The sequence below is a fragment of the Hesperophylax consimilis genome, chromosome 25 (genome assembly GCF_061612785.1).
Source record: "Hesperophylax consimilis isolate HC1 chromosome 25, BYU_Hcon_1.0, whole genome shotgun sequence".
Classification (NCBI taxonomy): Eukaryota; Metazoa; Arthropoda; class Insecta; order Trichoptera; family Limnephilidae; genus Hesperophylax; species Hesperophylax consimilis.
In genome coordinates, this window is record NC_142860.1 from 20,895,491 (window position 1) to 20,955,559 (window position 60,069).

General features: G+C 32.5%; 1 protein-coding gene across 1 annotated transcript; it reads left to right on the forward strand.

The window, feature by feature from the left end:
• Positions 1–1,112: 1,112 nt before the first annotated feature.
• Positions 1,113–51,520, forward strand: LOC149411658 (facilitated trehalose transporter Tret1-like). The gene is made up of 7 exons (XM_089646945.1): positions 1,113–1,183; positions 41,824–41,979; positions 42,647–42,849; positions 43,298–43,484; positions 46,125–46,522; positions 47,756–47,867; positions 48,236–51,520. The coding sequence occupies exons 1-7, from the start codon at positions 1,138–1,140 to the stop codon at positions 48,529–48,531; spliced, it is 1,398 nt and encodes a 465-aa protein (XP_089503071.1). The 5' UTR covers positions 1,113–1,137; the 3' UTR covers positions 48,532–51,520.
• Positions 51,521–60,069: the final 8,549 nt, after the last annotated feature.

Consider the following 60,069-nt stretch of genomic DNA (forward strand, 5'->3'; position numbering starts at 1 on the left):
ATTTTATTTTATTGAACAATATTTTTTCATGTAATGGAAATTTATATTCGCTAAGCTACTGCAAGTAGTTTGTCAGCTGGAGCTAAAATATACAATATATTATGTAACATAACAATAAATAATCATATCAATAGAACCAGAATATAATAAATAATGTGTATAACAAGCTTGTTTGAAAGATTTGATATAGCAACAGACTGCAATGTAATAAAAACAATAAAATAATTATTTTTTCAATGTTTATAAGACAAGGTTTTTTACGCATGGCACAAAATAAACTTGGTTGTTTACAGGTGGAAAAAATATATTACGCAATAATTGTTGATTGAAATACTAGTACATATTGAATTATTTGACGGGTTGTGAATAAGTCGACGTAGCACCTTACCAGCAATCAGAATGTGGGGGTTCAGTTTCCGTTGGCGGCATTTGTTTTTACTCGGAGATATTTTCAATTTGTATGGATATTTAGAATCATTAGCTAGAAGGCATCAAACACGAGATTATCGTATTTAAAAAAAGGTGGAATAATCTAACTGTTTCGAGAGAATTAACTAACTAACCATCACGCCGTTTTCCTGCGGGGGTATGAGAAAGGGATAGAGCGCTATACAACTATGTCTTAGCACACACTCCTTGCTCACTCATTCATAAACTATTCAGTTGTTCTGATTCTTGACATGGTCTAACTATTTGGTCTTGTATTTGATTCACTTGGTCACGCCATGTCTCCCTCGGGCATTTCTGACTTCTTAAAGCATTCACTTCCGCGTCATATTGTACTCGCATTACACTCCGTTTTGCGATACATATAACCAAACCATCTAAGCTTCCCTTTTTTAATTAATATATATGTTTTTTCCAGTTGAAATCCTTGGAAACCTGGCTTTGGAAGGCATTATTCTAAAAATCTACATAAAACTTAACGATTTTCAACTGTCAAAATTGACGTTTGCACAAAGCGCGCCAAAAACCATCTGACGTTTCGAACAGCCGCGAGATTTTCGCGCGTTTTCCGTCACCGGTGACGTTTGCCGCTCTGATAGGCGGCCAATGGCAGCTGGTCTGGCTCTGGAAGATAGGGCGGCAGAAACCTGCCTGTATCAGCCCGTGCTCCAAGCCGAACGGAGGTACAACATGGAACCCGGACAGAAATGGCGCCAATACATGGCGGCCGGGGCAGGTAAGTCACATTCTCATTTAGTTGTCAGATTTGACAGCTGTCAAAAAGTGAAACATTTGAAAAGTGTTCTTATTTTAGATGATTATAAGTTTTAATAATATCAGGTAGGAACTTTTGTACATCAGATTCAAATTTATTTAAAACGGTCAAATTAAACAATTTGATCTCAAAAAGTGATATATTTTAAAAGTGTTATTATTTCAACATAAAAAAATACTAATTTCGGTTGTCTGTAGAATGAACTCAAATTTGTTTTGAATTCAAATATCATTTTCAAAATTGGAACTGATAATGTGAAAATTTCAGACTATGTTCAGACAGCAGTTGTTAAAAGTTATTATTGAGTTATAAAGTGTTCGTGATATTAATATATATCGAAATAAGTGTTCAATATTAAATATCGGAATATATTTTACCAAGCAAGGTTAGACAACAGCTGTTAAAAAGTATTAATATTATTGTCGTGATATTAAAATAATATTGAAATAATTTTAAAGAAAATAGTTACTTCTTATAGTGTATGATAGAATAGTGTTTTTTTCATTGCTAAATTTTTTTTCACCGATAACAATAACACGTGTTACTGTAAATATATCAAATTGGACGTTGTTGACAAAAAAGTGATTTGTTTTATTGATAAGGTGTTCTGATATGAAAATAAAACATTTGCATTTATGGCTAGTGGTAGTTTTTTCATTAAATAATACTTTGAGCCAGTTTTCACAGAATATGAACAATTCGTCAAATTTCTGCGCTATTTTTTAAGTTTTGTTATTATTTCAGCTGTGTGAAACAATTGGCAAACAATAATAATACAATTGAATAGAACCTTTACAGAATATTAAAATTGGTGAATTGTTCAAATCGTGTGACAACTGGCCCTAAATTGCGAATTCTTTAAATAGATGTTGAAACATTTTAGAGAAAACTGTTTATTTTCATTTGTTAGATTGGTTTTCCTTTACTAAATTTAAAAATAGTTGTAGACAAAAACATTTTTTAAACCGGCATAATACGTTCAATAAAAAACATATTTCTTTCTAAAGTGGATATATATTTATTGTTTTTGTGTTTAATTCATAGAACTCCATTTATTTTTTTTTTAAATTTAATTATAATCAAATTTAATAATATAATTTTTAAGTTCTGTAAGTATTTTTTGGTTTTTGTTATTGTTACAGCTGTTTCGGCTTTCAATGCCATTTTCAAACTGTGGTTTAGCCACGTTTAGACGACTTATTAATATGATTCTATTTTACCCCCTCCCAAATTTAAAATGATTTATTACCGGTTAAACCAATTTACTGATAAAAATAATTGTGACAATAGATTTCATATTCTGTGGGGGTATTTTGAAGTCTGTTTTCCCCACATAAATGTTTTCTTAATTGTTCAATAATGATGTAGCAGTTATTAATTTATTTAAATGTGTTATATTGTTTAGGTTTTGTGAACATACTTAGAAGCGGGGAATAAATAATTTTCCTTACTTTATTAATTAATGTTATATTAGGGTAATCTAAGGCCCTTTCTTTCTATGTGCAAGGGTTTAAGTTCATTGTTGTCAAGCGGGACGTGATTATTTACTAAGAGATGTTCTGTGAATTTTTAAAAGGTGCTTTTATTATTATAACATCTTATATGTTCTTTGAATCTAGTTGAAAAAGCCCTTCCCGTCTGTCCAATATAAGTAGCGTTGCAGTCGGCGTGGTCACATTTTGATTCATATATGCCACTTTTATTAAGTTTATATATAATTCGTCAAAATGTCGCCACTTCATCAATTGTCATTGCTAAGAATTACGAATCGTCTTATACTTTAATTTCAAAATAATTACCTTTCAATTTAAGAAAAACGACAGATATTTTCTTATTTGACAATGTTTGCCATATATGTTCTGATAATTGCACAAGTGATACGATACGTTTTATTATGATAACTCTGTTGTGAGTTATGGTTTTAAACGAAAAATTACATACGTGCCTAGGTATTTAAAACCGATTAATTGGATCAAATTTTCAGTTGTTTCGACGGTTTTTCGACGGATAACTAACTAACCATCACACCGTTTCCGCGCAGGGGTAGGCAGAGAGGACAGACCGCCAAACAACTCAGTCTTGGCACTTACTCCTTATCTCATTCATACGTACTCTCCTGTTAACCCGATTCTTGACATAACCAGACTCAAGTATCTGATTCACTTGATCATGCCATGTCTTCCTCAGGCGTCCCGGGCTTTTTCTACCACTAACATTAGCTTTATACATTCTTGTTACACTCCTTTATCCTTTTCTTAATCTTACTAATTACGCTTCCATTCATAGAGTAACTTGCAGAGATAGAGACACATGTACAAAATGAGTTATTACGTTCATAGTTTCAATTACATAAATAACTTGGGCAATTTAGATTGAGGTGGAACCTTCGGGAAAATGTCATATCATACTAGTGATAAACTAATGTTTATAAGACAAAATTTTTATCCAGAGCTCAAAGGATAATAAATTATTATAAGCAATAATTAGTCGTCTGTAATATCAATACAAATTGAAAATATCTCCCGAGTAAAAATAACACAGCCTTTCCTACAAAAATAAAGTTGGTTGTTTACAGGTGGAAAAAATATAATAAGTAGTAATTGTTGATTGAAGTACTAGGACATATTGAATTATTTGGCGTGTTGGAAATAAGCCGACGTGGCTCAGTTGTCCAGAGCGTCTGACCGGACATCAGAAGGCATGGGTTCAAATCTCGTCTGTGGCATTTATTTTTACTCGGGAGATATTTTCAATTTGTATTGATATTATAGGCGACTAATTGTTGCTTATAATAATTTATTAAATTGAATAATGGCCAATATGGTCCTTGTATTGTAAACTTTTAACTTTTTTGAAAAAAAAATAACTTTAATGTAACTTTTTACCATCTCCCTCGAAGTAATAGTTAAATACTTGTAGTAATGAAGTTGAAACGCAGTGTTATTTAAATTATTTGTGCGTGCTACGTAAATTTTACCAGAATTATTCTAGTATTGTTTTTGTTTTGAATTTATATTTCGTTTGCAAAACATATTTAAAATTAAAACTAATTTCATTAATCAGTTGAATCGTTTGTGACAAAAATAAATGTTTTGGAATCATTTATGTGGCCAAGTTTTAAAACCATTATAGATGTGTTTTCGTATAAAAAGAAATGATTTCGCAGTAATTCTTTGATAATCTGTTCGTGGATAAAAATACTTTACTTTGTCTTTTATGTTTGTTTTGTTGATTGTTGACTTTAAAACTTATAAAGCTGATTTTTCATCTGTTGTAACGGACAGTGGAGTTAATAATAATGAAAATACAATGTACATGTTACCCGGTTTCGTATTCTCGGCAATGAGTAATACATATGGTAGTTAGTATCAGAATTTTTGCACTGAAATAAATCCCGACTTATAGTTTTTGACTGAGTGTAGCGAATTCCTGCTTAAACTTGACCGTTCGTTTTTTTTTTATTATTTGTTTTTGGGGTATTATGCCGTGTTGCGCTAACTCCTTCTTTAGCCAACGTTTCGGACAGCATTGCAGTGTCCATCATCAGGGCAGATGTGTTATTTACCGGTTGTGTTATTGACCGTTTGTCTTTTCGTCTGTCTATAAATTTGTTTGTTACGTTCCGGTTCCGATTCAAGATGGTGGCCGTGTTGGATACTACATTTTTATCCCGACAAAGAGTCGCATGTTCGTGATTCCTACTGCAAGCTGTCAAATTTGAATAATCAATATTATGGTACCTAATTAACAACCAAAGAAAGTTTGAAAAGGAATTGTTATTTTTTCTGTCCAATTGTGTAATTTCTTATTTGATTCACAAAATTTTTACGTAAAATGTTGATAGTACCTACTTACAAATCTTATGGTTTGAGAAAAAAATTTAGTTTTGATTTGTTAAAGAGAAAATTATAAACATACTTGTTCGCGAGATAAATTAGATTACAAAAAAATATTTCAGAAATGAGGACGCAGCGGCGGCACCAATTAATCAAAAATAATTTCTCCATTGATATAGGTTTCCCCAGAAGAACAAATTCAATATAATTAGTTTTAAATAATCGTCACGGGACGCTTGGCGGATGTGAAATATCGAAATAGATTTTAACTGAAGGATTTAAAATTGATGGATGAAAATAGGAAGTGAAAATGAAAGTATACAATTCATTTTCGGTAATTAAAAAATTTCACTAATTATTGTTAAAATATACCCAAAAAATAATAATAATAAAATAATAGGTTAGTGCAGTCCCACACATTCCATATAGATATAAAAAAAATATATGATCTAAAACAAAAAAATAGAACAGAAAAATAAAGAAAAAAAAAACAGAATAAATTGAAAATAAAATGATAAAATTAATAGAATAATAGAAAGTTTAAGCCTTTAGGGAGCCGTGACTATATTAGGCGCTAGTATTTTTCTCCAGTGTGCGTCAATGCTGGAGGATGGAGTGAGGCGGGCTTCCATAGTGAGGATATTTCCAGAGCTTCTTATCCTTTCCCTCATTCCTGCCACCCTGGATCTAATAAGGGCTGCATATCCGGGAACTCGCCCCTCCGTGAACATACGGGAAGCGCTGCAGTATCTGGGGAGACAAAACATTGTGCGGAAGGCGTTGTTGTATTGGACCCGTAGTCTTTCTATACTACTCTTTTTGTAGTTTGCCCATAGTTCGCACGTGTACAACGTTGCGCAGAAGGAAAGAAAGAGCGTCCTTTTTACTGCGGTACTGCAAAGGCGACATCTTCTACTGAACATGTTTGCTTTAACGCTGAGAGCTCGTCATAAAGCACATATAAAAAATAAAGCACATATCAAACGTTAGGGCGGAAAGAGCCGACGAATCACGAATCAGTTCTACGACCGCTAAGCGCACCAAAAGATGTTTCACTTGAAAAATTACACACCTGTTTAGAACCTAAAAGCGTAGGTACCCACATTTTTTGTAATAGTTTGCAATGCTTGAGGTAAAATCATAAATCATTATATTATTCTACAACCAATTATTATTCCGCAACCAAGTTACTGATTTCTAAACTAATAATATAATTATGTTGGACAGTCTATAATGTTGCATCAAATGACTGGAGTGTTTCATAGTTCTTTTGTGTTATACTTTGCCAATAATTCATGGTCACAAAAAAAGAAGTAAAATATATACATTAAAATTTTTTCGTACCTATTTTAACCTTCCTAAAATAAATTCAAGAACAATCTTGAATTAATATAAAAATATTGTTATATATACATTTTTTTAAATCTTCCTTACAACACAATACAGTAAAATATAGTCAGAATTTTAACGACGTAAGTGAAGAAGCCGTACACAATGATATACGACGCGCTGCCCTGGAGTATTGGACGCACCTACGGTTCAATTTGCTCTAACAAATCTCTAAAATAATGTGGGAATCATGACGACATGAGTTATGAAGTAGTGTAAGCAACATTCAACAGCAGGCGTAGAAAATTAATATTTCAAGCACACAAAATCATAATGTTATTACAGCAGAAAAAAAAAATATTTTATTGAATTTGTTAAAAACTAGCTGTACCTCGTCACGCGTTGCTATGGCCCAGTCTGTCCATGCAGATATAAAAACAATAGCGTGTGTTGCTTCACGTCCAACAGATGGCGCTGTTTTTCAAAGAAAGCACGTTTTTACCAATCGCTTATTTAAATGCAACATTGTGTCAAAATTTTAAAACATTCGGTGAAGAAGTTTAGAAGATTTAAGATTTTTAATATCCACCGCTTACCCGCCCTGGAATAAGTAACAGATGGTTACTACTCCTTCAGAGCTCTCATAATCATCTCTTCATCTCTCATTTCTATTTTTTTTTTCGTTAAAATACTCTACATTTATTATAAAACGAATCTGTGTTTTAATTTTTTTTAAAAGACGTACACTCTCGGGTTGCGAATAACCTGATAATATTAAAAAATCTCCTACCCCCACAGTAAGCGGAAAATGTTGGTTTTGTTCGATGGATGACTTAGCGAGCCGAGGAATTTATTTTATTTTTTTCTATAGCGACTATTTAAACATTGTACAAACAAAATATGATATTAAATATATGAATAGTAAATTGTATTTCTTAGTCCTCCTCACTAGGGGGACATTAACTCAGCCAACGACAGGTCTAGATCTAGAAACAAATTCTGAGTGATTCTTTAATTAATGACACTATAGAATTTATACATTTACTACAATTTGTATATTAGATTATTACAGAACGTACTCAAGATTCTAACTCACTTAAAGCTGACGTTATCTGAATTTTGTAGTATTATTGCGTTTCCTATCTCGTGAGCCAACGCCGATAGCCTTGCATTTATAAACTGTCATGATGATGAACACCTCAAGGATATCCGAAACTTTGGCTCAAGCAGGAGGAAGAATCACAGTACGAGCAGTCCAAAGCGTCGGGTTCTCCCACCTAGGCGTTGAAGGATTGATGATTTGCTAGCTAAAACTTCTATCACAGTATTACACTAATGTCGGTTATTTGTGATGTGATGTGAAATTATTCGCGATCAATGAAAATTTAATTTTTAAAATTGGCACTGATTTTTTGAAAAAATAAGAAAAGCGATAAAGTAGGTACCTACACTGTATTAGTTAATTAATAACTCTATATTCAAAATGTGTATTTCTTTTGTTTACAATTTTGACATATGATTTTTCAATGTTATTGTGTTCATTAATTTTCTGACGTATCTATAAATTTTCAACAAAAAATAAAATAATATTGTAAAGACAATTGTTAACATTATTTGTTTTTGAAAGGCAGTGATTCTGAGACAGATATGTTATAAATACTTTCAATTCACAAATTCTACAATTTAATATCCCATGATTCTGCGCTTAAATAATTTAGAAATGTAAATATTAAGGACGGGTTGTTTCGGAGAATCTGAACAATTCATCAAATTTCAACGTTCATTTTCGGGTTCTGTGAAAGACTTATTCAAGTTCTGTTATTATATCATTGTTGGCTAGTTGCTTGACAAAACTGAAATAAAAACAGAACTTGAAAAAACCTTTCACAGAACTTGAAAATGAACGTTGAAATTTGATGAATTGTTCAGATTCTCCGAAACAACCCGTCCTTAGTAATCAAGAATCGAAAATGTGACCTCCCGACTCAAAACAAACTACCTTACTATAGTAATATTTTACCACCTGTGAAAAAACTGTCTTCTCTTCGAGTAGCGTCTCACCACCGCCGAGTAACGCTACCCGTGAAGTAAATGTCTGTTTTTACCACCCTTTTAATCCTGCAATTAGTTACTTGGCAAGTAATTACTCAGAGGTTGTGAAAAACCGCGCTTTGAAGAAACTTTCGCAATCTTAACTTTGATGTCTAGTGTTAATGTAAATTTTATAGAAACAAAGAAATTTTTAAATGTTTAAATACAGTTCTTTCGTTCATTTGTTACTTAGATGCGAAAATGTAGGGTTATGTGAGTTTATTGTTCTTTATTTTTTAGAAACATTTGAATTTTGGCAAAGCTGTCTACTTTCAAAGTTACAATTGGAAGGGTACCTACGTGCGGAATTTAAATTTTAAATCTCCCGTCTATAATTGACCATTATTATCTGTGCATTTGCGGCTAGCGAATTAAATAGTTTCTTCAACGACTTACGCTGTTATTTTTATCTCACTTTGTTATTTTCTGGCCGGAACGTATTTGGCAACATGCTATTTGTTGTTATTGTCCGTGATATATTTATTCCCATCTGGGAATTGTGCATTTGTTTACAAAAGTACTACAGATTTCAGTGATGACGTTTTCAATTACCCTTCTTTATTAGTAATTTACCAATTGGACAGTTTCTTTAATAACTTGTTCTTTATTTATTTATTTATTTAGACGCCGTAAAAGGCTTTTACAATATACATGATTTATGTTTACAGTGGTTCACAGGAGCGAAACAGTATTATGTTAAACAGAATAATTACTGAGAAATTATGTTGAAAATTAAACAAAAATAACATCTGGTATACATAGGTACATTAGCATTTTTATTTTCAATCCATACAGTAGTTTAGTATTGAGGTTATTGTTACCTTCAATATTGAATTTGGTTGAATTTGCTGAGAACTAAGAGTTAGCTCTATTGAATCAGGGCTGTCAGTAAGACATCTCATAACAATTTTGGGAAAAATTATAGTTTTAATTAAGTATATAAAATTATTAGATAACACACTTCTGTCTGATATCTGATGTAAGTGCATTGTTTAGGTTCTGTGATAACTTATGAATAGAATGGTTTTATGCCTAATAACATTGATAATTACGACAGAGGTATGTTATTATAGCCTTCTTATAGCTATATTCCGTGCAGTTGAACACATCTACTACTTCTGAGAAAGCATTGCCAACTGCATGCAATCTAGGTATAAGGGAGTTTCTAAATGACGCAGTCCTGATATTGTTATTAAAATTAAAAAGAATTTTGGATCGAGTGGTTCTAGTGGGTATATGGAAGGTAATTAGGCTTAATATATCAGGGCTGTCTATAATACCATTGACAATTTTAAAAATAAAAGTCATAAATTATCTTGTTCGGGTCGGGATGTTTTTGGCATCATGCGGTTTGTTCATTAGGTAAAAATTCGGGATCGCTGGTCACGCTAAATATTTTTAAATAAAACCTTTTGATTCAACTTAATTACTATAAAAGGAAACTCACTGCATTTGTGAAATTTTTAATATTAGCATTTTAATTTTTATTTACGTAAAATGAAAATTCGTTTTCAGTACAAATTTTACGAGTACGATTTAATAAATCAAATGGTTTATCTATTTTAACTTCTTATCGTTTTGCGTTATTTTTCAAATCAAATACATCAATATTTTTTTAGATCATTTTTAATCCTTTTTAATGAACTGGCTAACGTGTACCCGGCATTACTGGGGGTTATCCTTATGAGATAGGTATACACCATTGAGGACTTTTCTGTAGGCCTTATTAATATATACAATTCCGTAGTATGTCATTTTGATATATCTCATAAGGTTTAGCCAGCGTTAGCAATGTAGTGCCCGAAAATATATTTTTACGACTTCATTACAAAATATCGACTTTTCTCTTCTTTCTATAAATAACGTATGCATGTATTATATACATAAACCTTCCGAAATAAATTCTCTAAATGTTAGTGAAAAGCCTGTAAAAAGGATTATAATTAATCGACATTTCTCTACTTTTTGTAAATTAAATATGCTTGTATTATGTATGTTAACCTTTCGGAATAAATTTTCTAAATGATAGTGAAAACCTATAAAAATCTGTTGCGTAGTTTAGAAGAAATAAACGCACAAACAGACAGACGCGGATAGCGACTCGTAGTATGATTAATTTACAGATATTTTGAATATTCTTATGAAAAAAATGTGGTTTTAACTTCGATCAACGACGTCTTAAATTATTAGGTTATCTCTTTGTGACTTATCAATAATAATAATGTAAAATCTTATCTTTAGATAAGATTTTTACATTATCCACGGATAAGATTTTTACATTATTATTGTTTGATAAAGTAGTCATTGGACAATTAGTGTCCACTCAAAAATTTCCCAACAAATACAAAACACTCACACGACTCTTGACATTCTAACGAGATAATAATAAAAAATAGCGTACCCATTTTATTTAATGTTTTTAATTTGTAGAACTTCGTTTATAGTACGAGAGCCCACGACCAAAACCATGTCTCATAGCAATACGGCAAAAACCCTATAAAATCGTTAGATTGTATGATTCTGAACCCGACTAGGTGTGTAGTAACGGTCGAAAGTGTAGCAACTGCGTGGGAGGCCATTTCTGCTGTGTCAAAAAAAAGACAGTCGGTATTATAGCAATACGTCTGATACTGAAAATGTACATAGATTTTATAATTGTATTACGAAAAAGTTTGTTTTCAGACATTTTGCGAGTAGCATATAGCCTGAGCGCATTTTTGAAAATGTCAACAAATTTAGCCGACCTGTATCATAGCAATACGGATAATTTTTATTCAACTTTTCGTATTGCTGCCATGATTACCAAAAACCTGTTTTCAGACACTTTAAGTGTAGCATATACTCCCAAAAACGAAAATAACGTTTCGGAGTCGCCTGGCCGACGCCTCTGTTAAATGTTTTTTTAAATTTACAGCCTTCATAGATATTCAAGAATCTCCCTTGTCTATTATATGTACTTTGACAGATGACAGATGTCATTACTTATTTCTTTTGTAAAAGTTACTCAAGTGTGCTTTAAATAAAACCAAAACTATCAAATCAATCAGTATTTAATTTCAACAGCCTCAGAAAATTCAAGATGCTTCAATACGATTTTTAAATGATATCTGAGTATCGAAAAGTTGTCTGATAGAGAAGGTGCTACACTTAATTTGTCCGATATAAATTTTTTGCACATGTGGACAACTTATTTTATCATGTCCAACAATTTTCAGACATATTGCTATGATACCGATCGGTAAAATTTGTTAACATTTTCAAAACGGTCTCAAAATTTAATGCGTTCACATTTCCGTCTGAAAATTGTTTTGTTCGCATCAAATAACCAAAATTTACTTATAAAAAAGATTTTCAGACGTATTGCTATGAGACATTTTTTTTGTCTCATTTTTTATTTTTTTAAGTGATTTTACGGGTTTGCGCTACACCACTAACGTCTGAAAAATATGTTTCCGGTATCTCAGAACTATCATTCAACTACAGTCTGCAAATCAGACATATTGCTATGATGCAGTTCGGTAAAATTCTTTGACAATTTTGAAAATTCGGTCAGATCAAACGCTACGCGGAAAATGTCTGATATTGGTATTTTCGAGTTCAGGATAATCGTATCTATCGATTTGATGCGGTTTTGGCCGTATTGCTATGAGACAAAAATTTTGGTCGTGGGCTCTCGTACTATTAGTAGATATTGTTTTTTTAATGGTATTTAGTTATAACAATTATAAATAAGTTGTAAATAAACCGTTTTTAACATGAAATAATAACATGATAAATTACAATTAGAGAAAATGATCGAGGTAGTTAAAAACTTTTCAGATGATATCAAAATGACTTTTGGTTTATATAAATGTAGAACGATCCATATAGAGAAAGGCAAAATTGTAGATGGGGACGAGAGTATATTAAGAAATTTCCAAATTACTTGTGTGAAAAGTGATGAGGTTTATAAGTATTTAGGATACCCACAATGAAATAGATTAGACCATACTCGTATTAAAATGATATTAGGATTAAATTTCAAACTAAAATCTGCTAAATCTGCTAAAAAATTAGTAAAATCAATAAATACTTGGGCAATACCTCTATTAACGTACTCATTTGGCATAATTAAATGGTCAAATACAGATTTAGATAACTTAGAACGATTAATTAGAACTACGCTAACATAATTTAATCATCCAAATTCAGCTATAGAACGAATTAATTTACCTAGAAATTTAGGAGGTAGAGATATGGTCAAAATAACTTCTTTGAAACATAATCAGGTAGAAATGCTAAGAAATTTTTTAGGAAAGCTCATAGCTCAGAAATTCACAAAATAATTTGCAAGGCAGGTAGAAATATTACATATTTAAATTTATACGACGAGAATGCCAACATTTTTATAAATCCCAACCAGGAATTTTTAGATTCCTGGTCAAATAAAATTTTACCCGCAAAACACTTCAATTATCTCAACCAAACGTATGTTGATAAATTTTCGTCAGACAAATGGTTGAGTATTGGAGAGTTGAGCGCAGAAATAGAAAGATTTATGCTTGCTATTCAGTATAGAGTCATAAATACTAAAAATTATAGGAAGCATATAATCAAAGATACAAATCAAATTGATGATTTATGTAGAAAATGTTTGGCTTTTCCGGAAACTATAGGACATATTATATCGGGATGTTCTATATTAGCACCGTCCGAGTATACATTTATGCACAATCAAGTTTTAAAAATAATTCACCAAAGTTTGGTAATTAAACATAACTCGATTGACTGCCTTAATATAATACCATATTATGAATACGAACCAAATTTATTTTTAGAAAACGAATTTTATAAAATATGTATATTATTATAAAACTATACTAACAGACCGAACGATTAGTCATAATAGACCCGATATAGTTTTACATGACATAATTAAAAAAATACCTAACTTATATCATTGATGTCGCTATTCCAAATTTCTGTAATATTCAAAAATCTGTTAATGGAAAAATAAGAAAATACACAGATTTAGGAAATGAGATAAAAAGAATTTGGTTTTCTCAGACTATAAAAATATTACCATTCGTTTTTTCGGCTACTGGCACTATACCTAGCTCTCTCATTAAAAATTTAGGCGTATTAGATCTATCAAAAAATGTATGTATAAAAAATGCAAAAATCAGTCATTTTAAATACATGTAGGTTAACGAAAGATTTTTCAAATATTTATGTTGAGGAATCAGTAGCATTTATAGGCCCTGTTAGGAGTTCTACCGAGCCAAACCCTCTGTTATGAAAATATTTGGAGTCGGTGAATTATTCTCCCATTTGATCTCTGGTGAGTTGACGTGATGTTCTTATATTGTTTTGTATTTATTTTTCTTATATAATGGACTTGCATAATGTTGATTGACTAGATGATCATTTGTGGAAAAGTCCGCACATCAAATTGTTTTTATTATCTATTCCGTTTCTATTTTTCGTAATTTAATATCAACATATATTATTGTCTAATAATTATTGATTACATAATCAGTAATCACCGCTAATAATGTTTATAGTATTAATACTAATTGTTCATAGATAAACATTTACGCCTATTGTTCATTGTTTGATATTATGAATGTGTACAAAATGATTTTTTTTTCTTTATAATATTAATTTTAACATAATTAAGTACTTTCAGAGTTCTTTCCTTAAGGTAGTTTTACACGATATTCATATCTAATTGATTGAAAGAGTAAGAAAGAAAAGAGTAAGAAGAAAGTAAGTAAGAAAGAGTAAGTAAGAAAGGAAACAAAAGATAATATATGGGATTTGAAAGGTGCTTTTACGAGTGGAAGGGGGTGCATGGACCAGATCTTCTCATTGCATATGTTCAATAGAAGTTTCTGGAAAAAATCAGAAACTTTTCTGTGCCTTTGTAGATCTACAAAGAGCTTACGACCGAGTCGGCAAGAGAAAGCTATGGAAGGTGTTGTCCAAGTACGGAGTGAATACAAATCTGACTCAGGCAATTGCGTCTCTGTATGAGGGAAGCGTTGCATGTGTTAGGGTAAACGGTGGTTTTACGGGGTGGTTTGATATCACAAAAGGTGTTAAACAAGGCTGCGTAATGTCACCGTGGTTATTCAATCTATACATGGATAATTGTATGCAAGAATTGAAAGAGGTGGGATTGGGCGCGAATTTGAATAATTTGAAAGTATGTTGCCTGTTGTATGCTGATGATGCGGTGCTGATTTCTAATAGTATAGAAGTTCTACAGTCTCTCGTGTCTAGGATGAACGAAGTATGCATGAAGAATGAGTTAATGATGAATGTAAGTAAGTCTAAAGTAATGGTGTTTGAAAGAGAGAGTACGAAAACAGTGTGCAATATAATTGTGAATGAGGAATACTTGGAGCAGGTGGATGAGTTTGTGTATTTAGGAAGTATGTTTACGAGAGATGGGAAGGCTGACAGAGATATTGAAAGAAGGGTAAATGCAGGTAATTCCGTTAATGGAGGACTGAACGCCGTTGGCGCTAACAAAAAACTGTCCAAAGAAGCGAAGTTAGCAGTCCACAACGGAGTGCTGGTACCTACCTTGATGTATGGAAGTGAGGCATGGAACTGGAAAAGAAAGGATGAAAGTAGATTGAATTCTGTTGAAATGAGATCCCTGAGGCGTATGTGTGGTAAAACCATGTTTGATCGTGTGAGGAATGTGGAGATCCGCAAAGAGTGCAAGGCTGATGTAAGCGTAATGAGTAAGATTAAGAAAGGGACGCTTAGATGATTTGGGCATGTAGAGCGAATGAGCGAAGATAGGAGTGTAAGGAGGATATATGATGCAAATGCGAATGGTAGCAGAAGTCGGGGACGCCCGAGGAAGACATGGCACGATCAAGTGAATCAGATACTAGAGTCGGGCCATGTCAAGAGTCAGAATAATAGAAGAGTATGTATGAGACGATGTATGAATGTGAATGAGGCAAGAAGTGTGTGCCAAGACCGAGTTGTTTGGCGGTCCGTCCTCTCTGCCTACCCCTGCGGGGAAACGGCGTGATGGTTAGTTAGTTCATATATAACCTCGAACCTCACATGAAAACCATATGGAAATCATAGTTTATACCTTTTTTTTCATACCTACAATTTCAAACATATTTACAGATATACAAGTAAACAGTTGTTAGTTTTTTTAGATTAACCCCATACAGGAAACCTTGAGGAAAATAATTTCCTTCAGGGCCTATGTAATCTTTTGGGATGCTGTGTGGGTGGCAGTTCTGGGAAGGAGCCCCAAACCAGTCTCTCTCGATCTGACACGCCACGCAGTTGGTGTGCAGGCGCAACCTGAACACACTTCACCCGATGAACCCGGGCACCCCTGCTAAATCAGCAAACGTTGCAAACCACTTGCGGTGACCTATTTCAGAGGTGTTTGTTATAACATAACCGTTGGTTTTTAATATGACCATCTACAGATCTCTAAAATATTGTAACTCTGAACAGAAACACGCGTCACGCGTTCACAACCAATAATAAACACTGTCTATAATACAGGGTTTTCCAATAAGAGGTGTTATTTTGAATGGCGCTAATACCGCTATTTCGGTAGATGTTACTTTTAAAGCTGTCATTTTTTGACATTTGACAAGTAAAAACTACGTCATTAATAAAAATGGAACGATACACGCTTTAACAACGCATTGAAATTATTAAAATTCACTTGAGTGAATCAAATGCAAATCATATTGAGTTTTGAGGCCCATTTTCACCTCAGTGGCTTCGTCAACAAGCAAAATTGTCGCATCTGGGGCTCGGAAAACCCAAGAGTTATTTTTGAAAAGCCTCTTTATCCTCAACGTGTGACTGTTTGGTGCGGTTTATGGTCCGGCAGAGTCATTGGACCTTACTTTTTAGAAAATGAGGCTGGAGCAACAGTTACGGTGAATGGATTGCACTATCGAGAGATGATTAATGATTTTTCATGGCCAAAATTGGATAGTATTGATCTGGACAACGTTTACTTTCAACAAAACGGCGCTACGTGCCACACAAGCAACGAAACCATTGATATTTTACGATTGAATATCAAAATAACACCTCTTATTGGAAAACCCTGTATTTACAGAATCTATAATATTTTTAGCAATATATTAAATATATTATTAGTATTCTCCCGGTAAACCGTCATCCAGAATCGCATTTTTTATGTGAATACCGCACAATAGTCTCAACTGCTCCAAACCGTCTTGAGCCATTGGTACTATAGCATCCCTAATTGGGATATGTTGTGAGACTGAAGGTAGTGGGGTGGGGAAGTACCTAGCTTTTCAGATCGGTTCACCAAACATGGCTAAAGCCATTTCAAGCAACGGATCAATTCAGAATGAAGGTCTTATATCAGGGCAATATTGAGAGTATCTTCCAATCTGGAAAATGCCACAAAAATACCATATGTTATTTTAAATGATTACATTGTGAAATATACAAATTAATCAAACGAAATTTACTTCGCTCGCCAAGATTTGAACTTTCGACCTCTGGATTACTAGTCGAAAGCCTTACTCCTCAGCTATATTCTTCCACAATCGACTACCTTAAATCCTTTACATAATGTTGTCCAAAGCAGGTATTATATTATCCCACTCATTTTTGGGTATTTAAGTCTCTGCTTCTAATGCTCAAGTATGAGCTACACGCTCTTTTCCAATAAAACAGTTAAAAGTTTTTTGTAAATCAAATATGTACTAATTCTTCAAATTCAATACCAAGTGCAGTCACCACTTCACTGCACAAAATGCATTATATCACAGATGTATCGAATCCTTCAGTAATCAATGTCAGTAATTTTGTAAAGATACGTGTCGACCCTTTGATGGTACCATAAAAACTTGATACTTCTGTGATATAATGTATTTTGTGCAATATAGTGGTCACTCCACTTGGCATTGAAGTGCAGTGACCACTTTATTGCACAAAATGCATTATACCACAGATGTATCAAATCCTTTCAGTAATCAATGTCAGTAATTCTTTAAGGATACGTGTCGACTCCTCAATGGTACCATAAACACTTGATAACAATGTGATGTGATTTTTAAACTCTGTACGGGTTTGGATACCATTATAGCGAGCACCCTCGTTCAGTAACCTCTTTCTTCATATGAAAAAACCCAGTCCTTCATCTTGGGGACTGTGAGAGGTTTCACAGACACCCTTAAAAGTAGCCCTGAGCCAAGTGGACCTCATCGCTGGAGAATGAATGGAGCGGGTATTCGTTGATCACAATATATTTTCATAGACATCCAAGTTGATAGACTTGCTCTAACATAAAATTTGGGTATCATTTCGACAAGCTTGAAGCGGAGCGTTCGAGAATTCTTCGAATAAACTATAGCGTTGACCCCCGCAGAGCGCCCATTGAAATGCCTAGATTCTGTGCAGAAAAGAAAAGTTCGCCAAAGTAAGGCAACGGTTTGCAGAACTGTATTATGTACCTACTATCAAATCGTATAAGAAATAAAAGAAGATTTTGGTTTAGAGAGGGATAAATAATTTTTTCAAATTTAAAGACTTCGCCGAGTCAGCCGAGATGTGGATGAAACAATTAGCACAGCTAGTTGGTTCATAATCGACCTGTTAATAAATTAACAAAGAAGAGGAAGTAACCTAAATGTACCCAGAGAAATGGACGTCTACGAGGAAGAATAATTGACTTATTGGGTTGATTGGCTTTGTTAAATGACTTCGTAAAACGATATCTCTCTGCAGCTTGTTCTAACAACTTGCTTGCTCTTTTAAGGAAAAGTGAGGATAAACTGCAAAAAGATTGTAAGGAGAATTTTCATTTTTTTTAAGGAGAAAACTCATTTTCAACAGATGAGTTATACAAAGAATCTAAACTATTCTGTCTCCGTAAACTATTTATTTTGTAAACTATGAAATACATCTTTGAAAACAAAAATAAATGAAAACAGAATCAACATTAGAAATAATAATGTATTTTATACTCCCCAAACGAACACAAAACAAATGCAAACACACTGCAGTTTCATTGGACCTCGTACTTTCAATCTTTTAACGAAAAATATTCAAGTGATTACTAAACTTCTTCAATTTTTAAAAGAATTAAAATTATGGCTTTTCGATACAGAAGTTGAAACTTTTTGTATTTAATTTGTATCAATTTATGTTTCTCATAAAATATTCACAATATATTAAACTAAACACTTATAACTTCACTATACATTATTGTAAACACTTTTTATACAAACCGCTCAGACAAAAATGTAATCTTGTTTTTGTTTTATATGCCCGTAGTTTGTTTATTTCTAGGTACAATAATATAATAGCTTATATATATTACCGGTGACCGGATATGAAACAAAAACTTTATTAACTGGGTTAAGTAGGGTAGGTTAGGTAAACAAAAAAAAATTCATCGTTTCTAATGACTTTATATCACTTTTTAAAAGTGTGTTGAATTATCACTGTGTTATCATGGAACCATATTACCCACGCACAGGCTGCGCCTTAGTGGGTTCCCATTATTTGTATTGATTTATATAATATTGTTTGTAATTACATTAATTAATGTAAAAATTGGGAAAAAATAAAGGAAAAAAAAGAAGAATATATGACGCTAAAACGAATGATAAATGAATAATAATAATATGTGGCTAATTTATATAGTGCGTTTTCGTGAAAAATTACCCCAGGCGCTGTACAAATACATCCATTAAATAATTAATGTGTCTGAATAACAGAAAAGTGTGTATGAATGTGAATTTAGCAAGATCTGTGTGCCAAGACAGAGTTGTACGGCGAACCATCTCTCTAATTAAACCTGCATAGAATCGATATGATTGTGATTGATCATCATTAACGTTAGTGGCTTCCAAGACTCCTAACTACGACCCTATTGGCATCCTCAATAAGGGTATGTTTAAGGTAGTGAGGAGGGGAAATTCGATGGCGAAGAGGAAGGTGGGGAATAACCTGGCAATTCATATCTGGTCAACACGGCTATAGTCGTTTCAAGCAACTTTCTGATTCTGATTGTTGGTATTCACTCCGGGATTTGAACTCGCAACTTCCGACTGAAGATGCCGACATTATAATCCTATAAGAAATCTGATGTTTAATTCGCAGAAGATTCCGAAGAACGTGTCACCTCGACAGGTAACTTCCTTTAGGTTTACGGAAGGAACTTGAGTTAACCTTCTTCCTGAAGCGGATAGACTTACTATAGACATCCTATTTGTAATGAAATGTCTCACTAGAACTCGTAGACAATCAATGCATCCTTAATTAATTATATCTTTTAGAATCTAAATTAAATGATACGCAATTTGTATTCTCTTCGTCACCCGTATAATGAAGGATTAATGTGTTAACGATTGTAACACAACAATAATTGAATGCATAACATGTTTGCTTTCTGAAAACATAATAATACCGACCCATAGTACAATTGAATGTCAACAGATAATTCATTCATATCAGGTTCACTGTCATCGACATTACACAATTACAGTGCGTCTCAATAAGGAAACAGGACTTTTACAGATGTAACTAAACTAACCCAATCATTTACTGAAAATTTTAAAAATCTATTTGTATAAAAAATATGTTTCTTTCTTTGTCCCTCGTGCGTTCCTATACCAGGATATAACAGGAGTGTTAAGAGAGTTGTTAGCCAGACGCATTCATCGCCAAGATCTAAACAAACCTCAACCACGAACCCGGACACCCCTGCTAAGACTGTAAACGTAGCGAACCACTTGGATTGACCTATGGCAGAGGTGTAGGTTTTCCATACAAATTTAGATAGAGTTCAGAATTCGTCCATACCAAAGGGGAATCTATTAAACGAATTGCTCTTTTTTCAAAAGTCATATCTGACTTACGTTGTCCCTTAAGAGGAAGCTACAAGCCAAAAATGTGTATATTCTTGGCATACCTTATATCGTAGGTAATAGGTATTAAAATCGCTTGACAAACGGAGTCTAGAAATGTTCAATTTCAATCACAAAACTGGTTTTTATTTATTTTGTAAATAATTTTATAAGAAAGCAAAAAAGTTAATCAAGTGAAACTGTCACAGATAATCTTTGCTATAATATTGTATTTTTTAAGTTGTTTCCTTTACACGTTCATACATTTCTTTTGAAAAAAAAAATAGTATTTTACATTTACATTTTTTATTGATTAATTTATTTTTTATTTGTATTCTACTCAAGCGAAACGGTAGGAAAACCTTCAATTTATCTAAAGCATATTTTTTGATATTCATAATGTACATCAATTCGTTATAAAGATTAATCAAAATAGTGATTTAGCACTAAGCTTCGCCTTAACGCCCCGTAGTATTCAAGTTCTGTTATTGGATCATTATAGGCTAGTTGCTTGACAGAACTGAAATAAAAAACAGAAATTGAAAAAATCTTTCACAGAACTTGAAAATGAACGTTGAAATTTGATGAATTGTTCGAATTCTCCGAAACAAACCGTCCTAAATTTAAAGTGTTTACTTATATTCTTCCATTCTATCGAAGTGTCAAAAATACCTACATACATTAAAAGTGTCCTCATTCAAATGAATTACCTGTAGGTATGTGTTCTAGTCATTTGTGTTTACCCCTAAGAAGCTGTGAAATCACCTACGTATCACAAATACTGAGAAGATATCGTAAATAAATTATTTGATACGTAGTCGTTAAGTAATAATTATCGCTATTGGCATTTTAATTGTTTTTTTTAATACCGATAAAACGAAATATATTATGTTTATTACAAGTCGGATAAAAATTATATATTTGACCCTGATAACAAAATAATTCCAGATATTTTATCTTATTCAAAATAAAGTTTTTTTTTCAATAAATAAGAGACTCATCGTTATTATCAAATTTTTCAATTCTGTTTGATGACGTTTCAAGATTAATTTTGATATAATTTTGCTAAAACACTGCAATAAAACATTGAACGCTATAAATAAATCGTTGTTGACATTGATTATTTTATTTTGATATGAGTTACATACGTTGGGGTTAACCCGTCATATCGTTGTTAGAAACAAATAAATATATACACAGTCAATCAGGGGTATTCAATTTTACAAAATAACTAGCGCAGACCAGTGAAAAATCACGGGATAGTTTGAATTCTTGAAAAATCAGTTCCAATTAAAAAATATATATATATATATTACAGGTAACTCAATTTTTCCCATTATGTGTTACAATTTTGAAAATGAAACTTAAATTCTAAGCAAAATTTAGTTCATTGGTATGTTTGATATTCATTCTGCCAAATTTGATTAAAGAAAAAACGTTTGTTCGTGTTCTTTGTCCGAAATAATTTATGTATCTCTATACACCTGCGTATAAAAAGATGGCTGTGGGTTTTTTTGTTTGTCATCTGAGATTGATGAAATTTTGCACACCTGATATTCAAAACAAGAAGTTTAGAAGTGTACAAGAGCTTTTGAAAAATGACCCCCACCCCATTTTCGAACCCTTTAAAGCGGAATTTTAATACTTCTTTGATGAAATTTTGCGCACTTGACGTTCAAAATAGGAAAATTGTAGTTTACATCTGATTTTCAAAATGAATGGGTAAAGCCTGGGCAACGCTGGAGACTTCAGCTAATTTATAATAAAAGGAACGCACTGTATTTTTTTTTGAATATTCAACAACTAATTCCAAACTAAATCCAAACACTGAAGCTGCTGCCAGACGCAAAGCTCACATCAAAAGTTAATGTACAGCGCATCATCTTTTCTACCGACACACGACGCTGTCAAATATTTCTTCCTATGGTAGGAGAGGGGGTCAGTTGAATTCGAGAGCGGCCGAGGAACATAATTTCATCTGTCAAAGTGACAACTTTACTTACTGACAGCTTGAGCACGTTTTCGAAATGGATGATACTTGTCGCCTATTGCTGGATCTGTTGGACAGCTCATCCTCAGATGATGATGCCGCCAACTATATAATTATAAATGCTATTTATAAACTTTTTAGATTTTAAACAATCTGCGCGTAAATAGCGCATTTTCACATAACCTGACATAACCTCTCCGTCGAATCAGGAAATTCGCAGTTCGCACGCCGATCGACGAAAGCGACATATAATAAATTATTGTAAAATAGGCTCAACTTTCGTCCAAGCCGTCCAACTTTTATCAAAAAACCGAATGATATTACCATATAAACATACTGAGATTAAAAATATGATTAATTTTGAAAGGGCGAAAATTTGTTTACTTCAAATTCAAATATTGATTATATTTATATTTTAAATATATGTTAAGTATGTTTGCCAAATAAAGTTTTTTTTTTATGTTTCTAAATTTACTAGCACACATGACGATATGAGCTAACATAATAAATAAGAAATGCATTATTAGGCTGCTTATGTCATGGCTGTCAAAGGGAACACGGAACTTAGTCGGTAGCTCCGTAATTAAAATGACCCCCTCTCCTTTTTACGGCGGAGAGGGGGACGCATAACTTTTCAAATATCGCGTCGGGAGCGGTTACGTAAAATAAATTCGGTTAGCGAAGTTCAGAACCACACTTATAGCGCGTTATCTTTTTACGTGTGTCGGGTCTGTAAGGGATTGTATGGCGAGCGCTATTGTGCTTTATATTATCTGTTGATGTGAGCTTTGCGTGTGGCAGCACCATTATCGCTTTTACACGCTAAAAACAATAAGCAAGCGTAAACAAGACAAACGGCTGTTTCTCAGTAACTTTTCGCACTATTGGAAGTGAATACATAAATATGCATTTTTAATACACATTTACATTTCAATACACATTTACATTTCAATAAACATTTACATTTCAATACACATTTACATATCAATACACATTTACATTTCAATACAAATTTACATTTCAATACACATTTACATATCAATACACATTTACATTTCAATACACATTTGTGTTGTTTGGGTCAACTCTAATTGCGTGACCTTTATTATTTTTAAATAAAAAGTTTTTCCTTGTTATAATTATATTTCAGTAGAATTTTCAGCCAACCGTTTACAGAAAAGACTAGTTGATTCGCCAATCTTTAGTGTGTATGTTTTACAAGAAGTTTAGACAAATAACAAGATTACATCTAATAACTTCCTGGACGTGAGATCATGAAATTTGCATGTTCCAAATTATTTTTGGCACTCGACGACCATTAAATTAGGCAAATTTAGGCCCGTTTAAACAGTGGCGGAATTTTAAGAGGCGGAAAACGCTATTTAAGTATTAATGAAGGTTGAACGTTTTTCTTTGATATGTATTTTTGTGTGACACGCAAAGAGTCCCACTTGTGCCGGACAATTGAAGAAGGAGAAAAAAGATTTCGTTTTTTTTTATCAAGATACTGTTAAAATTAAAAATGTGACTGCATGACCATTTCCTAATAAAAAAATAGTCATTTAGAATATATCTGAAAACGTGTTCACGCAGATGGACACAAGGTGAATAAATACGGACAATAATAATATGGACAAGATGCGAAAATATTATTATTTTGAAGAACACGTGTTCCGACTTCCTCATAACATATTCGTGCTTTACTGATAGTTTATTATATTTCATCTATTATCATTTGTCAATGCATTCATTATAGGCCTCCAGTCCCGTTTTTAACAGGAAAACGAATAATTTGACAAGATTTTAAAAAAATTATCAATATTTCATATCAGTTAGTTCAAGTGGGATTATGATGGGACTATGGCATCCCAATTGGGGTACGTTGTGGGGCTAAGGGAGTGGAAAAGGTAAGGAGATGGGAAGAGGATGGTTAAGAAGCATCTGGCTTGGTCAACTTCGATTCCGAACTATGGTCTTACACCAGGGCGATAGGTACTGACTCACTTACTAATAAATATGTTAATTTTACACATTTGATAAACAACCATTTACTTTATTTGTTTATCAGTTGTGAAAATTTTACTATACGTTTATTGTAAGGCCCTGAGAAATGAAGTTGAAACAGATAATTGCTAGATACAGTGGGTGATCAAATTTTTAGAACCGCCTTGCAAAATTTGTTCATACTGGAGGAATTTGTCACAGATCACTCTAATAGGAAGGTAACTGTAATTGCTAAACTTTCTAGTGCGACTGTGGACCGTATGAGGACAAAACTCCTTCGGGACCAATAAGTGACGCATTATTGACGGGACTTGCATCTTCCATTCCCAACCGAAATATGGAAGATGGCGAAAAAAGAAATTTCTTGAATAATGATCGCCAACTGATCGAGCGCTTGACGTAAAAGCAAAAGGCTAAGAAAACTGTTCAAAATGCGTAGAAAAAAATATACCAAGAAAAAATAAGGCTGAAGGGAGAAAAATTAGTATTGCAAATTTATTAAGAATCTCTTCAAATTATTGGTAATCTGGTTAAAAACGGGATTGCAGACCATTTCCTAGTAAATTTTTATTATATTTTAAATATATCGGAACATGTCTTCATGCACCTGCATTTGTGTTTATAATATATAATGAAAAAATGCGAAAATGTTGGATTTTTATGAACACGTGTTCCGATATCGTGATAACACATTGGTATTTTACTAAAAGTTTATCAGGAAACCTATCGATTCATTCGTCAAGGGCCTGCAATCCCGTTTTTAATCAGATTAAGAAAAATTTGATGAGTGATGAATGATTTCATTTTCTCCGCGTGTCAAAACATTTGGCAAGTAATATATACTTTTAGGCAAATGTACTTTTATGTATATTTTTAAATAAGGTAACATTTTATAATCCTTTTTTAGGTTGATTAAAATATTTTATGCAAAAATAAACCTACAACAATAAGATAGTGTCAAATTCAACAAAAACAGGACGTGGTGTTTCACAGAATTTTAACAATTCGTCAGTTTTCAAAGTTAAAATTCCAGTTCTGGGAAAGTTCTATTAAATTTCTGTTATTAAATCAATAAAGGATGGTTGTTATAGGGCTTTCATAGAACTTGAATATAAGATTTTAAATTCGATGAATTGTTCAAATTCTGTGAAAGGTCATAAATATGCAAATTTTACACTGTAGGTGATCTGAAATATTGATTTCCCCCACCTCAGATTGGTCGGTTCCGTCCACATGATGCCCGCACATCGCTCTGAGTCGCTCTCAACTAGCAAATCAATAATTAAGCAGTCAAAGAGGCAAAATAACGTGCATGAAATCAATTTTGTAATATTTATTAACTTTCTTGCTCCTTGGGAGCGGCTCAGTGGTTGTTCGGGCATCGTGTGGACGGAATCTATGAAATTGATCGTTTGTTTGAGAAAGAATTTCGATATTTGAAATGTTTTATCAATTTCACCTGAAGTAAGTGACATATGAGCATACTTTGGGTACACGGACACACCCACAACATTCACACTTCTAACTTTTGTATCTATTCAATTCTAGTTCTCCCGATAAGAAAAGTGGAGATCTATTATTGTTATCATCTGGTTTATCAAAACTTAAGAGAGTAGTCCCAATTTTAATAAAGGTATTTAGAAATATGGGAAAATGTATGTTTATTATTTATTATAAAAATCATTTATATTATTTATTATACATGATTTTTAATGTTTGCCGGTCTCTGTTTCCTCCTACAACATGAGTCTTGAAAATACCCTCAAAGATGACAAAGGGAAATTATTTTCTTTAGAGTATGTTAATTTTTTTTTATGGAAAACTATTTTATTTGTTTATTTGATATTTGGTTGGCCAGCAAACTCCAATGTTGATGGATTAAAAGTTCTTAGAAATAATTAATTTTACGTTTAAGGTAGTAAAATAAATAAATAGCCTAATCATTTTAAGGCCCCGTAGTAAACGTTCAAATACGGTTTGTAAGGGAGGTATGTACCTAAATGCGAATGTAAGAGGGAGCGCGCTAATATTAAAAAACGCTAGCAATTAAGCGAAAATTGTGAAAATATTTAATAAAACACGACTCGTTTGAAATAAAGCGAAAATCTCTCGAAAAATTCTTTAGTTGCATCTAAAGATACACTGTGATTTTTTTCATGTCTATAACATATTAAATAACAGAACAAAACGTGTTTTTAATAATTATCGGAGCTTACTTTACGTATTTTTTTTCTATCGATGCAATTTCATATAATTAACGTTTCGACATAACAAATGTATAAATATTATCTTTAAAAATAACATATATTTTTTGTAGAACTTAAATCTTAAAGAGTTATAGACAAACTTCTTATAAATCGGTAGAATTTGGGAATGCGTTTAGTGGCGTTGCGTGACATGACGTCAGACACTGGCAATCTTCGTGTCTAACGACGTCTTCGACGGTTCGTATGACGTCAGACCAAGTGATTTTCCTCAGTCTCTGTCTCCGGTCACAATGACTCTTGATTGGAAAATATAATTTTTCTTCAATATTGATGATAATGTTTACATGTTTTATCTTATGATAACTTGGGCGAAACGATGCCAGGTCACCGGCCATGATACGTCAAACTCATGCAAAACATTACACAATAAGAACATTAAATGTTAAGAAATGTCCGCAATAACTTCGCGCTCCATTTCTCCCAAAACGCTAAACATTAAATGAATTCGCACGTTTTAAAACGCGACAATGCACACGTAAAATATACACAGAAATAGTCTATACCAGTGATTCCCAAAGTTTATATATTAATTTACGGCGTATTAATGCCAAAGCATGGAGATCGGTGGTGGAGAAAATAAAATGGACGAACCGCGACCTCGATAAGATGGCGCCGAAAATATTTTTTAACGATTTTAAATTTTTCAAATACGTAGGTACATAATTCCATGTCAATGTATAATAATTTCGTATATCTTTAATGGTTAATGTTAATGATGATTTTTTTTTATGAATAAATAATTACTAGTAGTTCTATGAACAGTTAGTAGATCTCGCGTCTAAAAGTATGGTTTCTAATTTTCTCTTATGTAAAATCTTAACCAGAATTTTCTCTGAAATTATAAAATTTCTAAGTAGACAGTTTCTGGACCGGTCGGTGGCCGAGTTGACATCGCGTTTGGGTCCCACCCAGGCGTAGTGTGTTCAATTCCTCGGCTGGCTAAGTCCTCCATCACAACACAAGCAACATTTTCAGCTTACTGTGGTGGTAGTAGGAGATTTTCAAATATTGTCAGGTTATTCGTAACCCGGGAATGTTTGTCTTTCTTTTAAAAAAAAGAAAAAAGAAAGAAAAGATACCTACCTACCTACCTACCTACCAACTTAATTAATAAACGCAACGATTTCACATTTGAAAAAATAATCCATACTGAATTATTAAAACGGCCACCATCTTGAAACCGGAACCGGAACGTTACAAACAAATTAACAGATAAATGAAATGGAAAATGATCGAGTAAAAACAGGATTTCGCTACGTTCAGTCAATAACGATTTAAAATATTTTGTTTGAAAATTTGACATTTTTGACGTCACGCTACCCAACGCCGGTGACAGTCGTCCTACCAGCCAATAGCGTTTTCTCGTGTGAACTCGTAAACAATTCAAACCATTTAGGAATATGAGGTTTTAGATCATTTAATTCAATAAATTGAATGAATGAATGAATGAAAATATTACAATAATACCTACATTAATAAAACTATTAACAGAATCAGAAAAAAAACTTTAAATCTTCCACACATAATGAACGGAGTTCTGTAAAAATAGCCCGTTATTAGTATAAAAAGGCGATTTAAAAGACTGAATATTTTGTTTTTTAATAGGGGACGGTGTTCTGAATAAGTTTGGGAAACTCCGGCTTAAGTTGAATTGGTTGCAAATGTGTTTCAAAACAAAGAAATTAAACATAATGATATATCATTGCGCTGCGTACACCGTTGTTGTTCTCAGTTCAAAATTGGCTAGTTGCCATGGATACCAAGTGGGAAAATTATACTAAAATAGTAAAATGTAATAATTAAATATACAAATTTCGATTCTGTTCTCTGTCTGTAACTCCGGTTCAAAGACCTCTTGAACTTTTGGATTGAATTTAAGGTTCATTTTCAAAATTTGTAAAAAAAGTTAGTTAAGTACCAGCCTGTAATATAATATTTTGAATCGCCACTTTCAAAATTGGAACTGTTTTATCGAGAATTCGGACTATCACATTTAGAGGATATAGGAAGCCAAAAAAAATCACTTTTTACCCCCAATAGTCTAATTTGACCTTCAACGCTTTAACGCCGGACGACCGGAAACTACCGAATTCAGTCCACGCGTATTTTTACTCGAGTCTTCTTCTTTCGTATGATGAGGGGGTCAAAGGGGGACGTCTAGGTCTGTGAGCCATTCTAGGGCCTCAGGCGTCGCCATGTCAACCTCATCAATCCCGCCGGGGAATGAATGGAGCGGGCATTATTTGGCCACATGTTCGGTGATCTGCACCGCACCACATTCACACATCGCCAACTATTTTAGTCCCCATCAGTGCATCATGTGATAATAGTGGAACACTTTTCGACGAAATATCAGTACGCAATATCGCCTCTAAGACTATCCCATGATTTTTTCACTGGTAAGTGCTAAGGTGCATACTTAAATAGTATTTGTCTATTCGCTTTATTTTATCTCGATGTTTTTTAATACATTCACTTTTCACTTATCCGGTCACCATCGAAAATTCTGTCCTGTACGGTACCTAATAATCAAATACTTTGGCCAAGGAATCGAAGTGTTTTGTTCAAATCGGTATAGACCACACTTCTAGAGATTATTTGTTCAGTGTTCGAGATAGAGAGTATTACATTTATAAAAATGCTTTCTTCTTTTTCTGATACACTGTCTTCTTGGGGGTTGGCTAACACTAGTGCAATCTTCACTTTACAGACTGCAGTGCCAAACATCTAAAAATCAATGCATACTTTTACCAAACACATTATTGATTGATTCAAAAAATATTTAGTAGCTGGGGTTTTTTGGATATATTTTTTTTACGAGTAAGGTAGGTACAGCAATTATGAAATGAGATGCAAATAATTATTTTTATGGAGTAATTATCCAGAAAGGAATTTATTGTTATTATTCACAGTATCTCAAACAATAAAGTTAATCTCAGAATTAGAAGCAATTTATCTTCAATAACACTTCTTCAATGTGATCGTATCTGAATATACTAGTAGACTTAGTGCATAACGTCATTGTTTAGAAGATATTTATAACATAACATCTCTACGTCACTACATATTTAGGGTGTATCGATTTTTAACTTTTTTTTTGTTTTCAAATTCCAAGTTGAGAAAAAGTTGCTACTAGGTACCACAACTTACCACAAAAAGTTTTGGATTTTTAAAAAAATGTTTGGGTCTCCCGCACAAAGCCTAAAGTTTTAATTTTTTTCAAAAAATATCCAATTTTTTTTAAATTTAAAAAAATAAAATCGTTACTTTTGTGTTTATTCCAAGTTAAAAAACAGTAATATTAGGGCATTAAAATAAGTAAGAAACGATTTTTTTTTATAAAAAATGGATTTTAGGTCTCCCGCACAAGCCCTAAAGTTTGTTAATTTTGATGAAATTTTGTAATTTTGTGTACATATATGAACCATGTTATTTTTTTAAGTTTAAACCACCGGAATTAATTTTAATTTTCTTACAGAAGGCATAAAATGAGTTCAGAACACAAAAGTTACGATTTTATTTTTTTAAATTTAATTTTTTTTTTATATTTTTTGAAAAAAATTAAAACTTTAAGCCTTGTGCGGGAGACCTAAACATTTTTTTAAAAATCCAAAACTTTTTGTGGTAAGTTGTGGTACCTAGTAGCAACTTTTTCTCAACTTGGAATTTGAAAACAAAAAAAAAGTTAAAAATCGATACACCTTACTACATATGTTCCCCAATATAGCTAATGTTCGTCAAAATTACGATCATCAAATGCAAATCTACCTGTTTTCTTATAATGTTTCTACCTCGAGACTCGATGTAGATTTTCAGAAATTCTTGTGGAAAATGGAAAAACAACCTTCAGAAATATGTCATACACCGTAAAATACATGGACATCAACTCGAACGGAGGTAAACACAATCAGTTAGTTAAACAGGTAAACAGAACGTAAATAGTCACGTTACGCGTTACAGGCGAAGGTTATAAATAAGAATCCCTCTGCCTTTAGGCTGACAAACAAATCACATACTAGATAATTCTGGAAAGAACGTCTGGAAAGGGATACTTGAAATGAAACTAAAGTAGTAATTTTAACTGTTTATTTTTAAGTGAATACCGCTCAAAAATCCCAACTGTCAAATCTGTCCAATGAAAATTTACACGGATATTTTCTTATCGATCAGGTGTCTACCATCTACTTGACGGTTACAAACAAAGACTTACATATTTCAAATTAGAGAAGCTAGTTAAAAGACGAAACATAAATGACTCTGACGAAATTGTGAATAATCAAGTAGATAGTAACATAGTCCATCAAATCAAGTTAAACGCCAGGCCCAAATTCACTAGAAACCTTAACATATTTTGGACCGAAATGTTTGCCAATAACACTGGGTATTTTATTCCTATGTCTAGAATGTCTCGATCATACAATGATATTGCTAAAAAAACATACTTGCATAGATATTTTCGTAAATAATATAACTTGTTTCAAGAGATATCTCCACAATTTCTGTACAATTATGTCTTGTAATTTTGTAATTTTAAGCTTAGTCTAAAAAAATACTGATGTTGTGTTCCTTCAGTGAATGTGCAAATGTGAATGCTGCAGACACATTAGTCTGGGGACATTTATATTTGTATGTAAATTTATTTTCAAATAACAACAAGAATGTACTTTAAATGTCCTGTTTGTGTCTCAAATAAAATAAAAATAAACTTCTCCCAGTTGTCCGGAGCGAGTGGGACCATGAAATAATTAGTATATTACAAGTTGAAGTGTACCCAGCGTTACTGGGGGTTATCTTTAGGCGATATACGTATACCATCGTGGGTTTTTCTGTAGGCCTTTTTAAGATATACAATTCCGTGATACATTATTTTGATGTAGGTATCTCATAAGGTTTAGCCAGCGTTAGCAATGTAGTGCCCGAAAATATATTTTTACAACTTGATCATTAAACATTGACTTTTCTCTACTTTCTATAAATATAATATACATGTATCATATTTACAAACCTTTCGGAATAAAGTCTCTAAATGCTAGTAAAAACCATTGTGCATATCAAAATCCGCTGCGTAGTTTAGAAGAGCCAAGCGCACAAACAGACAGACGCGGATAAGTGACTTTATTTTATACTATTTAGAGATGTAGAAGGAAAACTAAAAAAAAAAACAGTACAACAAATAAATGAATTCTTCACATTTTAATTTTTCCATATAAATATTTTTTGGTAACCTACTAAAATGTGTTTAATTAAATGAAACAAAATAATAAACAATTCATCACAATAATGTGTTATCAATATGGTGGAATGTCGACTAATAAATGGATATGTGTAGTGAGACTTGGTAATGCCCACGTACTTTCTCATTGATAATTTTATTATAAACTTGTAAATGAGTAGGTGTACAAAACAGTAAGTTGTATGCAAATAAATTTACGCGTGTTTATATTTTTCCTATGCTTTATAAATACATCTATTTGAACTTCACTTCCTGACAGCCGATCTATCTGAAAATCGGCAGATACACTTGCTGTCGATGACAATGCAATCTCTCAATTTTGGTGGCAATCGCGCACACACGCATTTCTCTGAAATTCAATGACATTACAGCAATTGATTTAGTGACCGGATAACTCATCAAAATGATAATTTAATACACCTACAAAAAATGCTATAAAGTTATGAAAAGTGATTAAACAAAAAGTAGGTTAAATAGCTACATATTATGTAAGCTTGCCTTGCCAAGTTGAATCTTTCGATCATATACAAAGAAAGCAGCTAATAAAAATGTGCGGTGAGAAAATGAAGACAATGTTGGTAGTTCTTATTTTAAGTATGATACAGTTACATATGACCGAAGGAGATAGCGTCCCATTAGCTCAGTTGGTAGAGCGGTGCCCCGACAAAGTAAGGGTCCTGGATTCAAGTCCTAGATGTGATCGTATCTTTTTTTTATTTTTTGTTTCAAATTTTCGTTTCTGAATCGCTAATATTGTCTTCAATAATTAAATATTATCGATTAATTAATAAATCAAACAGAATCGGGTTTTTAGCTATACAAAAGGACAAAATTTTAACATTTATCAATATTTACTTCCAAGCAGTTCATTTTACACGAATCATTAAATGAATCAATATATAAACTGCATGCTGTTTGACCATTCCTAAATATAAGTACCTACATGGAAAACTGCCTATAGTACTAAATTTAAGTGCCTACATGGATACAGTACAAAGGTAAATTTTATTTAATCATTTATTAATTTTCGGGAAATTGACAGTTTACATTTATTTCAATTTGTACATGACTGGTATTTAACCAGAATAAAACCTATTATGGATTTCCTCCTTGTGACTTTACCTCTACTGAGACAGCATAATAAGGAACTAGTAAATTTAATTTGTGATAAAGGAATATGAATTCCAAAATTTCAAATCATTTATCAATACATTTATAGCCATGGATAGAGATTGTAGATATAAATCAAATCATAATAGAAATATAAACAATAGAGACTTAACATTATTCACAAACCATCAGAGAAATATTCTTTTATGGACCTCTTGTATTTGGTAAGTTCACAATTGAAAATATCCACCTAGGATAATACGCTATTATAATTATTGCATAGTCTGTTCAGTCAAGAATTCTGCTTAGAGTTAGTTTTGCATTGATCCACTTAATATAGATATCGGAATAGGTATATACGTTTTCAGCCAACAGATTTTATTTTTTAAATATAAATAGGTTATTTTAAATTCTAGAATGAATTCGAACAAACATAATAATTACAAAGAGAACAGGTCATCCCTTTGTGATTTTGTTTGCTTTTTCATACAACTGTGTACACAGATGACATACTGAAATATTCAATAATATTGCACACTTATTATTGAGCATGTCATCTTCACACGAAGCATTTGATTAATCCTGTGGTTTATCTGCTTATTTACATTTCTGTTGGTATTCTTTGAACATAATATTTATTATTTGCTTAGTTTTCGATAAAAATTTGTTTTACGCATTGCAAATCGTACAAATACCTGACTAGGGCCGTTTCCCCGCAGGGGTAGGCAGAGAAGATTGAATGCTGCACAATAATGTCTTGGCGCACCTGATCGCTTCATTCAAAATCATTTATTGTCTTAGGACGGGTTGTTTCACAGTAATTAAAATGTAAAATTATCATCTAATGGACATGCAGCGCCATTTCGGTGTGTTGACAGTTGCACAGCAAGGTTCCCGTTAAATGCGATTCTTTGAACTATTCATCAAATTTCAAAGGTAAAATTCAAGTTCAGCGAAAGTCCTATTAAGTCCTATGTTAATCACATTGAACTTTGAAATTTGGTGAATTGTTTAAATTCTATGACACAACCTGTCCTTAGTCACAATTTGATATAAAGCTGAAACTCACCTAAAATCGGCGTTTAACAATGAGCTCTCAAATTTAAAAAAAAATGTCGCTGAATGGCAAATGGCATGATAATGATATTTTTGAATTTCTGCGAAACAACTGGGCCTTACATATATCTACTACTATTTTGTTATACTGACTCTTATAAGGCCCAACTCGTAAATTAGATTAGAGTATTGAAATGTGTAATATTATTTGATTCCAAAAAAATTCTCAGTAACACATTCCGTGATTTTTCTCTGATAGCAACTGGTAACAAGTTTTATCATAAATCTAACGAGTTTCTACGTTAGGTAGGAAGTATGCAAACAGAAATTAATGTAATCGTCATTAGTAATGATTTGTCACCTTGGCATTGTGAAAATGTCATCACAAACAATGCAATTCAGAATCATCTTCATCTCACTACGTTTGTTGTATATTCAGTGGCGTACCGCACAAGCAGATAAGGCGAATGTTAAATATGTATTTTTTTTAAATATAATAATAGTTATTTTCCCAGTCACAGCATGTCAACTCATTTAAGGCGATCCCATGCGTAGCAATGCAAATTCATGTTTTTTTGGTTTGAAAATTTGAGCACTTAGAAATGTTTTAGATGCTTTAATAAAATACTTCGAGTAGAATACATCTTGGCCTATGAAATGATCCAGTAATTTTTAGATAAGTCTTTTAATGAGCCTAGAAATAAATAATGTATCAGGCCTATAAAAACTGCTTTAAAGTTCAAAATCTCCTACTTTCGAACGCACTTTCGGTTACGGTTTTATTGTATAATGTGGCAAATTAAGTTCTTTATAAAATGATCGTAAAACAATTAATATTTGTGCCTGAACGTCCGCAAAATAAAATAAAAGCCACTTTTTGGCGATGTTTTTTTCTTGTATTTATCAAAAAAGACGGATGGTGTTGAACGGGAATTTAAACTTTATCGTCATCTACATAAGTGGTGTTATTGTTAGCGGCTTGATTAAAAATGTTACACGACGTATGGCATTGCCGTCGCGCACTACATTCTACCGTAGCTGAAACACATTTTTCTAGCGATTTTCGTGTTTAATATCTTATTTATATATGTTTGCTAAATACATAATAAATAACATCTTAATTAAGTATGCTCTCCGAGGTAGAGAGGTATATAGTCAAAGACTGAAAGGATAAAAAATCACCATTCAGAATGGAAACCTTCGCTTTGAAATGGCTTTAATAATAATAATAAGAATTTATTCCAGAATGTGTGCAGGGGTAGTGCAATGCAATACATTCCATATTTGAAATAATATACATAATTAGCGCTAGAAAAATAATAATAAAACATGGGTGATTCCGATAGGCACAAAAAAGCGGAATTTAAGTAAAAAAGATCAAATATAAACACAAAAATGAGTGTAAGCAGCCGTTTATGGAGGATATTTGCACATCTCTCGTCTCCAGAGGGGACTCCATCCAGGCAACCATGGCAGTGATGATTTTGTTACTTGATTGGCGTAGTCTGCGCCATAAGCTTCCCATGTGATGGGAAGAAGAAGCGGAGAAGCGCTCTGAAAGAGTGTACTCGTCCCTCCAGGAACATTTCTGTGGCGCTGCAGTATCTCGGTAGGCGGAATAGTTGGCGATAAGCATTATTGTGGGATGCAGTGTAATCCACCCACAGTTCTGACGTGTACAGCGAAGTGCAAAATGCGTTGAAAAGTATATTTTTCTCGTTTGTACTGCAAAGGTGAAAATGCCTTGACAGCATACCTGCTCTAACGGATATCGCTCTTCTTTTCCTTTCCATATCCTCGATGTCTTTCAGGTCGTCTGTGTTAATATGTTCCAGGTATTTGACGCTACGACTAGAATCCATTTTCCTTCCATCTAGCCATACTGAAGGTGTTAGCCGTGTTTGGTAAACAGATCTGAATATGGACTTCTCCACTTTCCTCTTCATCGTCTCCTTCCCTTCCCCAATCTTCAGCCTCAAAACACACTTCACTGGCTTCAGAGAGTAGTTAAAACCAGTTGGAAATAGCGTTTACAAATCCCGCAAGGTTTTCAAAACCCGCGGGATTGCGGGATCGCGGGATAGAATTTAAAAATCTCAACCCAGTTTTTGTGTATTTTGTATCAATTAGCCTTAGACTCGAAAACTACTGAATCGATTTTGCTGAACATTTCAAACTTTGTTCTTATTATTGCCAGGAGACATTATCTGTGCACTGGTATATAAAAGTCGAAATTATGTGATTTTTTAGGTAGCACCAATGTGGTATACAGAAGTGAATAATGGAAGTTGGACGTGCCCGAGGAAGCCGTGCCACGATCAAGTAAAAAAATCTTTTTAAAAGTTGACTTTTTCAATTTTTTTGAATAATATTATCTCCAACTTAAAAATACATCAATTTTTCAGGTACACTAGAATTCACAACCTCAAAACTTTACTTCGAACTAAACCTTACCCTGTGCAACGCCGGGTACACGTCAGCTAATATAATATAAAAGCGACATTTAAAATGAAGAATCATCTTAAGAACTAGTCAAATTATAAACAGTAATTGAAAATATAACATAGTAAGTATTTCTTATTATGTTATATTTAATCATAAATAAATTCTAAAAAATATTATATATTATCATAAATAAATTTAAAAAAAAACATAACTGTCACCGATAGGACACTGACTCTACAGTAATTTGAGATAAATCATCTTTACCACAAGTAATATTATAAAAATTCACTGAAACATTAACATAATTAGTATTTTAAGAACACTTTGATAAAAAAAATCCAATATGGAGAGTCACCCATACGTGAGCAGAATTTTGTACACAAAATCCCAAAAACCGCGAACCCTGCTTCCACCTTAGTTGGTGAGACTGTCATCACAACATGTTTTTTGTGTATTTTTTTTTATCTCGCAAATTCGGCACATAGGAATCAGCGGGATCAAATATTACTGAAAACCCGCGGGATTGCGGGATGCGGGATTGCGGGATTGCGGGTTTGCAAACCCTAGTTGGGACCCTATTGCAATAGTCGGGCTATGGCTCCGGACAGTCGGTGGCAATTATCATGTGTGATTCCAATAAAATAAAAACATAATTTGATCGCCAGTAAATAATTTAATTTGCAAGTGTCCAGGCGTATATAAAGTTACTTCAAATATAAAGTCATTTATCTTGAATCTTGGTGATTATAATAATGTAAATATTCAGCTTACGTTTAAGCACACTAATTGTGTTTTAGGGCTATCCATAAAGATATACTAATGTTGTGAGATTATGTTTTCTATTTTATCAAAGTGCAATATGTCCATATAATAGATTAGAAAATAATTTTCTCACTGTTTTTGAAGGACAGTTGCCTAATAATAATGTCAAATGAAGATATAACGTTTGCTACGCTCATACTGTGAAACTTCAAGATGATTTTAATGAACAATCATTCTTTGGATCCTTGGCTATCATTTAAAAAGTCAACATAATTTTGAGGTCTAAATTGTCTTCTGCCGGCAAATATAGTCAGTCGAGCAGCCATTTGTGGTGAGCAAGTAGAAAAAGATTGATGGAAATAATGAAAACCCCTTACCCATAGAATGAAGAATAATAAAAGAAATAACTTGTGAACTTGTTTCGTGATACAAATATTTGCACAATCGAGGCTTAAATTTCCGTTACAAAACCATGTTTACGAAATGCAAATGGAATCAACAATGTTGGACGAGTGTAAGTAAGGGATGCAAAATCATGTGTTTTTGGTTTGAAAATTTGGTCGCCTAGAAATGTTTCAGATTCTTTAATTAAATACTGCGAGTAGAATATATCTTGGCCTTTGAAATAATCGAGTATTTTTAGATAAGTCTTTTTATAAGTCTAGAAAAAAATAATGTATAAGGCCTATGAAAACTGCTTTAAAGTTCAAAATCTACTACTTACGAACCCATTTTCGGTTATGATTTTATTGTATAATGTGGAAAATTAAGTTATTTATAAAATTATCGAAAAAAAATTAATATTTATGCCTGAACATCCACAAAATAAAATAAAAGGCTCTTTTTGGCCATGTTTTTTTCTTGCATAAATCAAAACAGGCTGATGGTGTTAAGCGAGAATTTAAACCTTATCGCCATCTACGTGAGGGTTGTTATTGATAGCGTCTCAATTTAAAATATTTCACGACGTAGTGCATCGCCTTAAGGCTCTTCTAGTTTTTTCTTCATTCTACGACCCTAACCTAACCTAACCACGTATTGAGTCTGCTATTTTTTCACTTTTTTATCTAAAATTTATAAGAAATGCGGTCCATAGTCTAATTTTTACATTTAAATGGATTTTTCAAATTTTCATAACGCGCGATGGAAATTGAATTCAGAGATGAAAATAACTACGTTGACATAGAAAGTCCAAGCAGAAATAGCTATGCAAATTTAATAACGCCATATCTAAGTTGTTTTGTAGTTTTATATGTTTCCTTACTTCCATTGAATATAAACCTTTTTCACCATGCTTTTGCATGACTTGCAACCACAAACTGTTGTCATGCAATAGAAAATTACATATTTGCTGTCTGTTTTTATACAACAGGCAGAATAGATGAATTATTACATACGTACATACTTGTAAATCACAGCAGATGAATCACTTTTCTAATCTCATTTTAAAATCACTTTTATTATTACGCCTATTCTACCGCCTTATAATTTGTGCGAGATGACATCTAATATCTTTTCTCTGTGTGGTCAACTAAATGGTGACTGACTGTTTTTAGTGAGACAAGATTTTTATGCATAGCACAAAGGATAAGAAATTATTATAAGCAATAATTATTCTACTGAAATATACCTACATACAAAAATCTCCCGAGAAAGAATAAATGCCGCCGACGGGAATTGAAGATAGAAAATTCAATATATTACATTGAATTATTTGGCGGGTTGTAATAATCCAACAAAGCTTAGTGGTTAGAGAAGCTGACTGGCAATCAGAAGGCTGTGGCTTCAATTCCCGTAGGCGGCATTAATTCTTTCTCCGGAGATTATTTCAATTTGTTGCCGGTGAAATTGATTATTATTATTTGTTACAAATGTTCGGAAATGAGAATATTGGATTATAAACTAACTCTCTAGAATTTAAAAAGTAGGTATATTTATTTATGAGGACATATATATTACAACCTTATGTCAACGCATCCTCGAAAAAAAATTGTTTCTAATTTTCTTTTATTTAGGTAATAAATCATAATAATAAATTGTCCCTATTAAAACTTTCAGAAAGAAAAATAAACACAGATTTAATAGTACTACATAAAATACTTCATTACAAAATTGACTTTCTGAGTTACTCCAATTAATCAGCATCCACATACCCAAAAGATCTTGCCGAAATTTAATACCCTTTTTATTTTTACAACACCAGGACACTGTCTTATCAAAATTCCCCGATTCCAAGACTTCACAGTCTCGGAAATAAATACTCTGATCTGGGAGATATATTTCATCTTAAAAATAATCAATATAAATATTGTTTATTTCAATTCTTTTATATATCGAGACACAAATAGACATCTATAATTTCCGCAATATATATATTTGTATTTTGAATATCTATTTATGTGAGACTTCTTATCATTTTTACTAATGTATCTTATTTTATTATATGCTTTTGTTTTTTTTTTGTTGTATTATGTTTCCTTTATTGTTTTAATTTGGTAGAATTTATAATAACTGTGATACTCGAATATTAATCTTTGTAGTGTGTAAAAGCTTATTAGGGCGTGTAATAATAAATAAATAAATAATCAAATGTTCCTCTGAAATCATAAGAGATTTAGGTAAGTATTTAAATGTCTACCTACTTAAAAAAACATTAATTTTAGTTGTTTTTTCAAATAAAGAATTATTCAATTTGTCTAAAATAATGTCACAATCTTAATGACAATTCTTTTTTCAAACTTTCTTCAGGCCGTTAGGTACCATGGTATTGAAAAATACGAAAGTGAAAGTCCAAATTTCAACGCGACCATTTCACATTTCGAAAAAGAATCTTCACTGAACATTGGCAACCATCTTGAGCCGGAACAAACAAATTATATACGAGTATATACTCGTGTCTCGTCTCACAGTAGGTACATAAGAGATGTATTTGATTGATTTACTAAACGTTAATTGCAAAATTATTTTTATTAATTTCATTTAAACTTTTTCCCATAATACTTATTTTAAATAGGTAACTTATTTATTTTTGCGAGCCATAGTTTTATATTTTCTGTCTCTCATTCCACTTGTCTGACATGACTTCCTGTAATAAGCCATTGCCTTGGCTAAATGGGTCTTTGTATATCCCCGTGATCACTATCCATCTAGGAAATAACAGTGGCGTTACAACAATCTGTCTCTCCACTGGGCAATGTTGGAAAGAAGATAATTAAGGGCAGAAAGATATAATTAGGGTCTAAATCTAAGAAAGTAAACGTAATGAAATGTAAGCTTGGCTGAAAGAGATTGAAACTGGGTTTGCTTCGATTCTCGGAAAACCGTTCTCAAATGTTGTAAAATATGGTTTATGGATATGTCTTGAAATAAATGCGAACACTAGATACTTAGGATTGTGTGCTGATTACAATCAATATATCTACGAACTTCAAACAGTAATGTCTATGAAAAGCGCCACTGAGAGACGGTATTTAGTTTTACCCACGCCTACTAATTGTTTTTTGCGAAAAGGTACAACAACTGTACCAATTCGTAAAAAGAACTTGTGTGCCTATTGCAAAGGTGCAATTTTTCTCGCTGTGCGCTTATATTGTACATATAGATCCTGAAAGATTCTGAATTGTGAGAATATCTAACAACAGAACACATGGCACAAGAATGTCCCATTCATTAATTTTCTGGAGATACATCAGAATTTGTGCTGAACCAAGTGACTCCCGATGCCGTCGACTGGCTGTATAATCTCAGCATCCCACTTTGACCTACACCAATTCTCTTCCACCATACGAAGAAGACAGTACAAATAAATAGCAGAACACATCGTAGAATAATGTCCCCATAATCAGTTTCCGGGGACACATCTGTGCTGAACCAAGTGACTTCCGATGCCTTCGACTGGCTGGATAACCTAAGCATCCTTCTTTGATCCACACCAACTCTTCTTCATTTTACGAAGAAGAATATATTTTTTGGATAGTGGAATAACCTATTGAGTAAATCTTCAAATTTTAATATTTAATCGTTGAAGATAATATCAACAACTTTCAAACGAAAAAGTGAAACACAAAAATCTAGGAAATGACTTCAGTATTGCTGGGCTTTGCTTTAACCTGAGTTAATCCGATCACGCCCTCTTCGGTCGTATTCGTATTCGACTAAACACCAACATCATCTTCATTTTCTTAACGCATTTTTTTGGCTGCTATTTTCATGTGTGATCGCAAGATTCTACCCGAATTTAACTGAAACCTAGACCATAGAGATAACCTAGATAAATACATCTATGTTTTTTTTTATTTGTGACGTCTATCGACTTTCTTAGGCTTAGACTTTCTAGGATGAAAATTCAATATTTTTGTAGTGTATTAACGTATTGAGTCAAACCTCAAATTATAATATTTAATCATTGAAAATAATATTAAAAACTATCAGACGAAAAATATGAAACAGGCAAGGATGAGGTCATGGGTTCAACTCCTAGATGCGATCAAATCTTTTTTTGAGTTTTCTCTTTTGCAATTTTCATTTGCGAGTTCAATGAAAAAATATCAGTTGTTATAAATATGTATTGTTTTCCTATATATTTACCTGTATTTTTTCTTTTTCCAGCCAACCTCGGCATCTTGGCCGTGGGTCTTACGATGGGGTGGACCTCACCTACCATCCCCAAGCTCAGCAATAACTCCACCACCCCTCTGGATGATGTTATTACCAAGGATCAGGAGTCCTGGATCGGATCCCTCATCACTGTGGGTGCTGCCATTGGTGAGACCAATCTCTTTACTTTTTACCATAGAAAACAGAAACAAAGTACTACAAACTACTACCAAATTTAACGGACCATCTAAGAGGCGCGGAGCGGAGTCAATGCAGTTTGTACGATTGGTGGAGGTATGTTTAGAAACAAATGCTGTGTGTAGGTGCGTTTTGCAGTAGTATGGGTGAAAGCGGGTAATGGTGATACGTTCTGTTAATCGTAGCATATCTCCCTTATTTCTATTATCTATGAATAATTGAATAAATAATTTTAAGAATTTAAGAGAACTTGAATGGGACTTTCACAGAAGTCGAAAATTAACGTTGAAATTTGATGAATGGTTCAAATTCTGTGAAACAACATATCCTTAATAATCCACATTTCTTACAAAACAGTTTTATCTCAGTAGAATTTTATACAGAATTTTTATTAATTTCTAACTTTGTATAAGCCCTTCACGTGTTATTTGACAAATATAGCCCATTTACAAAGCTTCGATAAGTTATAAAATAACTTTCACCTCTTGTTTTAAACAAATATATATAACATTCAACCGGTTACGAAAGCAAAAATATAAAGCCAAGTAAAACTAAAAAGAGAAAATAATATAATTTTATATCATTTCATTTCATTTTGACGCCAGTCCATCTCCATCTTAAAATTGTTTTATTCCAGGACCACTCTATAGTGGTGTAGCCGCTGACATGTTCGGCAGAAGGCTGACTATCCTCTCCAGCGGGATTCCCCTCATCATCGGCTGGGTCCTGGTTGCAACAGCCAAGGAGGTAGGCCAGCTGTACGCCGCTAGGATAATTTGGGGGCTCGCCGTAGGACAACTCTTCACCTGCGTACCAATGTACGTGGGAGAAATTGCTGAGGTAAGATCACACAGAGATCATCGTGAGATTCTATAGGTCAAAAATTTTGGGTGGGTGATATCTCTGCACTACCATTACCTTCGTGAAAACGTCTTTTGTTCGTCACTGGACATAATTTATGTTTTTGGCTTACTTACAAGAGCATCTCAAGATCTACACAACTTATGTTACCCTTCCCTGGTAGTCAGTTCCGTCTTTTCTCTAAGGGTACTTGGGGCACGAGCCCGGAGGCCCCCGGCTTGATGGGGTCGTTACTCATGGTATAGAAACATTCTTTTGTATTTTAATGTTTTCCTGTATGTTTTTGGCTTTCGAAAATTTCCCCAAATTTAGTGCAGGGCCCGATACTTCCCGCCCTGCTGCGCTGACTTACAACTTACTTTTTATCAAAGATGTGAAGTTCGAGATAAGAATGTGACTGAATTACAAATCTACAATTTATTTCCAGAACGACGTGCGAGGCGCCCTAGGGTCCTTCCTGCAGATGTTCATCACGGTGGGCTTCCTGCTGGCTTACGCCATAGGACCTTACGTGTCCTATTTAGCACTCTCCATCGTGTCTGTGGTGCCAGTGGTCATATTCATGGTGGTGTTCTTCTTTATGCCTGACAGCCCTAGCTATCTCATTAAGAAAGGTTAGTAGAAACTAATACTAGCTAGTTTTCCTTCGTTGCACTAGCAACATTTTTCCACTGCGAAAAGTAGGAAATGATCTCTTGTGGTAGGTTAAGAGGTACCCTAGTCTTCCTGCAAATTTTCATCAGGGTGGACTTACATTACTGAATTGCTCTTTACAATTTAATATGGAACTAGCTAAAGTCCCCGGCGTGGCCAGGGTTTTACACTGAGTTTTTTTAAAACCAGATGAAGAGAGTAATTATTCTCATATTTAGAACCTCAAGTGTTAAAAATTTCACCAAGAAGTATCAAAAATCTGCTTTAAGAGGTGGGAAAAGTTAATGGGGGCGGTTTTTGGGATTCGCACATAGCAACAGCGACCTTTTGTCTTGTTTCGTGCAAAATTTGATCAATTTCTGAATAAAACTGTAGATTTGTATAAAAATCAAATCTTCGCCACCCGCTACAGAAATTTTTCTTTACATACATAGATATGCATAGAATAAAGAAGAAAACTAGAAGTGCCTCCCATGGAAATGGATGGAAACAAACAATGTTCTATTTAACCAAATAACCTAGCGCTCTGTCTCACCGAATTTCGTAAACACAGTTTTGTATAGAAAATTTAAGCCACGGTTGGGCAAATATTTGTTTCACAAAAAACTTCTCCATTCTTAGGTTATTCATTATTATGTGATAATATGTTTTACACTGAAATAAAATAATGTCTACCAATTTCACACAAAATTACTAAAACCTTCAGTGTTAGATGTTTTTGTATTTTATACTGGCAATAGTAGTTTCCAATAGGTAGGAACTTATTTCATTCAAACATGCATGTATTACATAATTAGAGATGTGCTTTATTTCAAATAAATCCATTTCAAATGGAAATGCAAAATGCAAAATGGGTATTTTCCATTTTAAATGCTTTTCTAAAAACCATTTTGCATTTTGCATTTTAAATGCTTTTCTCAATGCATTTTCCATTTTAAATGCTTTTTTGCAACATTCTTCCTACTATCTCCACTCATCTTATATTCATAAGCCCCAAATATCAGTCGGTCCTCAACCTCGCTATGAGAGATAATTTCCATTTGTCAAGTTGCTCCCTGGTAAGAGCCCTGGCAATTCAGTGATACTATTACAAAAAATACTGATTCAAGTACTGAACATGGGGCCATGACGCTGTAATATTAAATGTTAGATAGCAGTTTCTATGTTTTTACGTTGGCAACATTAGTCCCGCGCAATTTTTTTGTGGTTTCATAATCTGTAGTAGTGGTGTTTTTACATGGATTTTCCATCATGTAATATGTTTGTTCTACATTGATGTCCATTATTAAATGAAAAAAATGTTTAAAAATTCTATAATTATTTTAATTTTTCGACCTGAGAAACCATTTTGCATGTTCAATGCATTTTGAAAATGGGTATTTTGCATTTTGCATTTAAAATGCTTTTCGAAAAACCATTTTGCATTTTGCATTTTCAAATGGAAATGTTTTGACCCATTTCCATTTTGCATTTCCAATGGTTTTGGGTACCCATTTTGCACATCTCTGTACATAATATGGTTATAATGACATAATTTTAGTTTTGTAATTTGTGGAAACAGTTTAATTGTTATTTGTAGTGGTACGAAATAACGACAACGACAATATCATTTTCTATAATACTGCTTAGTTTAAGTTGAATTCTATTTAATTCCGTATCCTGTGGCTCGCGTTTCTCGAATCAGTTTTTCAATTTGGATGATCTCCAAATTGAATCGGATGATCTCGCTTAACTCTGTTCCTAAAGTGGTAGTGGCACGAAAGATCTGTTGAATGCTTTCAAATGAACATCAAATCATTGCAGATTCTATTTTTTATAGTATTTATTAATTCAGTGATTTAAAAATAAAACGGAAAAAGATGAGCTTATTTAAGTGCTCACAAGATATTTTTTTCAAATGTTTCTGGCTTTTGTCCTTCAGGGGTGTTCTAGGCCATCATTTCAAATTATGGAGAGAGGGAAGATGAATTTATATATTAATTTTGTTTAAATTCTAAAATTTCTAAATTATTAGAACAGATGAGATGTTGAATAGAGGGAGGGGGGCTCTAAATTTTGATGGAGACTGAGTAGGACTGAATAGTATAGGCACTGTCACTTCAGGAGGCACGGGCAGCTTTTGTGAATGGAAAGCACCAATATGTCAGGAGGATGGTAAAATACTGAATCGTGCAAGGAGTATATTATAATTACATGTATCTTCATGGAAAGGTTGAATAACAAAAGGTTTTCCAAGCACCCAGTGACAACACTGGTTAACTTTTGAAAGGGCTATCGCCAAAGGAATCGTTTGAATCGTGGGAATAGCACATTTGGCATATGGTCGAGTGCCTATGGAAATTAAGCATACCATCAATCCACTACCGTGTTATTTGATAATATGTCACTAACCACCGAGTTCTGATACAATTATTGACAGCAACACCAAGTACCTGCGGTTTTTCTCATTGCGCTTGCCATACAACTATAACCCACTACTATCTAAGGATGTTGTACAAGAACGTGGTCCAACAATGTTGTCTAAACTCTAATAATTTATTCTCATTGTCATCAAAAAAATTTAATAAACCTTCAATTAAATATTAACTTATTGTTTTTAGGGCGCAAACAAGAAGCGACGATAGCTTTGCAAAAGCTCCGAGGGAAATCTGAACAGGGGGTTCAGCAAGAACTCAACGACCTCCAATCCAGCCAGGATGTAAGCGACGCCGGAGAGAAAGCCAAATTCAGTGATCTCTGGACTAACCGAGGCTACTTCAAGGCTCTCTACCTGGCCTGCGGCTTGGTTTCCCTCCAACAGCTATCGGGTATCAACGTGGTCCTGTTCTACATGGAGACGATCTTCGATAAGGCTGGTAGCGGCATGGAACCAGCTATTTCTACTATTATAATTGGAATCGTGCAAGTGTTGGCCAGTTCTGTGACACCATTCGTGGTGGACAGACTAGGAAGAAAGCTTCTGCTGAATATTTCATCCATCGGAATGACATTCGCTTTGGTAAGATATTCTTTATTGTAGTTCCCGTTTAACTCTTTTGAATCATTTTGTACCTACCTGAAATGAATTCTTATTTTACTTCATGAGTCTTCTGGCATCCGGCTTTAAGCATAATATGCTTCCCTCAAATTTTCCTAACTGTCACTGAACTGATTCATCGTGTCCTTGAGGCGTGAGCATTAGATAAAATATTCTGTATTTTTATTTATTTATTAATTAATACATTTTATAAATTGACAATGTTTTGTGATTTTCTTAGCTACCATTTTTATGGTGGCCCGTTTTATGGTAGTCGTACATGTTGAAAAATGTAAGAACAAGAAAATAATATATTGTAGAAACAAATATTAGTAAAAAAATTATATCGAAAGAAAAAAATACGTGTAAACCAAAACAGAAATAAAAATACTGATTAAACTGACTTATAAAACCGATATTTTAATGAAAATTGTAATAATTAACAAAATATTGCAAAGTAAGATAAAAACACATCACGTAAAATCATACCAATTATTTAAGGTTTATCGCAGGTTAATCATAGTAGGTACTCATCTAGAAGAATACATTGTCACATTTTACACATTTTTTTGGTCTTACTCAATACCCTAATTTTTAAAGTTTTACCAAAAATTATGTTTCTCCTTTGAACATTATATCTCCCCTTAATCTCAGTTCAATATCATTTATTGAAATACATCAATATATGTCTTACAATAAAACATAATACTACGAAATATATTACATATGAACAAAAATAAATAACTTTGTTTACACTAGTATTTAATCAAAACAATCGACAGGGTTATCGAGATGACGAATCTATTTTGATTAAATAGTGGTGTATACAGAGTTATTTATTATCATTAAAATGACGCCACAGAGTGATTTTGCGATTATTGAAACAAATATATTATGTTTATTAAAAGTGACCGAGGGGGATAGGGTCCCATTAGCTCAGTTGGTAGAGCAGTGTCCCGGAAAGACAAGGGTCCTGGGTTCGAGTCCTAGATGTGACCGTATTCTCTTATGATTTTTCTGTTTCAGATTTTCGTTTAGAAATCACTAATATTGTCTTCAATATTTAAAAATATTATGTATTCGCTATACTTTTCTACGCACTTTGAATTAATTTCCAAACACCAAGAGTTACATCAATATACACAATTAAAAAAATATGATTTATCAATTTTTTACACTTACGGCAGTCATTAACGTTCTGCTTTTGTTCCACAGTTTCTCCTGGGACTGTTCTTTATCCTGGATAACTACGAGAGCCCCGCTGTAGAGTACCTCTCCTGGCTGCCTATTGCTGCTCTGGTGCTCTTCATGTGCGTCTACTGTATTGGTAAGGCATCATTCAAAATATATAATAATAAATAAATTGGAGGGCTATCGCAGTCAGCTATGTCCTTTCATTTTTCTTCTGAATGACGTTTGCATCAAAAAAGATAGGTTGCTTGGTTGATTGTTATGACCCCCTGCGTGGGATATCAGAAAAGGGATCTTCCTTTGCTAAATTCTTTCCTCTTCTCCTTCACACCATCCTTCATGTGAAACTAAAATGCAACTGGTGCTTAAAATTAAAGGTATTTAACCCCAGAAAAAGTTTGATTCCCCAAGGTTCCACTTTAGGTTCAATTTTATATTTAATTTATGTATTATTTGTTAAACATAATTTTAAATATGTAAAATATCACTAATCTCATCTTCCAGGATTTGGACCTCTTCCCTGGGCCGTTATTGGAGAACTCCTGGACCCCAGCATTAAGTCTTTGGTGTCCACCATCGCCACCACCGTCTGCTGGGTTATGGGCTTTATCATCACTAAGTTCTTCGGGTCCATCGGTGATGCCATCGGCATGCACTTCGCCTTTTGGATATTTGCCGTGTTCACCTTCCTCGCCTTCTTCTTTGTCCAGTTCCTGCTGCCGGAGACCAAGGGCAGAAGCCTCCAGGAGATCCAGGATCTCCTCAATGGAAAAAAGATTAACGAAAAGGAAAAGTCGTAAATTATTTAGAATAAAAATTGCCATTATCGTTCAGTATTCTTGTTTTTAATGATAATAGGCACTGAACATGACAAAACAGAACAATGATAAAAGAGAACATTGGAGAAATGTTATCTAACCTGACCTATTATTGAAACATGTTCCGTTTAGTATCTGTTATTTTTATCCATTACCGTTATAAGCCGATAGAAGTGCGTTGTAGATGTATCTCAATTCTGGTGGATTTGAACGGAAGATAAACAATTTTCTTTCAAATTGGTATAAATTAAACTTTTTTGAGTTACCAGTTCAGTGTTAATAAAGCTATTTATTTGTTTTAAATTAGTTTTAAGTGTTGGTTTGAGAGGCAACTTTAATATTTATATGGCAAAAAACTAAATAATGATGATATTTTAGTCAAAACTTCGCTTTATTGATAATTAAGTTATATGTTATAAGTTGATATGGCCATGTTATACAATGTTATTTCTTGTATACGTATAGCTCGGTATACCGTGAAAGATAATGTACGAAGTACATAATGTACTCTGTATATAATGAAAGAGAATGTACTCGTATTTATTTAAACAATGGTACACATTGATGTATTATGTCTTACTTAGTCAATGATGGTACCTAACTCCATTCAATGTACAGACTTTAAATGATATTATTATTAACTGGACATGTCAACATTACTTTACAAGAAATTATTTATTTAATGTATTATTTATTATAAGAATAAAAATAGATTTTATAAATATTTTTTAAATCTTTTAAAACTTTTAATTAAATAAATACAAAAACAAGTTGAATGGAACATGAACAATTTATCTTGTTGCGACTTTTTTTTCTATTTGTTCATTTTACAATACAATAATTTTCAGGAACTGTCCTTTAAGTTTTCGAATGCTCTTTTTATGTACCTACCTACAATTTATTTTTATTTTACACTTATAATTTGTTACATACAAAGATATCTACTATATTAAAATATCACAATAATGTGATTTCGAAAAACTTCGGTACATTAAAAAATATATGTTAAGAGGAACGGCTGCTTTTCTTTCATACAAAACTTAGATGTGAATTTGAGGCTAAAATATCAAACAAAACTGAAAAGTTATTTTTTTAATCAATAGGTATAGCAAATATCTAGTACGTATATGTGCCACTTTATACATTTCAGTTTTAAATTTAAAATATTGGCCATTAAAGAATTCAATTTTTCGTGATTTTGAGGTAACTTTGGCAATTATTTGTGTGTTGGTGATGATTATTTTTTTAATGGTTATATCAAAATACGATTAAATATAAATTAAGACAAATAAAATTATTAAAAAAGCATTTTGATAGGCGTAAATTTAAATTACAAACGACCGATTGAAAGTGGAACACAAATTAGTAAAATATTAATTAAATTTTCGATTTTTTTTATTTTGTATTTCATTATATTAACACAATAGGTAGAGTAAGATTATTTTTTAAATAATTACAATTAACTCACAAAAATATCATAATTTTTCTCTACAATCGTACAAAATTGTATAAGAATATATCATTATTTAAAATACAATTAATAAAATAGCACATACTTGTCCTAGACATTTGCTTTTTCCTTTTAACTGAAAAATATATTATTCTCATTTTGGTTGATATTTTGGCCTCAAATCTAAATTTAATATTTGTATGAAAATGACCGCGCAGTAGTTCCTCTTAAATGTCGCACGGAGAAAAATAATCCTATTAAAAAAGTGATAGCATGCCAATTTCCTGATAAAATATTAGTCATTCAGAATGCATTGAGAACACGTATTCTTTTCGTAGTATATCATGACGGAATGCGACAATATCTGTATGTCAATATCAATATCAGTATTTGTAAGGAATACGTGTTCCACCGTACTCATAAAACACTCGAATTTATCTGACACTTTGTTAGGAACTCTGTCAATTCATTCGTAAACCTAACCTAAATATACCTAGATAATTTATTCCAATGCCGTACATAAAATAAAATATATTTTCTTAAGCCATATCTAGCGCAAGCGTTTCTGAACTTATTATTTATACAGTTCCTATGTACATATAGCTTAAAATAGCATTAAAATTTTTTATCGATTTTTGTACGGAAGACACCGGTGTCCCATCCACAGTTGACAGTTTAAGGGCATGCAGTCCAGTATTTTATATCAGCGTGTACGATTATGTTTGATGCTATTTGAGTTGTTCTAGCGCATCTGCTTTAAACGTTTATTTATAAACAATTTTATTAAAGGTAATTTTAAATGATAGCAGATTATTAAAGTTATATTGTGTATATATTTCATAACCGTAAATGGCAACCTTCGTCACATCTTGCGCCTGTAAAAATAAATTCTGCAAATTGTTTATCTTAGCTTTTACGTGTTTTGTTTACAATAGGAGCCGATGTTGAGAGTTTAGATTGGACCATGCCTTAGCCCCGTAGTAAGGTTCAAAGATGGTTTGAAAGGGAGATATGTAAATACAAATGTTAGAGGGAGAGCACTTATATTTAAAAACGGTAATAATTAAGCGAAAATTGTGAAAATATTTAGTAAAACAAAACACATTTGAAATAGAGCAAAAATCTCTCGACAAATGTTTTAGTTGCATTTAAAGATACACTGTAATTTTTTTTCATTCATATAACATATTAAATAACAGAACAAAACGTGTTTTCAATAATTTTCGGAGCTTACATTGCGATTTTTTTCTATCGAGGGAATTTCATATAATTAACTTTTCAGCATGACATGTGTGTAGATACTATCTTAAAAAATAACCTTTTTTTAGGAATTAAAAATTTAAAAGAGTTAACGAGAAACTTGTTATAAAACGGTACAAATTTGGTATTCGGGGGGCTTAAGCAGAAACCATCCAACGCACACACTGGCAAGCTGAGATAATCACATTTGAATGTTTCCAGAGTGAAAATCACTATGTTAGATGGTAGAAGTTAGATTTTTTTTAAATATTACAATAAAGAAAAATTAATATGCCGGAAAAACTGATATAAAGGAGCAAATGGTAAAATAAAATAAAATGCATGGTTATTTTTTAATAATAAAATATTTTTTATAAGACAAGGTTTTTTATGCATAGCACAAAGGATAACAAATTATTATAAGCAATAATTACTCGCCTGAAATATCTATACAAATTATTTTTACTCTGGGAATATTTTCAATTTGTATGGATATTTCAGGTGAGTAAATATTGCTTACAATAATTTAGCATGGTGTTCGTGTCATTTCATTCAATTATATTTTTTTATGATAATCTAATGTAACCATATTGAATGGTTTCACTGTGGTGTCATTTCTTCTAATTGTTGTTTTTTATGATAATCTAATGTAACCATATTGAATGGTTTCACTGTGGTGTCATTTCTTTCAATTGTTGTTTTTTATGATAATCTAATGTAACCATATTGAATGGTTTCACTGCGGTGTCATTTCTTTCAATTGTTGTTTTTTATGATAATCTAATGTAACCATATTGAATGGTTTCACTGTTGTGTCATTTCTTTCAATTGTTGTTTTTTTATGATAATCTAATCTAACCATATTTAATGCTTTCACTGTGGTGTCATTTCTTTCAATTGTTGTTTTTTATGATCATCTTATTTACCCGTATTGAATGGTTTCAGTGTGGTGTCATTTCTTTTAACTGTTTTTTTTATGATAATCTAATGTAACCATATTGAATCGTTTCACCAGAGCGAAATTATTTTCACATCACCTCCAACAACCTGGTTTTTTTCTGCTATATATTTTTTTGTATGAAAATAATTTAAATGTGTAAAACCAATGCGTAAGTTTCTGACATAAGTTTTTCAATAATTTATTGTTTGTGGATTAAAAAAAATCTCCAAAAAATATTGTGTTGGATTTCTTCAGCAAATATCACTAATGATGAAATAGGTTTCATCAAAAAGTCATATTTTGCGTATTGTGGGTTGGATGCTTTTTGCATAACTTGGTCCAATTTTAAATTATTTACTGTGTCATGTAACATCCCAAATTCATTATACAAATCCGAAAATGATTTTTTATGTCTGTGACGCATATTTTTGCGAAGCAAATTATAATAATTATTGATCCAAATATGGAAGAAATTCACATATTATGTAACTACCAAAGTGTGTAGCAGAATAGGTTTTGAATCAAAATTTAACATTTCACTAAGGCCGTAAATATACTGAAAAATTATAATTTATCAGTAATTTTATAAAATATCACGCAATCCTGGCTAGTTCATATTGGAAACATATTTACATACAATTGTGTAATATTTAGAATTTTCTTTCACTAATCCAAATTCAAGTGCCTTGTATAAGACTGTTACTAATTAGATTCTAACACGCCCGTTCAACGTAGGTGTCGTAAAGCCGGCCTTGAACCAGGTTAAAGTTTTAACCAAACAAACGCCACGCTACACCACGCTTACACTACGTTTTTTAGTATGGCTGGAAGCCAAGAAGCTTAAATTTAAAATTAAAAATCAAATTCAATGATTTATTGAGAAATGTGAATTAGTTGAAAATCGCGGGATATTACAATATAATTATAGGATTTGAAAAGCTGGAATTATTTATAAATATTCTGCCTGAAGATCATTTTAAAATTACATTTCGATTATTAGTATACAACAACATTACAAAAATACCTGTCAAACAAATACACATTTCAAATAAAGAATTATTCAGTAATGAAATTATTTTGGTACCTAGTTTATTGCTTGTCTGATGTGGTTTATATTATCAGTTCTAATTTTGAAAATTCTAAGTACATTAAACAGTAGTTATTTTTAATAAGAATTTTCATTGGTAAAAATATGTGAGGGATTTTTTAAAAGAATCAACACATTTAATTTGTATATTTAAAATAAAAATATTGTACATATCACTATGTTATTGATTGTATAAATTATATTAACGTAAATAATAAATTATTGTTATTTTATTAGTTTCAATTATTCACCTCATACTGAGATAATTGTAAGATAACCTCAAGTCCCCTTATTTTATAAATTTCCACTGATTATGACAAATATATTTTAAATGCATACAACCACTGAAGAGATAAGCCAATAGAATTGTGATATGGGTGTGTCAATTGAATTTTTCCTTACTTGTGATGAAATTAATTTAAAAAATGTTCAACTGCCGATGTTTTCTGAAACATAAAATGAATTTATTTGGTCTGTCCATGTCCTGCGAGTTAAAAGGTATTATGTAATTTAGTGACATCAGTTTTCTTTCAAATCAGTTCATATATCACTTCTAGAGATTTTCTGTTCAGATAATAGACATCACATATTTGCTGACACTAAAGTTTATAAAACTTACAATAACAAATTAATACAAAATTGAAGAATTATTACATTTTTAGGTAACGTAAAATGGAGTGACTTTGTAAATTTTCAACTTTTAAACTAAATAATTTATTTTTTATAAACATAAAAAAATTATTTTAAATTAAAATTTTATGTCGTATTTATTAAACACATTTAAATTATCTTATTTAAATTTATATATTTTTTAAATTGTATAATCATGTGTTTGGGGACTTGGATCTTTGGAGTGGGGAAACTTTGATGTAACAATGATTTTATAAGCTTACTACAATAATGCGCCAATTCAAAAAATTATATTAAAAATGTGAGTTACAATATTCAAGTAATTATGTAACATCGATAAATAATGATCTACTGTACAATGTAGTTGATAATTGAAGTAAATATAAATATAATAAATTGAAGTAAATTTTTCTGTCAGTTTAAATAATACAGCTCGTATCAGCTTTACAATTCAACCGGCAGTATGTTTGTATATAATTAGAAACCAATATTTTTTGTTTCGAATCGTTATTTTATCCACTCTTTCTAAAAATAAAATAAAATCATTAAAAAGAATCTAGTAATTTCGAGTTTTAGCGAGAATTGTTGCAGATATCCGTTATGATCAAAGTCATCCCTCGATTCAAAAGTCACCCATGTTACGAACGGAGTAACATCATAACTGCCTACCTCTGCGGGGAAACGGTGTGATGTCTGTTAATTATTATTCTGAAGCTTTATTATGTTATTAATTTAATTTTTATGATACTTACATGTTAGATATATACGTATTACACAAGTTATTGCAAATAAATCATCACAAAATATTACGAATCATTGAAGTGTTTATTTCACCAAGTTTAACGATAAATAAATATTATTTGTATCAATGTAGCCATTATCATCAACATAGATATTTCTAAAGTGATAAGATGAGTAAGTTTAGTAGTCAAATCTAAAAAGTCAAAATACCTTTTTAAGCCTATTTAATGAGAATTTCCGATATTTCTAGGGTGTAGAACGCTCCCAGTATCACACGTTGAAGACCATCATTCAGAATCGAAATGGTACTTTAAATGGCTTTTGCCGTGTTTGGTGGTCAGATCTGAATATCCAGATGCTCCCCAACCTTCCTCTTCCTCATATCATTTCCTTCAACATGCCCCAAATGGAGACGCCTTAGTACCACTGTCTCCGGACAGCGAAGCATAGTTGGGACTCAGATTGGGTGTTTTCACTGAAAAAACACTATTAAAGGTATATAAAATATAATCTTCATCAACTTATAAAGACGACGAGTTGCTTGGGAGAGTTTCTTCATTATGAACTGGGCTAAACATTATTTAAGGCGAAGCTTAATTTATTATCATATTTATCATATCTTGATTAATCTTTATAACGAATTGGTTTACATTATGAAAACCAAAAAAATATGCTTTATTTATTTATTTATTTGTTTATTTATAGGCCCATTGGGCTTTTACATACATAGTTCATAAAAAAAATAATATTCTGAAGATTTTAAGTTCACAAAAGTAATAGTAAAAATACATATAACCATATCCATTTGACATATTATAACAGCAAGTAAATAGTAAATGCATACAATCATTATTTGTAGCTATAAACCTGTTGTACAAAAATAAGAATAAGAATATGCCTACTCCTAAGTTATACAAACTTAAATTATTTAAAAAGAAATGTAAAGTTTATGTGTAAATGCTAGGTAGTGGCAGCAGTAGATAAATTGAAAGTTTTCCTAATGCTTCCCTTGAGTAGAATACAAATACAAAATTAAATTACTCAATAAAAAATATAAATGCAAACTACTAAAAAATATTTTTTTCAATAGAAATGTATGAACGCATAAAGGAAATAACTTTTTAAAAAATACAGTATTATAGCCAAGATTATCTGTGACAGTTTCACTTGATTAACTTTTTTGCTTTCTTATAAAATTATTTACAAAATAAATAAAAACCAGTTTTTCTGCTTCAAATCGAACGTTTCTAGACTCCGTTTGTCAAGCGATTATCTACGATATAAGTAATACCAAGAATATACACCTTTTTGGCTTGATGCTTCCTCTTAACCCTTCTAGCATTTTTAGGTCATTTACTCGTATGACCTGGCGTCCATATTTTAACCCCGTATTTACGCATTATTAATGTTGAAATATTAGGATAAAGTCGATGCCATAAGTAGTAATGCAAAATCATGTGTTTTTGGTTTGAAAATTTGGTCGCCTAGAAATGTTTCAGATGCTTTAATTAAATACTGCGTGTAGAATACATTTTGGCCTTTGAAATAATCGAGTATTTTTTAGATAAGTCTTTTTATAAGCCCAGAAAAAAATAATGTAAAGGCCTATGAAAACTGCTTTAAAGTTCAAAATCTCCTACTTACGAACCCATTTTCGGTTATGATTTTATTGTATTATGTGGCAAATTAAGATATTTATAAAATGATCGAAAAAAATAAAATATTTATGCCTGAACATCCACAAAATAAAATAAAATGCACTTTTTGGCCATGTTTTTTTCTTGCATAAATCAAAACAGTCGGATGGTGTTAAGCGGGAATTTAAACCTTATCGCCATCTACGTAAGGGTTGTTATTAATAGCGGCTCAATTTAAAATATTACACGACGTAGTGCATCGCCTGAAGAGCAAATGTTAATATCAAAGCCGGTATAATTAATAAGAAACGTATATTAAATACAATCACCTGAAAGATAAATTCATCTAGTTCCTAGAAATTGTTTTGATTTTACGAAAAATAAGAAATATATAATACATACACACTGTTCCAAAGGTTAACATACATCGTAAACATTGCATACTGAGTCTAAGGCGTTTTAAGAACTGGCATATTTTCACCGCCTTCTAGACGAGGCCATACTCATACTGAGGACAATTAGAATTGTCCTCATCTGATACCACTCTTTGAAGAAATTGCTTTAGCTGTGTTCAGTGATGAAATTTCAATGGCCAGGAACTTTCCAAAATTCATCTCACCTTTCTCTCCTAACTTCCTTCATTCAACCTTACAAAATTACCAAAATTTGGGATGACGTAGATCAACTGGCTCCGGGCAAATTGGAAAAAAAATATAGTGTAATTTAAAAAATACCTGAAGGGCGTTTTCGGTTGTGTTTACCAATGTAACCGAGAGGGCGATGATTATGTTTATCCAGCACTAACTGTTTACACAGACCCGGATCTAGTATAATATAACATAGTGTAGATAGAACTTAGAACGTAGTAACCAGGGCGCACATTTCTAAAGGGCGCTTAGAATAGCGTACATTTCTTTCAAATTATTCTTGAAAATGCATAAAAGTTTATAAATTCGCCATCTATTATGATAAATTGTGCATTTGGATATTGTTATACCTGAATCTCACGGGTTTCAGCCCGAAGTGTCGGGTTTCCGTCAGGAGTTGTGAGTTCAATTCTCTGCTGGCTAACTCCTTTATTATTGCACAAGCAACATTTTCTCCAACTAAAGAGGAATTCAAATATTATTAGGTAATGCATAACCAGGGAATGTTTGTATTTTTAAAACATGCTCGGAGCCACCAGATTTGAGAAGCCAGATACTTACCAACCACCCTCTTTCACTTCTCCTTTTCATCCCCACTTCGTTCAGCGTCACAGCAACCCCAATATATCGTAGATTCCACAGTCCCAGTGGCATCACAATTCTGAATTGAAACTTTGCTCGAAAGGGGTTTAGCCGTTTTTGGTGACCAGTTCTGAATAGCCAGGTACTTTCCTCTTTTCCATCTCCTTTCCCTCTTAAATACCTTTAGCGTCACAACATGCCCCAATTTGACATGTCTCACTGACTCTTGTGTGATATTCACATTTAAAAAAATATAAAAGTCACCATAAAATTCGTCAGATTGAGTTCTCAGTTTAGCGATCATCGTGTAAAAAATATCTCAGAATGTTCTGTAGGCAGAGACAGCTGTTAGCTGTTGATAGATTGAACAAGCTATCAACACAACCTCGATTGTATTGAATGATGACTTTTGACTTTTGAAATATTGGCATACAGAACTCCGGGCCAAAGGGGCCCCCCTTCTCTTTCATCATGATTTTAAATAATGGTTGTAGGATAAATAGATTTTATTTTGGTTGAGTTAGAACATATTTTAAGTAACATAGGGCTCGATTCTTGGACCTCTACTTTTCTTACTATACATCAATGATATAACTAAATGTGGCATCTCGGGAAAACTTCAACTTTACGCTGATGATACTGTGATTTACTACCATTGTAAAAATCTGATGGAACGTGAAGCTTTAATGAATAAAGATCTCGCAAAGCTGGCTAAATGGCTTCGATTAAACAAATTAAGCCTCAATGTTAAAAAAAAACCATTACCTTACTTTCGGAAAAAAAGATAACATGGGTATGAATATCATTCTTGGAAATGAAAAGCTCCAACATATTCAAGTAACGAAATATTTGGGGTTACTCATAGACTCTTACCTCTCGTGGAACTCCCATGTTGAGAATGTAAAATCCAAAATTTCCCTGATAACCGGTGTACTTTATCGACTCCAAGGTGTGCTCCCCACATCTTTACTGCGTGCAACATATTATGCTATGATCCACTCCCACCTGAGTTATCTAGTTAGTATCTGGGGAACCATTACCAAAAAAAAAGTTCCGAAATACAAGTAATTCAAAATAGAGACGTACGTAATATATATAATCTGCCATGGGATACACATATCAAAGATATATACTCACAGACACAAATACTTCCTTTTACAGTCCTGCCAAAGTATAACATCACAACTGCCATTCTACAAATAATTCAACACTCCTCACACACCAACACTAAACCAGTCTTTAATTCTGACATACACCAGCACAAAACACGACCACAAAATCAAATACATTTATCATCATCTACTTACACGACCAAATTTGGAATTAACTCCTTACAATACATTGCACATAAACAATATAACGCATTACCTAGTAATTTAAAACTTCCGGCAACAAACAAAAAAACATTGACAAAAGCTCTTAAAAGATATTTCCTTAGCAGTTTCATTAATGACTGACACAATCTTTCTCTGGTACTCCATAATAACATCTGCGTTTATTTATTTTAATGTATTTTATTTATTTGCCTTGTCCTTTCTAATGTTGTCTTTCCCGAAATGAGTTTTCTAAACTCATTGGGAATCTGATAATATTATTACTCCAGCGTCTGGACGGTGTAGGCCCTGTGATTGGTCAAATTCAAATTGTGTTTAAATAAGACTTTAAAGATTAAGACACCATTTCATACTGAAATAGAATCGCCACATGTAATACGATATTTCTTAAAAAATATCGTTTCTGCTCATACAATTTTTGGATAATATCGAAGAAAATATGTCTTAGAAAGTTCATAATCCATTGGATTAATTACATTACAGTGAAAATTATCCACAATTACGTGATTACGTTTGACGTTTGACGAAAAAGCACGCGTTAATTCAATATGGCCGATTCCCGATACGCATCGCGGCTAGGTGGCCGACAGAGCGCCCCTCTGGCGGTGAAGAAACGAATCAAATGACTGGCGCGTATATTTAAATATGCAAAATTACTTGAACATCAAGCATTTAATAATAAGATTTCTTCTGGAAGTTTAGTTCTACTTTGCAATGGCATTTTTCATTATTATTTATAATTTTTTTTTTGCTTATTAATTACATCTGATTTTATATTGACATGTTTTCTAATTTCTAAAATTTCTAAATTATTTATTTGCGATGCTTTAATCCTGAGTGAAGTATTTTAAGACCTGAATTTTTATCGAAAGTGTGATTCAAAAGATGATTTGCAAACTCATATTCACTATTTCCATTTAGAACCCTGAGATGTTTTTTAGTTCTGACTTCAAAGTTTCTATTGGTTCTACCTTTGTAAAATAAATTACAATCCAGCCCAATTGAGTTTATAAACTCCTAATTTTTTTGTTTGATTTTCGCAATCTATATTATTAAGAATATATTTATTCATTCTGTTATTAGTGTAAAACGCCGGTTGAATAGTACCAGGAATGTTTATATATATATAATTTTAGAAGTGTCGTTATCCACAAACAGAATTCTACGCCATTGTTTATTTATATCTTAAGAACTAGGGTAAAAATACCGTTTGAAGATAATATGTTTAATTAT

Excerpts from the sequence above, each read along its gene's own strand:
- LOC149411658 (XM_089646945.1), top strand. The coding sequence starts at position 1,138 with ATGGAACCCGGACAGAAATGGCGCCAATACATGGCGGCCGGGGCAG. Across the intron at positions 43,485-46,124 it reads TAGCTATCTCATTAAGAAAG|GGCGCAAACAAGAAGCGACG; the intron begins GTTAGTAGAAAC and ends TATTGTTTTTAG. Across the intron at positions 46,523-47,755 it reads TCGGAATGACATTCGCTTTG|TTTCTCCTGGGACTGTTCTT; the intron begins GTAAGATATTCT and ends TTTGTTCCACAG.